This window comes from Phyllostomus hastatus, unplaced genomic scaffold (genome assembly GCF_019186645.2).
Source record: "Phyllostomus hastatus isolate PE091 unplaced genomic scaffold, TTU_PhHast_1.1 phas_contig_196, whole genome shotgun sequence".
Taxonomy (NCBI): domain Eukaryota; kingdom Metazoa; phylum Chordata; class Mammalia; order Chiroptera; family Phyllostomidae; genus Phyllostomus; species Phyllostomus hastatus.
The window spans coordinates 40,284,033-40,356,121 of NW_025333709.1; the positions used below are offsets into that span (position 1 = coordinate 40,284,033).

The following is a 72,089-nucleotide window of genomic DNA, read 5'->3' on the forward strand; positions in this document are numbered from 1 at the left end:
AGGAAAAAAGAAGCATAAATAATTCTATTGCAATTCAAACTGTAATTTCACATATAGTCATGTGACTTAAAGAGAGGTACGTGTTCTGAGAAAAGTATCATTAAGTAATTTCCTAGTTTTGTAAACATCATACAGTGTGCTTACACAAACCTACGCGGCATAACCTACTACAAATAAGCTAAATGATATAGTCTATTGTTCCTAGGCTACGAGTACCAGTAAGGCTAAAACAAAACAATGTGTGATTAAATTAAGCACAGGAGAAAATACTGCAATGAAGAGACTTAGTAAAACAGGAGATGTATGAGACTCTTGCTGGTATAACCCAACATACTGTTTTATAGCAATATTATTTAATAAATAGGGAAAATACATCCTAAAATAATGATAACAAATATAGTCTATTAAATATAAAAGCTAATATAGCTGATTGTCATCATTATCAAGTCTTACACACTTTATATAATTGTATGTGCTATACACTATTGGACTGGCAGTGCAGTAGGTTTGTTTATAACAGCATGACCACAACACTTAAGGGATGCCTTATGTGATGCTTTGATCATGGCTATGATATCAATAGGTAAGATTATTTCAGCTTCATTATAATCTTATGGGACCACTGTCATGCATGGGGTTTTACTGACCACAACATTATCATGCAGCTCATAGGAAAGGAACAATGACTTCTTGATATCAAACTGGTTGAGACTGGTATTGAAATTGACAGGACAAAAAGCCTTTGGTTTGTTTTTCATCTTATTGATGTATGTACCACTCAGCTATGATGACCAACAATTATCATATTGCCAATGATCTTCAGAAAGATTCCTCCTATCTAAGCAATAAATTAATTTTAAATCATATTACAAAAATTCTGGAACATGTAAGTTATGTAATGTTAGAAGAGAATAGCTAAGATTTAGAATATAGCTTAGTTGAAGGAGACTCATGATTATTCATGTTTATTTGAAGTCCTTTTCATTTTCCTTGAAAATTAATCTCATTTTTATGAATTCCAGTAGCTGGTGAGTATAACATTTTAATATTGCAACTACAGTGTTCCAGAATCAAAAGTAATGCACAAAATGATTTTAATCTACTCAAAATGATATTCCTCTTTAAATATTTTAGTTTGTTTACTTAATATGTATTTTTAAATATATATTTTCCTAACATATTCTTGCAAAATTGTTGAAGCATTATAGGATTATGAAGCTTAGTGTGTTATATACAATTAACTGGCCATACTTAGTGAACTATTAAGTAATGGAATACTTTTTTTTAAAGTATGCAATCACTACTAAATACTAGCCATTCTTGAAGCAATAGCATAATCATTGCTATTTTTTATGTTCTTAACTTTAAATTTTAATACAGAGTAGGAAAACTTGTTAACTTACACTTGGACAAATTTTGTTGTGGCATTTATTTTTCTTACTAAATTATATACATAAAAATGCCTCCTGATATTTTCTTTTGTTTGGTAGATGAAATTCATTATCTTACTGAGCTTCCAAATAAAATTAGTCTCTTCTGAAATTTGCAATTATTTGTCAAATTTAAATCAACAATTTTCATAATTGAATAATGCCTGGGAAGCAACACAAACATATTAGAAAATCTAAATATAAAAATAAGAAAAATAATATTATAACAAAACAGCCACTTACAGATGTTAAAACTATATGTGTGTGTATAAAATAAAACTATATATATACAATTATTTGTGGAGTGTGGACCTGTCTGTGCCCTTTCTCTAAGTGTTTCAAAATGCTAGAGTAAATCCTCATTTCTATTATGGAGAAAAGTAGTGAGATATCAAGAAAATGCATTTATGGTAAAGGTAAAGTTTCCCACAAAACAAACGTGTTTTCCACGTTGCTAGGATCAGGCAGGAACTGCAGTACTAATAATTTTTGTGAGATTGCTCATGAAACACTTCCATGGGTTACAAATAGACCGGAAAGTACTTTGCTAAGAAGGGAGGGGTCAATAAAAAAATATATATATATATGATTATCGTTACTTTTGTTTGAAAGAATGGACAAAAAAGACAGTCTTAATAACCACAGGCCATTTCAGAGAGCTGTAATTAAAAACTGTCAAAAGCTTATCTGCAGCCATTGCCTTTTAGAGGAGGCCTGCTTTTTTATCCTATTCAGTCTGTAATTTGGTGAGGATTTCGTCTGTGGGTCTGTCCATTGTAATACTAAATTGACCCCATCAGTGTTAACATAACCCTAAGTGGTCCTGGAAGTTGCAAAATTCATACTATAAAGATCAGGAGGACATTTTTTTTTTTCTAGGAAGGAGAGTAGAAACAGAGAAAAGTTGGCAGGAAGATACCAAGGGGAAGAATGCAGACAATGTTTCCAAAGTTGCTTTCTAGTCATGAATAGATCCTCCCCGACACCCCAATCATAGTACTCTTCTATCACTTTGACTGCAGTCAGTTGGGAGAACTAGCTTTTCTGCTCATGTTCTAGGGGTTATCATCACACAAGCTCTCTCACCCCGTGACTACACCAAGAACAACCTCTTGAACAATGCTTCATTCATTATCTTTGGCATTTTCTCTTTGTCATCTTAACTGCTTTGGTTTTTGACTCCAAATTTAACATGTGAAAAAAATAGATCTGATAACATTTTAATTAATTGACTTAAAGACAATTGTTTAAAATGTTAGAATAAGTCTTTTCTCCACCATAATTTAACATGAAAATATGCCAGCTGGAAGCTACTAGGTAAATCTCAATCAGGAAATCTTTCATGAGTCAAACCAATATCAAGAGTAGAAGAAGTAAAATATAGAGAATGATTTCCTTGAACCACACTGGTTACAGGAAAATTTCTCAAACAGATAAAGTTTTCTCTTAGAATGACTACACAATGACATGAGATGGAACCTGTAAATTTGTGTAGTATATATATATATATATATATATATATATTTGAGCTATATTTTCAAAATATGCTAGGTTATGTTACGTAAAGATTTATTCTCCAACCCCAGTGATACCTCTCTTCTATGCAGTGATGGGAGAATCCAGGCTGACTCTACCTCCTTTGGGACCTCCCCCTATTTTCCCTGGCCTCTTTTTACTGGCTTGTAATTCTCAACTTGAAGTGTCACAGGTTATTTCTATTTACATTTAATTGGCTAGAACTGGTAACATGGTTCATCTGGATTTGCAAATGCTGAGAAGTCTGCACTTCCTATAAGGATAAGGGTAAATGGTGTTAGTTTATGCAAGAGTAATTAATTAATGGTTTATTGATTTAATTATTCTTGAAGAGGAGAAAATAATTCCAAAGTGAAAGCCAATACAGCTCTCTTATTCTGACACAGGACCCTTCTGCAGTTGAGGTCAAGGTGGAAATTTTGCAAGTTTATTGTGAATACATAAAAAAGGAAAAATTTGTTAGAATAGAAAAAATAAATATGCTTTTTTCAGCTTTAATGTATATAAAACTATATTTCACATCAATGAGAAAACAGCCTATTATCTTCTGAAATGCTTTTAGTATTATAGAAGTATATGAATCATATATGAATTATATAACTTTGTATTTACAAAAATAACAATGCATTTAAATATAATTAACATGTGGACTTATTAATCACTTATGTGAATTTATCACTAGAAAAATTTAACATTTAAAGCAATGCCTCTGTTTCTCACATTTTTCTTCACTCTGGTATTGATAAGAGTTAATTTATGAAGGTAGGACATATTTTGAAGTACTAATAATTGTATACTTCCATGGAAAATATTGTTTTAATATCTAGGTATATTTAGTATTATATATAATCTATAATTGGGCTAATGATTTTCTGGAGACAGTTGGGCCACTAGAATTACTATGTTTCTTTTAAAGAATATATAAAATGGATTACAAAGAGAGTATGTGTATATGTATGAAAACAAATATGCATTAGTGTATGCACATACACAAAGACAAACATAAATACTTTAATAATCCAGACTCTGCAGCACTTTTCTTTACTGACAATGTGGTTATATTGTCTCTAGATCTAATACATCTATATAGTTGGCCTTCTGTATCTGTGGACTCCACATTCATGGATTCAACCAACCAAGGATTGAAAATATTTGGAACAAAAATGTTACATGTTGCTGATGTGTGCTATGAAGTCATGCCCATGATGATTGCACCTAACCTGAACATGTACGGACTACTTTCTTGTCCTTATTCACTAAACAATTCAGGATAACAACAACTTACATAATATTTAAATTGTATTAAATATCATAAGCAATCTATAGATAGTTTAAAATATACTGAAAAACATGTATAGGTTATATGCAACTACCCCATTTTATATGAGATTTGAGCATCTGCAAATTTGATATTTGCAAGGTGTACTCGAGCCGATCCTACCACAGATACCAAGGGATGACTATATGTCCACACACATACATATGCATATGGAGTTTGATATATTATTTTTATATTCCATATATGTTAATATTGACTTTAGAAAAATCTTGGAATTTGTGGTCTTTAACCATTCATTGGGTAGTGGAAGATCATGAAATTGAGTAAGTTTAATTGCTTTTCCATTACCAAAAAATATAATATTGAAACTTGTTCAAATAAGTTAAAATAGTGATAAAAAAGGGGAACAAGATTCCCTGGCTGGTGTAGCTCAGTGGATTAAGCATGGGCCTGTGAACCAAAGGGTCAAGGTTCGGATTCCCAATCTAGTAGGGATCGCATGAGATGAAACCACTCATTGAAGCTTCTTTCCCTTTCTTTCAACCTCCCTTTCCAATTCTCTAAAAATAAATAAATAAAATCTTTAAAAAAATTTTTTAAAAAGGGAGCAAGATTGGAAAAAGTAGATACACAAAAACAGATTGTAGAAAATGAAGGCTAGTATACGTATTTTTAAGGAACATGATGATGTGATATTTATATTTATGAAAAATGAATTAGATTCTATCTTAGTTTCCATTACATCTTAATAATTTATGTTCATTAACTTTTGTGTACATAAAAATAGCTTTTTGCTAGATATAACAAATAGGTGGACTGACTGCAGAATGTCTCATCAAATAATTTTAGAAACTGATTTTTGAAAGATGACTACTAAGAATTTTCAATATGTCCATATATAAATAACCTCTTGCACAAAAGTTGGAGCTCATTACAGATCATGCAACACGAGGTTTAATACTAAGTCAAAATATATTTAAAAGTGTAAGGGTTATAGGAAAGAAATACTGAAATTATGGAAATAAAGAAAGACCTTCTTAAAACACTTAAACCAGTAAGTGGTATTGGAAGAATACATAAACAAATACTAGCCACAAACTTCCAGGAATTGGAATAATTAAAATAAATGGATATTAATAATGTAATTTAATATTTTAAATAAACTTATTTACAGAAAAAAATAGCATAATGCTATGACATAGTTCTGATTACATACAATATAAATATCAAACTAAAATAATTTAAAATTAAATCTGGTCTCTAGGGACCAGAGCTAAGTATAGGAGCATTGTGATATGCTCCTATACTTAGTGTTGAATAATTAAAAATAATTTTGTATATACATAATTTACCCACTGGTAAATTATATTCTGGCATTTTACTTAAATCACTGTTATAAAGTGTACTCATGATGCAGTATAATAATATGGGAGATGAAGAAAACTACATAAATTAGCATTATTGTTTTGTCTTTATTCATCACCAGTTGAGTCTTTTAAAAGCTGAAGAAAAACAGGGAAAACAAGGAGAAAGCTCTTAAACCCTCCAGGATTAATTGCACTGCCAGTGTTGTTAATCTCCCCCTATTCAAAAGAGTACAGAAAGAAAGCCCTGCAACAAAATTAGATGAAAATATAGTCAAGACTCCAAAAAGTACAGATCTAGTTATTGATAAAGCCCTAACATCCACTCTTCAGTGACAATTTATAAACAGTTAAACCTCAGAATACCCAGAGAGGATGCATTTTTGGAAGCAAGCTGTGGACACCTGGAGTCAGTGTTTTGAATTAACAGTGTTGGGTGAAGTGTGGGTGGATGTCAGCATCTCTTTTCTTTAGAAACGTTTCAGACCACTAATGCACAATACCCAGCAGAACAAGCGGATTCCTGTAATTATGCCACACAACCCCTCCCATTGTAGGCGACATAGATTTTACACACAGAGCAAGTGAAAGGTGGTATTTTCAGGGACCATTTCTTTGGTGAGTAACAAGAGTGGTAAAATAATAGGCTCTTTTATTTATAGAGCTCCTTAGTTCAAAGAACTAAAAGGAAGCAGTAGTCATGATCTCATTAACGAGCAAAGCAACTCTGTGAGAAAACACTGAAGCAATAAAAATATTCTGAATATAGGGAAATTTGAGCTCAGAGAGTTGTGTGCGAGAACAAATTATCTTTATGTCTGTATGTGATGGGAAGAGTGATGGGAATACAACACTTTTTCCCTGAACAAAGCAACGCTAAACACCTCCCAAGCAGCCTGCAGGTGGTTGTAATCTGCCTTAGATTTTGATTGGGTCAACAAATGGTAGTAGTATTTTGCTATGGTTATAAGAAATCTCAAGTCAGGATAAAGTCAATTATAGTATGTGTTTTATTGAGAAAGTATAGGTTTATTCAATTTCTGTGTATTTTGGCAAAATAATTTTGAAGCTCCAAATTATTGGTATCCATGAAGTCCTAAAGATAAAGACAGAAGATGAAGACCTTGATAGGCAATTATACTCTACTTCTCTTGGAGAATTATTGAAAAGAGGGTAGATTAACCTTTGCTAAAATTTTATATTTTTTCACACACATTCTCCTGAAATGACTGAGGACTATTCTTTCAATATCCATCGATGTCTTTCCTGGAGAGTAGTGAAATATGTAATTATTTAAGCATTTCAAATGGCTAATTCTTATACCTAATAGATACATGTAATAACAATTATTTTTCATCATTTAACAAATTGAGAATAATTCTCATATCCATGGTTCAATAGTCAGTATTGATTAAAAAATGTTTTGCTAAAGTAATAGCATATGTACTTATAGTAAATACATGACATCAACCAAGACATTTAAATGCTATAGTTGAGATTGAACACTAATTTTAGAGTTCTTTTTCCCTTGAAAAGTTCACAATATTCTCCCATTTTTCTTAAGTTATAAATGGATATATTTAATAATATTGCTTGATCAATAAGACAAATGATTTAAGTGTGGTTATAAAATACTGACATTTTTATGCTTCAGTAATTTTTAATTTTCATGCAGAAAGCCAAGTAATGATTGGGTGACATAAAAAATGAGAAAAAATGTTTAAGTAATTTTCCTAGTGATATGAATAAAATTGGGTTCATCAGTTAAATGACATTCATCTGAAAATAGCCTAGGAGATGAACTTGGCCTTTTTCCTTCTACTTGAAAGCCATTGACCAGACACCAGAGCACAGAGGTTAAATGATTCATTTATATCAGATGAGGAATCTGATTCCATCCTCTGTAAAATACATCCAGAAGTCTATAGTTAACATGTCACTTACAGGTTTGGAAAATTATTTAAATTTTATTGCAAATAGAACCTCAGACATTACTGTATGGAATCACTTTCTTCCCTTCATGAGGTATCAGAATTGTTCTTTCCTTTGTTTTTCACAAAGACAAGTGAAAATATTTTAAGTTCTTTATTTTCATTATGCAATTTGTCTACCCATTACTGTCCATAGTTACTTTTTTATATATATGAAAATCTTATTGAAATTCATATTGAAAAACTTTTTGTATTGAGAAGCTCTATCAAAGTCATCCCATTAATGTATTGCCTCCTTGAGTTTCCTCTTATCCTATTAAGCCAAACCATTCAGTATAGGATTAAAAAATGGGTAAAACAGCCTTCACCAGTATGGCTTGGTTGGTTGGAGCATCATTCTTTATACCAAATGGTTGCAGATTTGATTCCTAGCCAGAATACACACATAGGTTGCAGGTTAGGTCCCTGGTCTGAGGGCAGCCTGGGTGCACACAGGCAACCAATCGATGTTTCTCTTTCACATTGATGTCTCTCTCTCTTACTCTCTTCCTTCCTCTCTTTCTAAAAGCAATGAAAAAATGTCCTCAGTAAGAAGTTAAAAAAACTGAGTAAAACAATGTATTCTTTACATTCAAACTTACTTTGAATAAGGATGTTCAAAGTAAGTTTGAATGTACTTACTTACTTTTTCTTAAAGGGAGCTGTTAATATTAAATAAAATGATCTATGTAAATTGTCTAACAAAGCAGCAGATGCCAATAAATTTAAATTTCCTTCTTTCTTTTATTATTTGTAAGAAAAACTGGCACTGTAAATATTAATCTAAGTAGGTTCATCTTGGATATGCAAGCAAATAGACTATTGTTGTGTATTTAATGTGAAAATCCCCATAAAATAGCAAGTGTGGATATTAATTTATTTTATACATAACTTTTACATATCCAAGTTAATTATCCATGTTTAAAACATAAGGATAAAAGTACAATTTATGATTTCATCTAAAATAAAAACTGATATTTATACCATATTATTTCAAGTGAAATGTATTTAAAAGCTGTGCTACCCAAAATGATTATATTTTGGACAAAATATTATGTATATATTTAGTATGTAAATTTTATATTTGTTTGAATAAATCTTATATTGGTTATCTGTGGCTGTGTAACAAATTAATCACTTAAAGCAACATAACTAATTATCTAATATTTTCTTCCTGTTGGTGAGAAATCCAAACAGTGCTTAGCTCAGTCCTTTCTTTACAATCACTTACAGGTGGTAATAAAGGTGTGGGCCAAGGATGGGTACATTCATCTGACACATTAGGGGGAGGAGAAGGTACTTCCAAACTCACTCAGTAGTTGTTTTCAGCACTCAGTTCCTCAGATCTTTGCAGCATGGACATCCCCAAAGTGGCAGTCTAAAAGCAAGTAAGAAGGAATCTTCCAGCAAAAATAGAAATCATAACGTTTTGTAACCTAATCACAGAAGAGGCATTCAACTATCTCTACTGTATTTCATTGGTTACATGTCATGAGGTTTAGCCCACACACAAAAGGAGAAATATCACAAGGGAATACTTCTTAAAAGTGATACTTTAAACATTTTCTTGGTATCGAAAATGTTAAGTGAAAACTTAGGATTTGTGTTACATCTAAGAACTGATATCCAAAACTGAGGCATAACCTAGAAAAAAAAATATGTCAGTGAGACTAATGAATGGCCAAGACAATGACTTAATTCAGGCTCATATGAGGTAAAAATCATCTAAATCTAGTAGACAGTACAAGATTTAATTGAAATGCCAGGTGATCAGTTGAAGTTTGCACATTAAGAATATTTTTAGCAGGGTGTATACATGTTTTTAAATTAATTTTTGGTTTTATTTTTTCTGACTGCTATAAATAAATCCTTTAATTTATCCATATCTTATGTTCATGCTCTGATACCTTCTTCATTTTATGTTTTGGTTCCCTTGTTCACTAGTTATATGCCTTACAGAAGACATTTCCATTTCTTTCCCCTTTTCTCATTATTAAATTATAAGAATACTTAAAACTCAGTTATTACACAATATACAGTAAATGATAACTATTACAATATACCTTTTTCCCTATACCTCAGATATCCTCATAGATGCTGAACTGTTTCATTTTTGTATTCATCCAGTTGACAGCAAAGATGTATTAAATGTTAATACAGTGCATGAGTTGATTATACGCTGTTTTGTACTGTGGGAATAGAAGATGACATAACATTAGCATTTTTTACATTATGGTGGTTTCCATTCTAAAGGCAGAAACAGGATACTATGGCAGCACAGAAAAAGGTGGCTAACTCAGTCTTAGGGACTTAGCAAATGTATGCAAAATTCCTGAACATATCTAAAATGATAAGGAATCCAGTGAATGAGGGGGAAATGGTATTCCTGTTAGGTAAAATGGCAAATGAAAAAGTATCAATGTGCCATGGCTGGTGTGACTCAGTAGATTGAGCTCCAGACTGCAAACCAAAGGGTCACTGGTTGTATTCTCAGTCAAGGCACATGCTTGGGCTGCAGTAGAGGGTGCTCGAGAGGCAACCACACATTGATGTTTCTCTTCCTCTCTTTCTCCCTACCTTTCCCTATACAATGCTTCTTATCAAAGAATTGTATATTTTATCAAAAAAGATTAAGGTAGGAAAAATATGTTTTCTAGTAGAAGCAAGGAAAGCCATTACTATGTTTAATTCTAAGTAATACCTGAACTAGTGTAGATTGTGCTTCAGAGGATTTTTCCAATGCTAAAAAAATATTAAAACTACTTTGAATTGGTCTTAGTTCTAGGTAACATAACATCAGTATATGAACAGTCGAAGTTTTAACTAACATAAGAGGTCAGTTTATAGGATTGGAAATAGGAAATAATCATATAGGATATTTTCAAGCTTAATACAATTTTTGAATACATGTTCAGCTAATCTCCAATCTATGGCAAGTAAAGAGTAATAAACTTAAAGAAGAGAAATTCCATATTTTAAAATGATTTTAATTATTTAGATTTATTAACAAGTAAGTGAATGAAAGAAATGATAAACTCTAGATTTAGCAATGAATAATAAACTATTTAAATTGGAAGAGAAAGAATTCTAGTTTATAGTTAAGAAATAAGTAAATACATAAAAAATATCAGTTTTACAATTAAAGTTGAGGCCAAAGCTTTATAATAAGTAAAATTATAATATATAGTAAGTATAATAAGTATATATATTATAAAGTATACTTATTTATAATAAGAGATTATATATAAGTATAATCTTATATATAAGAAGAGATTATAATAACGATAATCTCTATGTGAAACTGGGAGAGTGTTCAGCAGTATGTGTGAGTGCAGACAATCAAGTGTTCAAATCAGTAAATGTTGTGGTGTGTTTGTAGTAGGCAGTTAGATAGGCATGTTGAGCCAAGTAAGAGTACTGTACCAGGTATGGAACATCTCCAGGGAAGAAAGCCCCAGGTACTTAGCAATAGGAAAAACAGGGAAAATGAAGAAATTTCCCCCAGAGTGACCTCTTTTCCCCTAGCACACCTCTAGTCATGTGGTTTACAAACCTTGATATAGCTGGGCATGTGGTTCAGACCCTCCCTTGACCTTTCCTCCACTAGTATGTCCTAGTTATGTGGTTTAAGACCCTACGGAGGAGGAAAAGGGACCAGAGAATAGCTTCATATGAACCCCATATGAGCCTTTGCACAACCACCTGCTTAAGTCTTGAGCCCTCAGAACAATGAAGTTTTGACCAACATCAAATAATGTGAAGAATAAAGTCTCAGGTCTGTTGACCACAGAGATTGAGTTTTGGTCAAATTAGAAATTGTATCTAAGCCTCAGTTGTGCTTCAGCTCCAGGCCCAGAAAGGCAAGTTCAGGTGGATGACACCGTGGCTAACATCTGGACCAGAGACAATGACTAACAATTTCCTGCCCTAGCACTGACCAATCCATAGTGTCCATAGTGAAGTAAGTTGAAGGTAACTGAAGGAAGCAGAAGTTGAACTGCTGAGATGATTTCAAAAATTTTATTAAAGAAGAAAAGTACCTTAAAAGGTACCTTAAAAGACACAACTGGAAAAGCTGATGAATATTCTATTGAGATCCTCCTCTGGGATCTCCTTTAAGATTTCTGCCTTTAGAGAGAACTTCAGGACAGGGGACCCGGCATGGTTTCCCTATGGAGCAGACTTGTGCCTTCCCCCTACCCTTCTTCCCCTTGGTGAATTTTCCTAGTCTCTCTCTTTCTCCTTAGCTCCAAGGGCCCATCTGTTGCCTCTATAACTTGTTTCCTGAGCCCCTTTCTTCTACAGCTCACTTTTTCTATTTCTATAACTTATAATAAACTTTCTCTTACAAGTCAGTCTTGGCTATGAATTCTTTCTTAGACAGAGCTCAAGTACAGAGGTTGCTGGACCAAGGCTCAATTGCTGGTAACATTCTGGTGTGGTTTCACTACCAACATGTTTATTATACCCCAATATATATGTTAAAAGTAAATAAGACACACTAGTCTTCTCTCAACTCCCTGAAAGAGAGGGCAGATCATTTTATCAGGAAGGTATAAACTTGAAAAAAAAAGATAGAAGTTTTTCCTCTTAACCGATCTCTATGAAATTATGAGATATCTGAACCTTAGAAAAACTTGGAAAGAGATAGAGGGAGATAAAGAGAGATAAATAGATAAAAATTAAAGACTCATTTACTTTTTTCTGACATCAATTTTAGTTCAGAAATATATACATCCTTTCTCTGAACTACACATTTTCCCTGCTTTTTGTCTACATTCTTCTGGTGTACTGCACTTCAATTCTCTCTCTCTCTTTCTAGCATAGGAGCTAAAGCTCTTCTACTATAATAACACTTAAAACATACTGTTTTAAGAAATTTTTCTTTAATAGAGAGTATATGTATGTAAGGCATGATATATAACTGAATGCCTAGAAAATATGAGATTGTCGAAAATCATTTAAGTTAAATTCAGGATGAAATTGCTTTCTATTATGCCATAGACACCTCATCAGAAAAAATAAATTCAGTACTACAGCAATAAAGTTATATATAAGTTTGAAACACTCCTCCATCTAGAATTAATGTCTTAAAAAACAAACTAAACAGAGATGGCTGAGGAAATAATCTGACATTTTGAATTAGGATAAATTCATGTTTACACAAAGATAAATCAAACTAAAATGATTAGATTTTATTCTAAAAACTATTTGATGATAAAATTTAAAAAAAAATGTAAATAAGGCAAATGTCCTATTAAGAATCCATTGTCAATCCATGGTCAAAATATCCAATACTTTAAAACTATTATTTAAAAAAATTAGTGATGCATCATGTCCATAGAGGTCTCTAGATACTTGATACATGCAATACTGAACTAATTAGTAACTAGCTATGGATAGTAAAGCTTAGTCAATTTATGAAATAGGTTTCTTGTCTTCATAAAATCTACAACTGCTGAAGTAAGTTGAAGGTAACTGAAGGAAGCTGAAGTTGAACTGCTGAGATGATTTCAAAAATTTTATTAAAGAAGAAAAAAGTTAAAATTTAAATGTGAGCAGCTAAAGTCAATCCCAATGTTCCCTGAGTTGGATAGTTGCATAAAAGATGAGGAAACAGATACAGAAGGAAGACTCTAGTTTGCACTCCATACATCTGCTCCTTAGATATTTCATAATGTTCTATATGAGTATTACAAACCACAAGCTTCTATGCAACTTCAGTTCCTCAACTGAAAATCTGGATAATGTTTCTACTACACAATCTTGGCAGACTAATAGGAGAAATGCAGAATAAAAGTTATTGTATTGCAAATGCAATCATTCATGTTAAATAGTAACCTAAATATTGGTATATGTCATAGAACAATCCACTCTAAAGGACAATTTAACTTACCTTCAACTTCCCTGAAGCTATAATGAGCTTCAGATTCAATGTTAAGGTCTAATTTCTTTAAATAGAGAAAGTTCTACATAAAATCAATGTGAACTTTACAACAGAATGCTTTTATTATATAGTCTTAGGTCAACCAGGAGACAGGGACTAATTTCCTGGTGTATTTTACTGAATGCACTAAGAATAATAAATGGCCACCATGAGATTTAAAAATCCACTTAGAGCCTCTGCATCAAAGGGCAGAGGAGCAGAAATCAAGTTTTTCTGGACATAACCTCCTAAATAAACTTTGCAGTAATTAGGAGCCCATGATGATAACGTTGCATTGGGGAATAGCAAGGGCATAGGCAGGAAATGCTTATAAACTTGTCCTGAATTTTAACCAATATATGGGCAAAATGAATTTAATGCTCATCAAACTGTAATTCCCATTTATGTTAAATCTTTCAAGTCACATATTTAGAATGTGACACATAATGCATTTATACTGCTAACAAAAATAATTTAATATATTTTATGAATATGGTCAGTAAAAGATTGGTGATAAATAAATAAATTTGACAAATAGAAATGCAGTGTTATATGACTACTAGTAATTTTACCAAAAGGAAAACAACTGCTTTTTAAAATTTCGAAAGCCTTTTTTTTATTTTTGTATACTCTTAGCATCTCTCCAAACTTATACTCTATTGACATTAATGATAATATGTCCTTTGCCTTAATTCAAGTTATGTTTTAAAGAAAGCAATTTTTTTCAAAATTGACTTAGAAAGCATTGTGAATATTTATGTGGCAGAGAGTTATGTTAGACTCTAAATGAGCCCTTCTAAAAAGCACTCTGCACTCAGATGCAGGAGAGCAGTTGCTGACAAACCCCAATGATCTGCTAGGGGTCTGCCTCAGCTTCCCAGTCGATGCCCTCCTCTTCTATGGAGCCACCAGCCAATGCCTCGTGCCTTAGCCAAACATGATGTTCCTCTAATGAGCAATATCTACTTCAGAGTTCTCCTTTAGAATGGCATGTCTACATTAATTCCCCAGATAGATTTTTTTTTAATTGAGGGAAATCAACAAGCAAATAAAATGGCACATGACAGTCAGAGAGTCTCTTTAGTAACTTATGAGAAACCTATTTTATGCAGTGTAAGAAGAAAATGCTGTACATCAACTCAGGAGTTTAATAATCACAGTGTACTTAAAAGATGGTTAAATCCTTAGCCCAATCAAGTTTAAGCCAAGATAAGATTTCCAACTCAGAAAACCTAAACTGCTGACAAATAGCACAAGCATAACTTCATGATGGACCTTTCTCTGTGTGGAAAGTTAATAAAGAAGTCTTTCCCCAGTAAGGTGATAAGTGTTCTTTTCATGAACCACCCCCACCTCATTTTTGGACTTATATGCAGAGTTAATTCACATTCCAAAGAAAACTGGGTCACCTAGATGTCACATGAAACAACCCATTAGTCCTCTAAGTCTGTGGCATCATGCTGATTGCACAAAAAGAGCGAGATGTGACTACAATACTGGAAGACTTGTGAGACTTGTGTGATTCAAAGGGTGGAATTAAACTTTATTACAGAAATGCTTCCCCTCAGCACACACCTAAACCATGGTTTAATAGGTGATTCCAGATGGTCAGATACGTAAGAGAAAACCAGAGCTTGGTTTATGGTTTGGTTTCTCAGTAAGTGGATATAAACTGAAAATGGAGAATGACTACATTATATTATTGCATATAAATGGACTTGAAAGACAAGAGTAAATTAAATGTTTTTGCAGTAGGTAGAGCTTTGAAACGTGCATCTGATCATCCCCATTGTGCAGTAGGTGAAGCAGCCAAAGAAAAAAAAATGTATGGTAAATGGGCAGTAATGAGTATACTGGCCTTATGAAGGGCTGGAAGGGTCCATGTTAAAATAACAGGGGAAAGAAGGCTCATATTAGAAACATGTGATAAATATGTAAAAGTGGACACATAGCATGGAGAATTTTAAATTGCATATTAACACCACCAGAGCACCTACCATGCACAAGCAGACAAAATGCCTTAGCCAGCTGATATTAACCAACATGTTTCAATGATCACTCTAGTGCTGAAACAATGAACACACAAACAAAGGGGCCACAGTGACAATGACAAGAGGATGCATATTGGTCCTCTAGCATGGATTCCAAATTAGCAAGGCCAATTTAGCAACTGTTGCCTTTAATTATCCTGCAACAGGTTACTGATTGCTCAGTATGACAGTATTCCTTGTGAAGACTAACTAGCCACTTGGTGGCAAGAGAACTTCATTAGGATTCTTCCATTATGAATAGAATTCCACTGAATTGTTCTCAAAGATATGAATGCATATTCTTCAAATGTATAGGTTTGACTTTACTGCCTTCAATAACTCAGCCAATATTGCTTTCTTGGGATGTTCAGGATTCCTGATCCACATAAATGGAATCTCATGCAACATAGCATTTGATGAGAAAAAACAAAATTACAGAGGTGTAGATCCATTAGTGTGGATCATTTGTTTTTTATTACATACCACACCACCTAGTAGCTATTAGCCTGCTTGAGCACTGGGATAACCCACTGAAGGTACAGCTGAAGTTTTGAGGCAATATACTTACAAGATAAGATGCTATCTTCTAGGACATATACATATATTAAATCATAGACTTTTATATAGTGTTATGCCCAAAAGAAGAGGATTTTATATAGTGTTATGTCCCAAAGAATATTCATTAATACATGAGTCCAGGAACCAAGAGGTAGAGCAGTCACAAGCATTTGTACCATGTCTCCTAATAATTCACCCTGGGATGCTATGCCTCCCTTCTCTGCAACTCTGAGCTTTGAGTGGTTAGATCTCATGTTCCTTAAAGAATGCACATTGTCATGGAAACTGCTGAACTACCAGCAACACTGTCATCAGGTCATTTTGAGTTCCCTGTGTTCCATCAACAGTAGACAAGAGGAGTCACTGTCTTGAGAGAAGTGATTGATCATAATTCAAAGGAGGAAGTTGAGCTGCTTTTCCACAGTGGGAGTTTGGAGGATTATAATTCAGTGATACACTTTGGCTCTTTATGGTGCTTCCTTGCCAAATGTGAGTGGACAAGGGAAGAAACTCCATCTGAAAAGTTGGTGAATAATAGGAACTCAAACCTCTCAGAAATGAAGGTTTATTAACACAACCAAACAAACCAGCAGAAATGACAGCTGAAGCTGAGCAAAATTTGGAATGAATAAGTAGAACAGGTAGATGATGACTACCATTTATGACAGTAAGACCAACCCCAGTGAAGAATGCTAAAGTTTACTCTATAACATCCACTTCATAAATCTTACTTCATGAAGAATAAGTTACTCTGGAGAGGCTGCTTTTTTTAATGTGCATATGAACATTGATCTGTGTTGTATTATTAAGGTCTTACTGCTGAGCTCCCAAGACTATGTTTAGCTGACAAACTCTAATTCTTAGTTTCATCAGGATGCACTTCAATACTAATTCTGAGGCCACGATCTGCCAGGAGCAACCTCTGGCTCAATGACTGATAGAGTCAGTGGCAGCCAAATCAGTCTCTTCTTAGAGTGGCACCCAAGCAATGCCTGAGCAAGGAGGTGGTACAGTGGTGTGGGCATTTCACCCAACACAGAAGTCCTCCAACAGCCTCTCTGTTTTTATAACTCACAGTAGGGATGGTAGAGAACCTTATAGGCCTATAACTTGGCATGAAAGTCCTTCTATTTGCTGTTGCTGCCTTCCCTTTCTCATTTCACAAGATACTCCTTAAGAAACTTTTTGCCATACTAATTTTGCCTCAATATTAGCTTCTTTTTAAACTTTTTAATTATTTTATTGTTGTTCAAATACAATTGTCTCCATTTTCCCCCCACTACTCCCCCCAACCCCAGTTATCCCCACTTCCCTTGATACTACTACCCCACTTTGGTTTTGTCCATGTGTGCTTTATAGTTGTTCTTGAAAACCCTTTTCCATTCCCCCCACCCCCATTATCCCCTCCTACCTCCCCTCTAGTTACTGTCAGTTTGTTCTTAATTTCCATGCCTCTGGTTATATTTTGCTTGCTTGTTTGTTTTATTGATTAGATTCCACTTATAGGTGAGATCATATGGTCTTTCACTGCCTGGCTTATTTTACTTAGCATAATGCTCTCCAGTTCCATCCATGCTGTCACAAAGGATAGCTTCCTTAAAGCCATAACATCAATGGCCTACTACAATTAACTGAGATCACCTTTCACTATTTCCTGCAGAAAACTTTTTTTAAAGATTTTTATTTATTTATTTATTTTTAGAGAGGGAAAGGAGGGAGAAAGAGAGAGAGAGAGAAACAACAATGTGCGGTTGCTGGGGGTCATGGCCTGCAACCGAGGCATGTACCCTGACTGTGAATCAAACCTGCGACACTTTGGTTTGCAGCCTGCACTCAATCCACTGAGCTATGCCAGCCAGGGCTGCAGAGAACTTTTGGTAGCATTTATTCATTCATTTTTTCTACAACTTTTTAGGTATTTTTTCACAATCGAAAGCATGAAGCTGGATTCTGTCTATGGAAGTATGTTGGACACATTGGTTATTCTCATAAGAATATTGACCTTAAGAAATTGAAATTAACAGAATGGCATAAGTAATAAGACAGATTCATAAATAAATGGTTATCACCAATAAACAATTAAGAAAAAATTACTGTGAGCATTCTGATAAGCAAGTCATTGTTTTCTGTTGAGGAGTAAGAACAGGTGTTATAAAGAATGTAGCATCTGATCTGAGCCAGAAAGAAGGAATAAGACATGTTCTGCACACAGGTATGGCAGGAACAAAGTAAGGAAAATACACAAGTGTGGCTTTTATCTCTTCACTTATCTAGTTTAGTTGTTTCCAACCTTTTTCATCTCATGGCTCAACTGATTACTAAAATTCTGCAGCACACCACAAATATATATTTTTTGTTGATCTGATAAAAGTCACTTATAATTTAGATTCACTCCCACTGGACAGTTATTGTTGTGCTGGCTGCAATCATTTTTTTATTTGGAAACCTAAAAGAAAAGAGGTCTGTGCCCCTGACTAAACAGTCAGGTAGTGCATGTTTTAATTTTTTGTGTGTGTCATACTGGTTAAAAATCACAGATCAAGACACATAAAGTTAAATATAATTGGTGTGTGATTTTATTGATTTGAAAATAAAACAGAAATTATGCTTTTTAGTATGTGCAGAGTGATAATTTATTGTTTGAAATAAAAATAAAAATTGAACATGCAGAGAAGAGAGTGAAAACTATGTAAATCCAACACAGTTGGATTTAACATGACATCACCACTTACATTGCCCACTATCCTCCTACCTGGTCTCCTTCACTGTGGTCTGCTTCCTCTAATTCTGTTACAGGGCTGCCAAAATACCCTTTATATCTTGAACATTCTATGGTGTCAAAGAAGGCCCACTCTGCCACCATGTTGCAAGCATTCACCATTCTTAACATAATTATATTGTAATTATTAAATTATACCAATGTCTAACTTTTTACCAACCACTCCTCTTATAGTGTTAATTTTTCAAGCACTAGACTGGTGTTGGAAAAACTAGTGCCTATATTACCTTCTTTACTTGGCTAACTTATCTTAGCCTTCTAGATTCACTTTAGTATGAACTTTCTTGATGAGCTGTCCTTTCTCTGAGGATGGGCTACAAGTCCCTTCTCTGTATTATCATAGTCCTTGTTGAACGCATACCAGTTAACATTAATTCTTTTGATAATTGTATTCTTGTTGGTGTTGTTGTTTTTGGCCTTCCTGGCATTCTAAATGTCAGAGACAACTTTTTTTTCCTATTTCTACATGCATTTATTTAAAAGCTTGTAAATTGACATCTTGTATGTATTCAGCAGAAGCTGTTGGAATAAGTGTTGTTGAGTTTTGGGGGTGTCCACATTCTAAGTCACAAATGTGCATGAGAATACAAGATAAAGAAGGAAAAGAGATACAACCCCAAATTGATTTCCTGAAAAACAATACTATTTAAATAGTAACTAAAGGAGAGAAGGCTTCTGAATATTTCTCAGCTGTGGGCTCTGGAGCATATGAAACATTTCTTATCACTGGAAAATTTTTCAACATATGAACCATGCAAGAAGGCAATCTCCACATCTCATTAGAATTTAGAAAGGCCAGATGCAGACTTTTTTCAAACTTCATCAAAGCAAGGCAAAAGTTATAAAACCTAGATTCAACTGGTCAGATTTCACCCCATCCCACTTGCAAACTTTAATCAGGAGCTAGTTCAAAGGAAAAGGGACAATATAGAAAGCATCCTGGGGGTCACAGCAGCAAGTGGGGGCATCAATACTCTAGATTTAGAAGCACAAGAAGCATTCCTCCTCGGGAAGCAGCAGCTAGAGTAGTACAATCAGATGGGTCCTCATGGGCCTAGTTCTGGATTCTGATTTCTGTTGGTCTAGCAGCTGCCTTGAATCTCTCGTTTTTGATCATTGCCAAGGTTGGTATTTCACCTTTGCGGTGACATTGTTACCCACCAAATAAATACTCATTCAATATATTTGTATTCTATGTAAATGGCAAAGAATTAGTTTTTGCTACTTGCATCAAAGAACACTGACTGATCTGGAGAGATGATGCATGAGCAGAAGAAGATGAATGAGGAAAAATAGAGTGGGTGGCTTTAGAAAAGTCAGAAACTTAGATGGAACTCCACATTCCTCTCTTAGCTTCACCCTCCACATCTAAACTGCTAGCTAGTCCTAATTCTTTATTCTTTAAAAAGAATCCTCCAAATATATTTTATTTTCCATCTCTATTACAATGACCTTGGTCCAAGCCATGTCTCTCTCTTATTTTAACCAAATGTTTGTGTACATGTCCTCTCTAGATCCCAAGTTAATTAAGAGCTTTTCATAAGCTAGTGGCTAAAAGGTTTGGAAATCCAAGAGAGATATTAATTAGAAAGTTTTGTCAAAAACTTAATTTTCTACTTAAGATGGCAGGAACTATTTAAGCAGATGTTAATTGCAATGAATTTTCAGTCCTCTTTTTTCAGGCCTTGAAGTTGTAGGTGAATTTCTAAAGCCTTTCCATCCCCCACTCTCATCTATGGAAAGCAGATTACAAATAAGTTCACCTGTTGTCAAATTCTCTGAAAAGAAGTAGGTTACCATTTTTTCTTTCTTTGAATTGAGTGATTCACAAAGATATCTTATTAAAATGTTTCTTTATTATTTAGAACATGTAAGGACTGGATTCCTATATTTCTTGGGAGAAGAGATTGCAATGTAGCAAGCCCGGAAAATTCTCATAACACAGACGAATATATAAAAACTACAGAACACTTCCGCTCCTGGTTATTACTTATGTAGCTGGTTTACAAGCACATAAAGTAAGCAACTTAAAGTCCTCTATTGCTATGAGAAAACTTGGACAGTTCACTGGTTTGGAAGAAGCTATAATTGAATCCATCTGAGCCTGTGAATTTCAATTTCTTATTTTCTTTATTTTTTATTACTTTTTGTGGAACTTTTTATAGCAGATTTGATTCCTTTAATAGGTATCCGATTTTTCTAATTTTCCATTTCTTCTTCTGTCATCTTTACTAAGTTGTATTTATCTACAAATTTGTCTTTTTTACTCACATTGTCAAATTTTAGCCATACAATTATTCCTAATGTACTTTCCTGATATCTTTTTGATGTCTGAGATCTGTAATGATGTTATAGTAATATTACCCTTGATATTAAGTCATTTATCTTTTATTCTCTTATTGTATCAATCTTGGTAGATATTTATCAATTTTAATATTGTAAGTTCAAACAATCAAAATTCGGCCTCTTTCATTTGATTTAGGTCTATTTTTATTTTCTTAATTTCTACATCTATATTTATTTCTTTACATTTTACACTTTTATAAAAACCAAAGAAAAACAAAGCTAATATACAAGCATTAATTTTGAATTCAAGTGCACAAAACAATAGAAGAAGCAGATTAGTATTTATCTTCTCATTAAAGAGACTTTTCTGAATTATCACATGAAGTTCTGTGTATATCTCAGGGGCCAGATATTAATTAAATGACCTTTCCTATGAAAGACAAGTTATGAAATGCAATCTTTGTTCTTTCGGCAATTGGTCCAACTAAAGAACATGAGCTGGTTTAAGCAGCAAGTAATCTCTGCCAGACATCAAAGGACATAAGGAGAAATAGTTAAAAAAGATTACCTCTGGGTTAGAGAGTATATGGGTTGGAGATAGCAGAACTCATTTACTTTTAATGAAAACTTAGAGAAAATACTACATGAAAACATTCAATAGCTATTATGTACAATAAGGATAAATAATAATACACTGATAATACATAGATAGATTAGTACAATAAAAGCTATTCAGAACATTCAGCATAATACTATTCATTTTAAAACTTATAAACATGTTGTACATGTATATACATTAATATAAATAAGCATACATATAAAACTTTTAGAATAAAATATATCAGATGTTTCCTTTGTTTTGCTTTTTCCTCACTTGTTCTAAAATATTGCTTGTTTTATATATCAATTAAAAAGTGTGTGTTTGTATTCTATAATCTAAGCTTATGTATCTTAAGTTATATAACCTAATATTAATTCTACTTTATGTAGGAAGCTTATATAACCTAAGTCAATTATTTGAAAACCAAATGTTCATTGGCAATTTGAATTCAGATGAAAGGATTCTAAGCTTCCATCATTGCGGAATCTTCCACTCATCTGCACGGTATAGGTACATTACACACATGATATACAGTTAGAGCAACAATAATAGTGAGTGGTTAAATGTACTGTTCAAAATTCTTACAAGTAAAAAGAATTTTAGTCTTTTTTTTGTTATTTTTACATCATTAATGCTACCATATCCAAATGGTAATACTTCAAATGTAAGAGAATGATTAATTACCTGCATTAGCTCTATATGAAATAGTGATTGACTAGAGAACCTAGTGAGGAATAAACAATGGCCTGGTGAGAAGCCATCTGTATTTCTGTCCAACTCTTTAAAAGCATTTCTCTTGCTGTCATTATCACAGTGTTTAATAACGCTGTAACTGAAGCTTTATCATCAGGATGGCATGGTGTATTTAGGCCCTCTTTACATGCTTCCATTGCCTTTTAAAACATTTCAGAGCTAACCATCTTCATTAGGCATATTTCCATATCTACCTGCAATACAAAACATGGATGTTTACAAATCTCTTAAAAGACTTCAATATGTCAGTCTAAAACCAAGTTGTACATGCTAAAAAGCAATTCATGGAAAAAAACTGAAATCAATGTTGTTTTCAATATCAAATCAACATTTCATTTGTTTGTATTTATATTAATTTATTACTTCACTATTAGATGTTTTATGTATTATTATTTAATTATTTTTGCTTGTAAGGTCAATCTATTTCAAAAGATTATTTAAATAGTAAAGGCTTAATATAATAAACTTGGCCAATTTTCTATCCTTAATCCAATTAATTATAGGGTTTGAATTATTATATTATCATTTTTTTGATGCTATTCATTGATAGAAAATGTGTGTTAAAATATTCCATGCAACTGTAGAGATTTATTTCTGCCAGTTTTACCTGTAGGTATTGTGGTCTATTTATGAACAGCAAAAAGTTTAGAATTGCTTGATCTCCTTAGTGAGTTTTTCTTCTGTTATTGTGTAAAAATAATTTAAACAAATCACAAATAATGCAAATATATTCTGGGTGTATAGTCATAAAGATAGATTATGGTATCAATATTGTTATTAAATCAGAAATTTAACATTCTTCTTGTAGACCTGTTATTTTACTGGAATGGCTTTTTTCATCCTTTTTTCCTTTTATTTTTTTCCTAAAAATATGGAAAGTTTCACAAATTTGCAGGTCATCCTTGCACAGGGGCCATGCTTATCTTCTCTGTATCGCTCAAACTCCATTGTATGTGCTGCCAAATTAAGCATGATTTTTTTCATCTTTTAAAGTTTCTGAGAACTTATATTTTACTTGAGTCATTTTAAACAGTTTATACTGATTATTTCTAATTTTTCTCAAATGTAAATTTATTTCTCTAAATAAGTTAAATTAGTTCACATTGTTATTATGATTGCCAGTGTATTAAAATATACTTTAACGCATTTTGTACTTTCCCTTTATTTAATTTAATCTGTTTTTCAATTTTATTTTATTTTCTCTTTCCTAGTTTTTCTGAGGTGGGGCAGAAGTAAAAAAAACAATTTTTATTCTTACCTATATACTAGTTTGGTATGTATATATTATACATATATATATGAAATATATATATTTAATTTTTCAAGATAAAGCCAATATAGCCAAATACTTTATTAGATGAAATTAAATAAATGAAACCACGGATGTGGGATAGAATCAGCTTATGAGTGCTCAGGTTAAAATGTTGCTTAATAGGAGAAGATGGGCAAAATTCTTGCATTCTCTTCAATCTGTGTAATATTGTAAATGTTTTGTCTTTTATCTCTTTGGTTTTCATTGCCTCATGAAAATGGAAGAACAAAAATAAAACTTATACTACCTTTATTAGTAAGCATCCCTTTTAATTGACCTACAATATTTGAGAAAAAAAAAGATTTTTTTCAAAACCTAGTTAGATCTCTTGTGTGGTAAGAATAGGTGGTTATGTTTAAAAGTAAGAGAAGACCCCAGCTGGTGTAGCTCAGTGGATTGAGTGTGGGCCTGCAACCAGGAAGTCACTGGTTTGATTCCCAGTCTGGGCACATGCCTGGGTTGCCAGCCAGGTCCCAGGTGGGTTGCACCGGAGATCCAACCACACATTGATTTTTCTCTCTCTCTCTGTTTCTCTCTCCCTTCTCCTCTATTTAAAAATGGATAATTAAAATCTTTAAAAATAAATAAAAGTAAGAGAAGAGGACTTCACATAACCCTAACTTAAGACTCAGTTTCAAATTTTAGACCATAATATGAAGCTATTTTAAGTATACATGTGTAGGTCCTAGGGCTCTTTACCTATTTGTAATTTGTTTTCCTCTATTATATCTGGAATATATTGTAAAACTTAAAAGGAAGACATATATTCTTTATAAATCAATTCCTTTAAGAATGGGGTGATTTTGAATTAAATTACAAAGAGCTGACCACTTACATGGTCTTGTATGTGGTCATTGCTACAGCTGGATTTCAGAAGGTGCAAGAGCAAAGTGCTCTATGGTTTTCTCGGATAACCACACAAGTGACTCAACTTTATAAGCATTGAGGAACTCATTTCTGGTATGTAGCAAACTGAAGGAGTGTGACATTCATAATGTAACAAGTTTTTCTGATTAGCCGAAGGATGACCTTATTATATCATTATATATTTCAGTTAAGAACAATACAGCAGATTAACTTTAATTTAAAGTTTTGACACAAAAATAGTTTATGACTACTTCTGTGGGGCAAAAACGATGCATCAGGAAGGCAAACAAGTACCTAAAAATTGAAATTCTTTACAATAAGACATGTAGGAGAAAATAATATTTATAACTTCCATTTTTTAATTATTTAATGTGTGCCCAGTACTGTGCCAAACACTTTACATTCAGAACTCACAGCTACTATAAATAGGGGAAGGAAGAAATTGGATTCTAAACTAAATTACTCTTAATGCCAAAGGTAATGCATGCAACAATATGAGAAGAGTAGTATAGGCAAGCTTAAATCATATTTCCTCCTACCTAAATACTATTCTTTGAATATTTGTAAGTTCACCTTATTGTTTTTATTTGCCTTTCTATTTTTTTGTCATTGATTACCCAGTCCTATTTCTTAGACAGACTTTCATATCTATATGCATCCATACCAACTTGACTAACTTCTACACTGTTATTCTTAAACCCATCCTGGTCAGGTTCTTATTTTATGCTACCTTTACTTCCCCTTGGCTACTTTGAGTAAAACTTTAAATTCATTTCTTATTGTTGTTCAAGTACAATTGTCTCCATTTTCCTCTTACCAGTCTCCCCCATCCTACCCAACCCCACCTCCCTCCCTCATTCTTACTCCTCTTTGGCTTTGTCCATGGGTCCTTTACACATGTTCCCTGACAACCCTTCTTCTTCTTTCCTGCATTATTGTCCTCCCTCCTCCCCTCTGGTTACTGTCAGTTTGTTCTTTATTTCAATGTTTCTGGTTATATTTTTGCTTACTTGTTTGTTTTATTGATTAGGTTCCACTTACAGGTAAGATGATATGATATTTGTCTTTCACCACTTTCCTTATTTCACTTAGCATAATTCTCTCCACTTCCATCCATGCTGTTGTGAAGGGTAGGAGCTCCTTCATTTGATACACATGTTGTTCAGTCCTATGCCCCACAATTAAAATTTCTGGCTATTGTTCGAAATCATTACCATTTGGAGACTGTTTTTTTTTTCTTTTTTCTGACTACATTCAAGGTCCACTTGCACTTACATTTAAGGCCTTATGTAAATTGTTCTTGATTTATATTTCCATATTAATCATCTACTTTCCCTATGACCACTTTGATCCGTGGTAAATACAACATCCAGGTCTTTGCTCCATTTTTTGCTTAAGCCTTTTTATTTTATTAAGCTGGAATTATAGGATTCATACTGAGGTGTGGTTATGACATTTTAAAGGATTTAGAATTTTGTTATAAGCAAGGATAGAAATTCAAGTAGAAGACAGTTTATCCTTAAGGCAATTGAACTACACCTGGGACTTTTTAACTAAAGAAAATAATTAAAAAATCATTTTGTAAAAATTATTCTGAAAAATTATATTCACAATGAGTTTATTAAAAAGAAAGAGCAGGAAGAGGAATGAAATTGGGATCACTTCAATCAACTGAATGTGTAAAGTGGCAGAGTCCTGCACTAAATCTGTGTCATTAAGAATTAAGAGGCAAAAGTAATTGTGATAAAAAAGAATCCTCTGCTTCATGATATCTTATTTGCTATGGGAGATACAGAAGAGGTCATGATTAAGGACTATTTAGTTTTCTTGTCTGAATGGCTGACTAAAATGTGTTCTATTTCAAATAGCAGAAAGATAGGTATGAATTGGGGAGTGGATGATGAGTTTCATTTTAGGTGTACTGTATTGTACTTCAAGGTACTAGAAAAAGGTTGCTATGAAAATCTCTTGTAGCCAGTTGAAAATGAAGTGAGAGTTTAGGTTAGAAGCCTACTTTAAATATGTGAGTTTTAAAACTCATCTACATAGATGTCCAGAGAGCAGGAGACAAGAAAGTGCAGAGTGAAGGTGATGCCCACCACAAAGCACTATTCTTGGATGCCTTTTCCTTTCATGCAGAGACTTTAAGCACATTAGCTAGGATTAGTTAGTATATGTGGACATGGATGGCATATTGTCCTAGGCATTTAAGACACTAGTTGAAAGAAAATGAAGGTACTTAAGAGAGTTAGAAATAGAAACAAGACAATATGAATCAGGGAAAGACAATTTCCATGAGTGGAAGCCTACATTGCATATTCTGGTGGGAGGATGGTATGAAAATCAAAAGAGAAAATACTTACTATGGCAATGAGTATCACATTAGTGACCTTTTGAGACCAGAGTGTAAATGTACAGGGTTGGACAAAAGTAAGTTTACACTTGTGAGTATGGGAAACAGAGTTTAGTTTTGGGGGGATGGGAAAGCAGGCTATGTTTATTTAAAAACTATAAAAGGTCACATTATAAATTAAACAAAATTAGTTTTGAAAAGCTAAATGAGTCAATACTGTCAATGATAAAAATAAATAAAAATAAAACTTAAAAAATAAAGTAATTTAAGTGAGTCATAGTTATTCAAATTCTGACCAAATCAAGACAAGTCAATGTAAGAAAGGTTAGTATATAGCCCAAAAAGCAAAAGACAATAAAGATGAATGTTTTGTTAATATAGACACTAAATGAATATACAAATCTACAGTTTTCACATAATGCAAACGGATCCGAAGTACATGTGTTAGCTATCATTTTTCAACATTAAAGTGATAAATGTTTTATGCTTGGTAAAAGCACACATAGTGTACAACCTCAGTATAGGTCTAACGTGTGAGCCAAATAGAACACAAAGTTTTCTCATGTGAAGATGGTCCTTTCAGAAAGAACCCAACTAAAGTAAATCCATTATCACATGCATTGCAAAGATCATCCATAAAAATTCTTATCTTTTGCAACTATATACAGAGAACAAACTATCCAAAAATTAATATCAGAATTTTACTGTGAAGAGTATTATAGAGGGCCTGACTGAAAGTACAAATTACTTATTTGAAGGCTTAAATAGCAGAGGTCAATATGAATTAAATAACATATGAGCTAAAAATATATACAGTTTATAGCTGCTAGAGATCCAAAAATTGAATACTGGGGGAAATGTTCATTAGTTTGTACAAGTTGGTTTTGATAAAATATTGACTACTTGTTACAATAAATTACCAATATTCTCATTGCAGCAATATTTCCCCCACACATTAAAGCCTTGAGTTTATTCTTTTTTAATTGATTTGAGAGAGAGAGAGAGAGAAAGAGAGAGAGGAAGAAATAAAGAGAGAGAGGATCGTTGATTTGTTGTTCCACTTACATAGGTACTCATTGATTGTTTTTAGTATGTTTCCTCACCAGGATTGAACCCACAACCTTGGCATATCAGGAAGACACTAATAACTGAGCTACTTGGCCAGGGCCTGTATTTTGTTTTTGTATTATAATCTATTAACTATGATATTGTTTTTATATAAACATCTTTAAGCCTACTTTTGCCCCACCCTTTATTTATGCAGTATAAACATTAAAAGCACCAAAATACTAAAACAGCATTTCTAGAATTTACATCTAAAGCTCTAGTTTATTTCCCTATGTTACATTTAATATTTTGATATGACATATGTCATTTGAGTAATAAACTAAGGAAGAGAATCAGGAGACATGTTTTACAAATGTTGGGTTAAAAGCCAGCATTTTAAATTTGGCACACTGTTCCTTGGATATCAAGGAACATTCTTTACAGCCTTCATAGTAAGCACATTTTCTTTATGATGCATGTATGATGATGCTCATGCACGTAGTTAAGAGGTATATAAACAACAATCAGTTCAAATTAAATCATTCCAGTTTTAAATGCAAGATCTACCAAGACATCTCATATCCAATAATTGTATAATTCACTTTAATGACATAAATTTATATGGTGCTAAAAATTGATAAGCTAACTTAAAGGCAAAGTGACTTAAACCCATCTTATTTTAAAATACAATGATCACATTACTAATAACAAGATTACTGCTAAATTTTGAAACTGTGTTCCCTGGGAAACTTATGAGTTTTCCCTTGAATAACTTTAACAACATTCAGAGGAAATCCCAAGAGAAAATACATTAATAAAATGTTTCTCTACTCATCACATATATTTTGCATTCTCCAAATAAAATTTCTTTATTTCCAGCATGTTGCAATTATAAATATATTTGGTCATAAATAACAACAATCTCATTTATAATTAGCCTCATCTTTAGTAATTTATACTGTAACAAAATAAGCCAGATTCCAGAACTTTGATCACTTCTTAGGGAGTGAAATCTGGCATTCTGAAGGCTTGAGACTAAATGAAAAAGGACTAAAATCCTGCTATCCTGACACAGTGTATATTCCAGCTAGTAGAGGGGACTTTCTAATTGAGTTATAATCCTAACACTACAAGGCATAACTGTGATAACATTTGCTGGTCTACAAAATATTCAAGGTAGGTTTTGATTTAAAAAGAGTTTGAAACTATTGCTTTTCAATACTGAACATCAGGGATTTATCCAAAGGAAAACTGCCCAAAAGACACATGCCTGGAAACAAGGCCGCAGCTTCTTTAAGAAAGTAGGAGTTGTGCCAGGCAGGCTTGCTCACAGAGGAATGTGTGCGTGGGGTTAAGACAGAGTGCTGTCCTCAACTCTTTGGGGAGCGGTGTGCCAACTGGGAGTGCAGCAAGCAGAAAAGCATGATTACCATTTTTAAAAAATTGAGAAGTTTTCCACAGTTTTAACTGCTACTTTTTTTCAAGAGATATTATGCTTTTGTCAGAGGAAATAAAAATATATTTTATTTTAAGATTACTTTTAAATACAAACTAAAAATATAATTACCTTACTTGATTTGATTTTTTATAGTATTCCTCAAAACCTTAATCATATCTGGACTCACTGTGTTTTTATCACCAATAAATGTACCAGTCACTTGCAAAAATTGTCATTTCCTTCGAATTATCTGAGTTCAGTCTATTTCTCCAAGTCTTACTTCTGGTATTTTTTTCTACTTACATTGCAGAAAATTTCACATGAACACAAAATTGATATACAAGTATGATTAATCCTGTTGGATCTCTTTTATTTTCATGTAGTTAATATCAAACTTCCCTTTATCTCTAAGATCCTCAGAATTTTCTCTAGGTAAATTTCAGATAGTATTTTATTTCTTCTATTTAAAAATATAACAACTTGTTAATAACAATATTATTAATTAATAAAATACCCAATTAGTTTTTATTTATCTTGACTATTTGTTTATACAATTCAGGAAAACATTAAGGTTCATTCATTACAATCTATTCATTTTCAAAAAATATTTAATTTCTGCAGTTTTTATTTCCACCACTTCTCATCACTTCCCCTACCCCATCTGAAATTATTTTCCTCTAACTAGCTATTCAGCTGAATGTCTCAGAGATTCTCTCAAACCTAGATTTGCTGATTTCATCCCTTTGACTCCATTATTTGACATTTTCTTTGGTCTTCTGTTTTCTACAAATTGGTAGTTAGATCAAGAAACTGAATCAGATACAAGCCCAATTTTGTGTAAAGTTTAGTTTATGAGTTTTTGTGTATTTCCATCAGTATGTGCATTAGGTGTAAATTTACTTTGAGTATGCATTCCTCTAATTAGTTTTCAGATAAAGCTTGACATCCATCAACTAAAATCTTTTTTACCATATAGTTAAAATATTAACTGTTAGCTCTTTTTGTTAGGAAATTTTTCCATTTTTTTTTTGCTACCAATGCCCAAATGAGGGAACTGATTTCTAATATATGATAAAAATTAATTTCATCCAGGTTTCCATCTAGAAACTACTTTTATCATTCTTTATTTCTCCTTTTCTACTCCTGCAGTATTTTCTTAAAACTAGCAAATAAAAAAAATCTAACAGGTTTGGAAGCAAAGCAAACTGAGTTGAAGCGTCAGGAGGCAGAGGCAACCCTAGTTTTACTCACCACAGCGCGGTATTGTGGAAGGGAGAAGAGGTTGGGTGAAGGTGGCAGAGTGTATAGGGGGGTATAAATGGCAATGGAATGAATACAATAAAAATAATGTAAATATTTTTGAAAGTATATCTAAATAAACTAAGTTAATGAAGTAGTTATAAATCATAATGTATAATCTATACATAACATATTTCAATAAAATTTTTTTATTTGCACTGGCCTGTGTGGTTCAGTTGGTTCTGGTGACCAAAAGGTTGATGGTTTGATTCCTGGTCAGGGCATATACCTAGGGTGCAGGTTCCATCCCCAGTCTGGGCCCATATGGGAGGCACCCAATCGATGTTTCTCTCTCACATCAAGGTTTCTTTGTCTTTTCTTCTCTCCCTTCCCCTTTCCAAAATCAATAAAGAAAAATGTCCTCAGGTGAGGATAAAAAATTAATAATTTTGTTTTTGTTCACCATATTTACACAATTTCAAGAATCAAACACCCATAAAAAGTGTTATTTTTTATAAAAATTCATGGGAATGTGAGGAATATGGTTTTATAACATTTAGTTGGATTGAAAATTTTAGTGAATTCTATGACAAAAAATATTTCTGTATATTTGATACTGCCTATGTATTTAATGATTGATATATATGTTGATCAATATACCTATATTTATACCTATACCTATATCTATATCTACAACTGTATCTACATTGCCCACAATATGATTAATTCATTGATTAAGATACAGCTCTCAATGAATTGTTAAATAGCTCTCATTGGCTTACCAGCATGTTTGGAATTACATTTAGAAAAATTTATGACACTGTTGACACTCCTTTTAATAGCTCAATAACTACACATTCCTCAACAGTATTCTGTTTCATTGCAATTATTGACCAAAATATACTTTTGGAAGTTGATGTTCTCTTTCATAAGTGCATATTCCTACTCACAAATCTTGCCTTAGTCATTCATAATTGTAAGGTGTTAATAATTCTTAAATATTTGTTAGTGTGCAGTAACAACCAATCTGCAATGGGAAATCTTGGTGCTTTACAAAATAAGAGAAAATTCAATATACCCTCAGGTGTGCTTCTTAAACTGCGGAATGCAATAACTTGTCAGGGAATGTCCCATAGGAAAGGATAAAGTTGATGCATGTGCTTTCACATGACTCAAGTGATTGAAAATTCATGTGTGTGTGTGTCACTGTTGTTATTTGAAAATTTAAAATCTGGTAATCTTGGTGAAAAGGAATAAATTGGAAAATTATAAGGAAAAGTTATTCTGTTCCCACCAGTGTCCTTAGCTGTTCATTCTTTGTCAATATAATCATGACATCAAACTGTCCACTCTAATATGTCAAATACCAGGTTTAAACAACTGCGTATGGAAACTGTGTTGGATGAGAATACACAGCCAAGATCACTTGGGAGCAAAAGCAGGCTTACGATTGTTTTTATGGAAAATGATACAACAAATAATAAATAATAATACAAGAATAAACTGTGTTTTGTGTACTCATTATTGTAAATCTACTTGTGCCCCACCCTGGTTTTTGAATAATAATATCTGTGAAGACACGTACATAGCACAATATTTAATATTAAACTAACTGATAAGAATACTTTCAACCAGGTATTATAGTTTTGTTTTTTCAAAAGCAAGTTTTTTTTTTTTCTGGGTAATATGTCTCTATAACCAGATTATAAAAGTGGAAGAAAGATTTATTTTCTTTGAAATAGAAAATGATAAAATCTGTAGTTAAATTTATTCCATTAACAGTTAACTTCCATTTTGGGCAAAATCATTTAAGGACTTATTTCCACGTAAGACAATGTAAACAAGAGTCCCTTTGACCTCATAACAGGAAAACATAGTTTTTGAGATTTCCATCCAGAATAAAATAAAAATGTGCTCTGTACTAACTCTTCAGCATCTTTCCATGTTTCTCTTCTTTAAAAGTCCTCCTGATATAGATAAAAAAAGTAGTGAGAAAATATTTGTCATTTAAATCCACTTACTTGGAAAGTCTGTAATATTTCTATGGCATGATACCAACATTATAAAATTTCTAAATTGTTGAACCTGTCAGAGTATAATTTTTTTTTCAATTTAACCAAATTTCTAATGTTTGTAAACATGATACAATAGCATTTATTCTAAACATTAAAAAAAGGAAATTATCTGGAATACATATTGTTAGGTTATACTATAATTTTATTATATATTATATTATTACATTATATTACTATATTAGATTATACTATTATATGTTCTATTTTTTTATTTTTGTACAGTTACAAATGCTATTTGTATCCATTTTATTTTATTTTACAAATTATTTTAATAAAATTTTAATATCCTTTTTTAATTTTTATTTTTCTAATTAATTGTTGTTCCGTTACAATTGTCCTCATTTCCCCCCCATGACTCTCCCTTGCCCTACCCTCCACCATCTTCCACATTTAATCCACCCCACTGGTTGTCTTTATCCATGTGTCCTTAATATATGTTGCCGTGGACTCTTTCCCTTCTTTCCCCAATTGTCCTCCTCCCCCTTCCTCTGGTCACTGTCAGTTTGTTCTTAATTTCCATGTCTCTGGTTATATTTTGCTTGCTTGTTTGTTTGTTGATTAGATTCTACTTACAGGTGAGATAATATGGTATTTGTCTTTCACAACCTGACTTATTTCACTTAACATAATATTCTCCAGAAGTCAAAGGCATTCTTGTACACCAATAATGAAATATCAGAAACAAAAAATAGGGGGAAAAATCCCATTTTCTATAGTAACAAGAAAAATAAAATACCTAGTAATAAACCTAACCAAGGAGGTAAAAGACCTGTACTCAGAAAACTACACAATACTGAAGAAAGAAATTAAGGAAGACATAAATAAATGGAAGCATATTCCTTGCTCATGGATTGGAAGACTTAACATCATCAAAATTTCCATTCTACCCAAAATAATTTATAGCTTTAATGCAATTCCTATTAAAATGCCAATGTTATGTTTCACAGATATAAAGCAAACATGTCAAAAATTTGTATGGAACTATAAATGACCCCAAAAAGCCTCAGCAATTTTAAGAAGAACAAAGTAAGAGGGATCACAGTTCTTGATATCAAACTATATTACAAGGCTACAGTAATCAAAACAGTCTAGTACTAGCATAAGAACAGACACGTAGATCAATAGAACAAAATAGAGAGCCCAGAAATAAACCCTTGTCTCTATGGTCAATTAATATTCAACAAAGGGGGCAGGAACATTAGATGGAATAAAAATAGCTTCTTCAACAAATGGTGTTGGGAGAAGACGTGGACAGTTACATGCAAAAATATGAAACTCGACCACCAACTTACACCATACACAAAAATAAACTTAAGATGGTTAAAAGACTTAAATATAAGTCACAAATATGTAGGGCTTTTATGCCCTAGAGGAGAACATAGGCAGAAAAATTTTCGGATATCCCACACAGCAATATATTTATGTTGTTATGTTATGTTTGTTATGTTATGTTATAGTATTTATATTATAGTATTTATATTACATTATTAATTTGAAGAGTTAATAAAACGAACATTTTGCATTATTTTTAAGAGACAAAGAAAAAGGCCTTTTGGCCTATTTCTTCAGCATCCTGAAGGACGTAGCTCCATCTGATCTACCTCTAGTGTTATGTGAAACCATCTGCACCATGGTGGATATTTTTATCTAGGAAGGAAGTTTTCCTCTGGTAGAAACACAGTTCTCTGACACTACATAATACCTCTAAGATGATTAATTTCATGTGTCAACTTCACTGGGCTAAGGGACTCCTAGATAGTACGTAAGACATAATTCATTGGTGTACTGGTGTGTGTTTCTGAAAGACATTAGCATATGTATTGATGAAGTAAGTAAAGAGATTCACCCTCACCATTGTGAACTGGCATCATTCAATTCATAAAGAGTACAAATAAAACAAAAAGATGAAGGAAAGGTGAATTAGCTTTCTCTCTTCCTGAGCTGTAATGTTCATCTTTTCATGTCTTCAGACATCAGAGCTCCTGGTTCTCAGGCCTTCGGGCTTGGACTGAATTGCACCACTGGTTTCCTGGTTCTCTAGCTTTCATGAGCCAATTCCTATTATATGTTTTTGTTTAGGTTATGTTTCTCTAGAAAACCCTGATTAATACACAGCTTTTTTCCCAAAATTTTCATCAGCAATTAGGCTGTTAGGGGTCCATCTGGAAAGTGGAGTAGCAGGTAAATAAGAATGATATATAATTCTAGAGATTATGCACTATTATTTTAGTAATTAAGTCAGAAATATTATAGAAAATATTCATATTTTGTCTAAGAATTATTTTTTCTTAAAAAATTAAATTATCTCTATAACCACTTACATTATTTAATATTAACTGCTAAATGTGTATTAGTAACAACTGTTAGTCTGGAAACCTTTAAAGGAATGTCTGCAATTATAGGTAAATGCCGAGACATTAGTAGAATTGATAGTATATGAGCTAAGTATAGGGTGTAAAAATACAACTAAGGGTTAGCATTTATGCCACCAGTGATCAGAATCACAAAAATTACCAAGTGTCACCAAAGTGTCATCTTGATACTGATAGTCTGCCCAGACTACTGGGTGTGGGCTGAGGGTGGGGAACAGGAGGAACTGCAGGGAGATCTCCAGCCACCCAGGGCCATGGGAGACGGGCCAGGTCCTGTGGTCAGTGCCATGTTGCCCTGGTAACTGAGCACATGCTCCCCCACCCCAGGTAAGATGGAGGCAGGAGGAAATTGTTATACTGAATGTGTGCAAGGCTAGCAAGATAATTGGATAAGAAGGGAAAATCCCTCCACTATCTCCCAGTACCTGACTAGGTTTGGAACTAAAGAAAGGCAGGCATATTACTACTAAAAAAATTGAAACTTCGTATTTCTTCTCTTAAATATTACTCTGTGAACAAATTGAAAACTTTGTTTAAAAAATTGGCTTGTTTTACTAGTTAAAAATTTATTTTCTAGAATAATAATGCAAAAAGAAATAAAGCCTTTAATGATACATTTTTAAAAGTTTATAATCAGAAAATAGCGGCATAATTCTTTAACATTGAAAGACACTTAGCTAAACAAATATTGAAGTTAAACTTTAAAATATGAATACAAAAAAACTACAGACATATAAGGATATTATATTTTGGATATTATTATATCTAATGTTGGGAAAAATATAACTGAACCTTGGACAGAGGAATAGGCAAAGAAAGAGTTGTAAGAACAATCAAAGGAAATTAGTTCACCTTCCAAATGTAGCTACTAGCCAAGAAATACGGATAGTTTCTGTCATTTTGTATGGTGCCAAGAGGCTGCAAAAATGTCCCTTTCTTAGGTATAGGCCTCAGACAAGTACATTTCACTGGAAACTGCATTTATATAAATGGGTTTCCCATTGTTCTTCTGAAATGTGGAAGATCACAAAATAATGGTCACTTTTGGGAAAAAAAAGTACTTTTATTTTGCTTTATAGGCTTTTCTTGGTGGTTTTTGTTTAAAATTAACTGAGCTCTGCACATGGGAAGATTTATAGAGTCTAAAGATAGTGGGTATAATGTCAAATTAATCTGTGTGATTTATTACAAAACTGAGAATGACCCCTTATCACGCAGGGTCTGAGAGCACGGCCTTAATGGTTTATGTGCCACTACTTGACTCCTTGAACTTTCACCCTTGAGGTTTTAAAATCATTTTCTGGAACTCTTAAGGACACCATTAACTCCAACAGCACTGCATTCCCTGCCTTTGGCTTTTATCTTTAGCTGCCTTTTTTCAAAATGTCCACAGGACTCATAATGTCTAATGAAGACCCCTGATGAATAAAAAGGTTATCTGGGGTTGAGTGAAATGAAATATTTTATACAGAAAATGTTAGATTTTAATTGCTGTTCCTTGGGTATAAAGTTACAATTATAAGGGGTAAGTTCCAGAGATTTGCTGTACAAAATAGTGCTTATAGTTAACAACAGGTATTTTGTATTTAAAATTGGTTAAGAAAGCAGATCTTGTGTGGTCTTCTTACCACCACCCCTCCACAAAAAAGCAAAAACAAACAAACAGAAAAAAACATAAGGAAACTTTTGAAGGTGATAAATTTATTATCTGAATTGTGGTCAGATGTCTATGGGTATATCCATATATCTGTCTCACCAAATTGTATAAATTAATCATATGCAGTACCTAATATACCAATTATATCTCAATAAAGCTGGGGAGAAAAAGAAATAACACTTATAGGTAAAATGCAACCTTTATTGTTTTTTTTCAGAAAAAAAAGTAAGAGCAAAAAGATACAGAAGAGGAAGAAAAAGAAAGGAAGAAAAAGGAAGAGGAGAAAATATTTATAATTTTGGGTCATTATAGACAAAAAAACAGAATATTCATGAAAGCATATTACTGTTAGTCAAAGCCCAAAGAGCTGAAACTATCAAACTAGTTATCATCATATTCATAAAAGAAATGTATGTGATTGAATTTTTACATATGTCAGTGGCAACAGACCACCAAGAACACCCCTATACATGAACAAGTAGGCCTGACCATTACTGGTTGCAAGGAGACATGGCACCCCACGGGCAATCATGGGACATCTCAATAGGAGGTCATCCGAAAGAACTTATGATAGAATATGTGCTTGTGTCACCAAGATTTTGGGGAAGATTGAAGGGAGCAAGGCTTGCTTTATATTGCATGTTGCCAAGAAGTGGAGGAAATTCTGTAGTTGGGTATCTAAATAAATCATATTTAGGAGGAGGGAAAACTAAGCCTAAGCTAAAATATTTGAGGATTCAATGAGATAATGATGCAACATGATTAATTCTTGCATAATTTAATTTGTGTATGATAATTATCACTAGAATCATTTACTTTATCATTCTTATAATGTTGAAAAGTTTTTTGATTATTAGTATGTCTCTACACCTGAATTTTTAATGTTTTTATAACTGGTCAGTAAATTAATACAATTTATTAATCTTTGTTAATAAAGATTAACAAAAAACTTTCCTTCAAGTTTTTAAAGGAAAGGCACTATATGAACTGATTAAAATTATTTAAATTGTCACTGTATTCTTTCCATAAGATATTTTATATGGCATGCAATGTACAAAAAACAAATATGTCAATCTAGAGGTGAAATATAAATTTAGACCCTGAAGCATATCTCAGGGTGAGTTTGTCTACAATGCACATATTATTCTTTGATGGTGCAAAATTTACTTTTAGTTTAACCAGTCATGAAATTTTAGCTTACCCATTTGCTAAGTTTGAGATCTAAAAGGAATTATTTCATTCACTAAGCTTCATTTCCTGACCTATAAAATGGCATTTGTAATACTTATCTTAGTGATATTTTCTAAGCATGTATCAGGCATTTTCATGATAGCTGTTATTTTATTAATAATGTATTTAACACCAACTATTTCCTAAAGTTAAGATGCTTTAGGAGAAAAATGGAGATAACGTTGTGATTTTCTGTTTCTTTGTGCAGAGAAAATACCCCATCTTGATTAAAAGTAGGAATACATTCTAAGCATTTGACTCAAAGTCACACAAAATAAATGGTGTCTCAGCATTTTAGATTTAAGTTGTTTCACATTTCAATAAAACTAGAAATTGAATCATAGAAACAGTAACTTGATATCTCATAGTGACTTGTAAGCTAAGCAAATTATACACATACAACAATAGCCTTGGAGAAATAATTCAGTAATACAGCTTTAAGTGTAATATTAATAATAAGTTTTCTACTTTAATAGGAAACTGGGGAAGAACAAATAACAGATAAATTCATAAAGTTATTTATTTTTTGGCTTTAGATTAAAATCTGGGATTAAAAGCTATAAATACTTATGAACAAAACAGTTCTTCCTCTATACTTTTAATATCTATTCATTTATTTATGTACATCAAAAATATATTTGAATACCTATTATGTGAAAAGAACTAATGTGGAAACTCCCACTTAAGCAAAACAGATGAAACTCTCAAGGAGGACTCATATAGGAGTCCTCTCTCAAGGCCTCAAACTTTATTTGGTGACATCGAAAACTTTCTATGTTACGGTGGCTGACCTACTCACAAAGAAAATATATATTTATAACAAATTTGCATATATTTGTAACATATGTATTTATAACAAGCATAGTTTTAAAACAAAAAAACTATATATATCAAAAATATATATACACCAAATATGTGTGTGTGTATATATAATATATACACCAAAAAGTTGTAGAGTTTCCATTTTATTATGCCTGTTTTTTTTTTTTTACTTAAAGTATTTTTAAAACAATGTATGCTTGTTTAAAATGACCAGACTAATCTCTTTGGGGGTTCTCAATCTTTATGTCATTGGCATACATTGTGCAGAATTCTGCACAATGAGAGAGAGACCAGCCATATCAGTTGCACCTATTTAAACTATCAGAAGTTAACATCAAAAATTAACACTATTTTATATATTTACTTACAAGGAGTGCACATATTTGAAAATTCCTTAAGAGAATACCATTTCTGAGACCACTGTTTTAAATAAGGCCTTCATCTATTATTCTTATCTGTGTTACTACAACAATCTACTAATTGTTCTCCCTGACACTTACTGGGTTTATCTTCTTCCAATCAAATTTTAGTGAAAGAAATCCAGTATCAGAGAGGACAGCATGATCATGTCAACTCTTGCATAAAATTGTACATGAGCTTCCTTAAATCTTCTAAATAACTCAGTCTCACCCTTTAGTTATGCCTTGTCATTTTTGCTTCCTCACACTTTTAAGTTCTAATCAGACAGAACTACTTCAGAGATCAAGTTGTGCTGGATTATCCTTATCTAATCCTCCATATCCACTGTTTGGTCTGAGTAAATCCAGTTAGTGCATGTGGCTCATCTACTTTTCAGCTCTCCTACTTGCAAGGTTGCATGGGGCCTTTGCATCATCCATCCTGTCTCACAGGCTTGGTTCAGGGCTTCCTAACACTTTCATGGTTTCTTTCCATTACTTGTCATAGATAAATGCACTTCTGTTCACGTATACAAGGGGAGATCCCCAGAAAACCAGAATTCTCTTCTGGAGGGTAGGTCCTTGTAGTACGGGCTTCCCCTGCTAGGTGAGTGATCTAGGAGCACATTGGTATCAGTGTACCAGCTGGCATTGTTGTGACAGCCTGTGTTCAGCTTCAGGGAATTTTTTTGAAGACTCTTTCAATGCATTTTCCCATTTCATGATGGGTGATTTTGGAGCACAACTGCCCTCACCAAAAACAGTGTGACCCTTGTGCCTCACCCTCCCTATTCACCAGATCTCACTACAAGCCACTTTTTTGTTTGTTTTTTTCCCCAGATGAAAAAGTATTCAAAGGGAAATGTTTTGCCAATGTGGAAGAGGTGAAACAAAAAGTGTTTCAAAAAGGCATCAAAATCCACCAGTTCAAAAACTGGTTTGAGCAGTGGAAAAAACATTTCAATAGGCATGTTGCATCAAATGGAGAGTATTTTGAAGGTGACTGAAGTTTAAGCATGTAAGAATAAATAACATAATTTTTATAAATAAATGTTGTTTTCAGAGGTCTCCCCTCACATTTTCCATTAGCCTGTAAGCTACTTGAAGGCTATCTACTGTTCTGGTGCCTAGACCAGTCCTTAGAATGCAGGTTATATAAAATAAATATTTGTCGAATAAGTGAAGAAATGAAACAACAAAAATGAATACCATTGTACAATGCTGCTAACACCGTTCAGCTCTACCATCCTTTATTTGAAACCCATAGAACCAGAAGTGTTTCAGAAGTCGGATCTGTTTAGGCAGGCAATATGTTCTGAAAGGTAATGTGGTACAGATACTATGGATTATGAGACAACCCAGTGGATAATGGGACAGCAATAAATAATAAAATAGGTTAATATTTTTGTAGCAAAACTTGAATATTTCTACTAAGTGGGGATAAATGAATACCAGTAAATAACCTTATGCCAAATTGGGATAAATAGACACCAATAAATAGTCACATTCAGTTGAAATCAGATTTTACTGCCAAAATATTTTAGGAAGCAAACAATGTACTATACAGGTGAAATTTTATACAGTTGTATACCTGAAACTTATAGAATATTACTCCAATAAACCTAATATAAGAAAACAAATGTCCATCCCTAAAGAGTTCAGATTAGATCAATTTGGCTGCCAAATGAACCACCAAATTTAAAAATATAAATAAATGAGAAGAAAGAGAGAGAGAGAGGGAGAGAGAGGAAGGAAGGAAGGAAGGAAGGAAGGAAGGAAGGAAGGAAGGAAGGAAGGAAGGAAGGAAGGAAGGAAGTGAGTGAAAGGAAGATAAGAACCAAAAAGAAAAGAAAAGAGAAGAAAGGAAAGGTAATAAAAGAAATCTTTGGTTACTAAGACTTTCTGGATTTTAGAAATGCAAGTTAGGAATTATAGCTCTTTGTGAATATATGAGTTTTAGTAACACCAGGTTTTCTATTTCTACATATGTTCATTTTCTAGGTATAAAAATGTATCTCAAAGTTTTAGATTTTATATAGATTGCTCACTAAGAGACACATTTTCCTTATGAATTACAGGCCTACTTGAACTTATTATTTTCATAGTTATCCAATAGTAAATTTATATATTTCTTCAAAATTAACTGTTTTCTGTATATGGTAGAAGTATTAACCACTTTGCCTACTAGACAAAAATAGTTTATGATATTTTCTTCTCTCATTTATTGTTATTTTGTATGTATACATTTCATACTTATCTCAAAAATGTCATTCTTTTAAAGTTATGTTTCTGTGAGACATAAATAAATAAGTTATTTTCCTTTTTTTCTTAATGGCAATATTTCAAAACCCAACTCTGAATTTCTTTTGAAATAAATCCCAAATTTGTCCAAGACATGTAGCTCTTCTTTTCTTCCTTTTATTCATTTGCTCACTCATTGTATAAAATAAAAATTAATTTCTCAGACACACCAATGCCTCTGACATACATCACTCACTTGGAGTAATTTGTCTTATGTGGTGTGTTCACAGTTCAGCTGTTAACTCCCATCTCCATACTTATTAAAGTTGAATTTAGTTGCTAGAGCCATAACTTTCAGAAAGGACAAATTTTGTGTGTCTACAATTTTTGTAAGTTACTTCTTCACTGCTTTGTGACATGGTCTTTAACACTTTTTACTATAGTTAAAGATATAAAATAGATTGCAGTCCATGTTAAACCCTTTCAACCAGAGACTGAAGGAAAGGACTTATATAAGCTGCTTCTGCTCTCCTCCAATATGGGATTTCAGACTACCAGTTTAATAGCTCAGCTTTGTACATGTTGCAGTTTGATATAGTAGTTGAAAAGCAGCCAGCTAACAGAGAAATGCAGTAATCAAGTTGTTGCGGAAAGAATCAATGTACTGAACAGACTTTCAATCTTATTATAAGACCAACTCAAGTAAAGACAGGCAAAGGTCCTCCCATGCCAGCAGCAATGTGGACAGGGAGAACAGGAAAATGACATCATAGTCATATATATATAAATTCAAAAGGCCACTAAGCATCTAAATAAGTCTTAAAACAGTGAAATTGAAATTTGATCAAAAGCCATTTATGCCAAATGTAAAATAAAATGACTTAATTGTGAAGTCACTTTAAATGAGCTGATAGAATTGTGTTATTTGAGCTGAATTATAAGAAATTCAATTAGAACAGGTATTACAAAATTATACAAAACTCAGGGAGTATAGCATAGTGTTTCACTGCGTGAACATAGATAAATGCTAGTGAGTTACAGTACATGGCTGAGTCACATAAACCTTTTCAAATATAAGTATCTGGAGTAGTTTGGATATTGCAAATTAAAATAAACCAGATTTGGATTTTTTCTTTCATTCCCTGGCACACTTTGTTTCTAGGACAAACACGGGGCGAGGGAGAATTTAGGTGGAGGAAGATCAGAAGGCAGAGAAGAAGAAGGGAGAGAAGGTAAGAAGAATTATTCACAAAATGGTGTTGATTACTCTCTTGGGGACAGCAGCAAAGGCCTGAATCAATCTCAGGCTGCTCTTGAAACACAAGCATACGTTTTCAAGCATTATATTAAAATTTCATGATCAATAATGCTGAAAGCTGCAGAACATACAAGCAAAATAAGTGCTGACAATTCACTAGCCCCTGAATTTAATAAAATGTCACTCTCCAGCGTCAGCAACAGTGGCAGGAGGAGATAGCAATGTTGATTAGAATCTGTCAGAGAATTTCCATTTGTCTTCTAATAAAACCGGGAGAGTACCTTTTGCTCCATGTTGTATTTACTTACTCCAAAACACAGCAGCCAATTCACAGTCTAATATAATTCTACTGTTTTCAACCCTGAGTCACCAAATCAGAGGTCTTTCTTTTTACCATGGAAAAAAAATCCAATATTACTACTTTGATATTATATGTAGATAACAACTAGATTGGAGGATTAGTCCTTTCTCAGTCAAGCGGGTTTGGTTTCCAGGGTTCTGCACGTGTGTTCACACACTACTCACCTAGTTGGTAATGTAGTTTTATCATTTGGAGTCTTATTTGTTATTTGCTAAGGGCATGGAAAATGTGTCTTCTGTATTTATTAGAAAAGTCAATACCATTTTAATTAAGATATTCTGCATGCATTCAGGCACTTAGAGGTACTTACCTATTTAGACAAATCATCAGCTTTCCTTAAAGGAAACTCCTGTCCATCTGATGCATGATCCACAATGCCAGGTTACAGCTGAGAAAACCATGGTGATCCATGATGTACCACACCTGAGTAACTGGCCACAAATACGATTTCTACTGTCTTTTTTGCTATTAAATAAATGACTTGAGAAAGATTGCAAAATGGGTCTTTCAAAAATATTTCCTTTACAGAAATGGTATATTGTTATATTTTTAATCTATTGTTAAATATTGCTATAATCTTAACTTTACTATTAACACAGCACATTGGAATAGTCCTCAGAGGTACTCTCAAGTACTGAGAATCTCCCTTATGTTGTTGCATCTACAAACTCACCATCCTATCCTAATTATCTTCCCATTAAAACTATTTATTCAGGGATTTATTTATTTATTTATTTATTTAATCAACACCATTGGCACCTCTTTATTAGAGTCTATGCTCAGCACTGCTGAGCGTTTCCTGACACTCACTCTTATATTTGACCTGTATCCTAGACTCTTTCATTCCTGTCTTATCCACTGTGGCTAGAGCACTATGTACGAGATAAATTTCTAAATTTGAAAGGGTATAAAACTGAGATTATCTGGAACAAATTCAACAGGTAGTTGAAGATTACAGAGAAAGCTTTCAACTCTGAAATTTGTGATTTTATGAAATAAGGTTTTAAGTAATAATGTGGTGTGTATTATTTTTTCTTGATTAACATTTGGAATTAACTTAGTGTGATTTATTATCAGCCAATAGTAGACATGTTTTACCTGTTTGAATCCAACTCCAGGATGAAAAAATATGTTATAATTTCTCAAAAACAGTAATAAACATGTGACACTTGAATGAGTTGTGGCCAAGTTATGTCATTGCTGGTAGTGTTGCTGTGAGTATCATTGCTGAAAGCATGTTCACTGCAAGCATTTTTGCTGTGGCTAAGGCGTTTACAATGAAACTACCCAGAATCCTATACTGGAACCTGCGAATATGTCACCTTGCATGGCAAAAAGTTCTTAGCAGATGTAATTGAACTAAAGGCTTTGAGATGGGAAGATTATCCTGGATTTTCAGGATGGGCTCAATAATCAGTGTCTACAAAAGTAAAGAGGGAAGCAGAAGAGAAGGTGTGGATGAGGCAATGTAAGAATGACTGGAGCCACCCCTGCGGTATTAAAAGGTAGAGGGAGGTGAACACAAGCCAAAGAGTGGTAACATCCTTCAGAGGCTGCAAAAAGCAAGAGCATATATTCTTCCCTGGAGCTTCTAAAAGGGAACACAGCCCTGTGGACTCTTTGATTTTAGCCCATTGAGAACTTGTTAGACTCTAATTTACAGAGCTTTAAGATAATAAACTTATGCTGTGTGTGATAATTTATATCAGCCATAGGATTACATATACATGTGGCTCTCTCTCTCTCTGTATATATATATATATATATATATAATATATATTAGCCTATATATATATATATATATATATGGACTAATGTCAATCACTTTCATTTTCTGTAGCTGCAGATGGTGGAAATAATGGTCACTTATACTTTATGTCATTTTTGCTGACAGTCTAACAAAGAAATAAATCACAGCTGAATCTGATTAATTCATCTGAATGTCTTTTCATGTATTAATAGTATATAGATAATTCAAAAATATGTATATGAGGGAACATATTTAGAATTGCTGCTGGGCCTAGCAAGAGAGACCATCATCTTAAGTTGAGAGGAAAACATACACAAATTCATAAATATTTAAATGATGAATATAGCTAGATAAATGGAATTAAGAATGTCACTCACTTGAAAATCATCAAAAGACTTTTAATGATTAAATGTCCCTGAGGGAACTATATTTTACCTAATAATATAATTTTCCAAATAGGTATATAGTATCTTTTAAAAACTATAGATATTTCAATTCCTTTGAAAAAACTGTGGCACAGTTAACTTCATGGGGCACTCCTTCTCCTCCCACCCTCATTGGGTGTCTCCCCTCCCTCCAGTGCTCACTGCAGCCCCAGAGGGAGGAGAGGCCTCCACTGTGACAGCCTGTCTAGTCAGCGTGCTAATCTGGACTTCCCTATCTCCCCACTAGGAAAACTGCTTTGATCTCTTTCTTTAGAAAATTGTCCTTTACCAAGCCATCAAATAGTAAAGTATTAATGAATTCTTTGCCAAAAAGTAGTTTAAAATGTTTGAAAATATTCTACCAATTCAAGATGGCAACTTGTGAAGAGGATTCTGAACTCACCCCGTTCCGTGGACACAATGAGTCCACAGCTCATATGCAATAATTTCTTCTTCAAAAGCCTACAGGACAGCTAAGTGACAGCCATATGTTAGGAACACAGGAAGAAAACCACATAGAGCTGAAGTTGGTAGGAGAGGCTGGGACACAGTCTCACTGTAAAATGACCTCTAGTGTGGGTCCGCAATGAGAGGGAACTCAAAACCCAGAGCATCAACCTGATAAGTGAAGAGTTTTAACCCAACATCAGGCATCCTAACTCCTAAGACAGAGCTGAGAGATGTATCCCCAACACCTTACTTTGAAAACTGAGGGGGCTCATGTCCTGAGGCCCACAGGCTGTAGCTGTACAAAAAACAACTCTTAAAGGGCGCACATGCTCATAACCACTCACCCAGAGTGAAGCTCAGAGGCAGTCTATGACACACAGACTTAAAGTGAAGGAGGACACCTGCTTATAGGAAAGTGTTGGCCTTGAGGGCAGACATCTAAGTTAACACAGACACGGAGGAGACTGCTGGAACACTCTCCTGGGACCTAGACTAGTGGGTACCAGCTTCTTGCTCTCCCTTTGCCATGCTGAGAGCACCAGTATCTCTAAGAAGGGAGGTTTTACACACATCAAAAACTAAAAGTTTCAGTAACGTACACTTTTACAATACTATAAAAATGTTTTCTGTAATGACAAAAATGTAGAAAGATTCTCCTTCCTCTCCGGGTTTATATTGTTTTAAAATCACACCATGGGATCAATTATTGTTTCTTAATCCAGGCACACAGATGGATTTGTATTTAGCTAAATACCTACATCTGTTACAATAATAAGTTATAGGTTTTAGTTTTATGCTAAGTAATACTGAAGAAAAAGAATTAAAATTTCAAAGGCTAGCAAGAAAGCAGCACCCTGTTTTACCTTATTAGCAAAACTCTGCTATTGCAATATGCTTAGTCCTAAGGGATACATCTTAGTGGAAGTCAAATAGAAAAACCCTGTTCCAATTTCCTTAGCTTCAATTGTGGCTGAGTAAGGTTGGACACATGATGCATGTCAGGCTAGTGTGACTAAACAGAAGCCCACTCTGGGGAACTTAGGGAAACTGAGAAACATCATGCTTCTGGAAAAACATTTACTTTCAGAAAGAGAGAGAGAGAATTGAAAGGAGAGAAAACAGAAGTGACTTGCCAGCTACAATTTGTGTTCTTTAGCAGCCACACACATCTTTATTGAATTTTAAATAATTACTTATTTCATGTCAATTTGTGCCAAATACTATAATATATCAGGCATAAAAGATGGAAAAGACATTAGACCATACCTTCAGGAAGTATATGTGGGAAAAGAGGAGCTTATTCAGTGCAGAGGGGACACTGAAAACAAAAGAGAAAAAGATTATAAAACATCATGAACTATCCCTGGCTGGTATGACTCAGCTGGTTGGAGCATCGTCTGATAACCAAAAGGTCATGGGTTTGATTCCCAGTTAGGGTACATTCCTAGGTTCAGGTTCCCATCCTTGTCCCAGCACATAACCCACCTCCATACAGGCACATATGGGAGACAAATAAATAGATGTTTGTCTCTCATGTTGATGTTTCTATCTCTCCCTTCCACTTTTTCTAGAAGTACTATGATTGTGTGTTTTTAGTGGGTGGTGTGTGAAGTAAAAAAAGAAAGGAAGAAGGAGAAAAGAAAGGGAGAGAGAGAAGGAAAGAAAGAAGGAAGGAAGGAAGGAAGTTCATCACTCTGGAGAGCTATGAAGAGGCCAGATCTTTGGGAATTTAGTGTGATATGTTTCCAAAATTCTACCTTTTATATACTTCATTATGCTAGCTCAAACATTTACCATAGTCAATTATGGAAATACTGCAAGTTTTATCATTCTTTTGGAAACTAACAATGTAAACTAGCAAATTAAAAATTCTAAATTTTACCCATTGGATTTGTTTAATCAATATTGTTTACATTTATGAATCATTAATGCTTTATTTTATAACAACATGTATTTGTGTGGAACACTAGATTTTCAAAGATAGTTGTATTTATAAAATGCATTTTTATATCAGTTTGAAGGAAGAAGTAAAGAAAAGAATGAGAACAAATATTTTGTTGATGAATGATGCTCTAATTAAACTGATGTGTGATGAAATCATCAATTAGACCAATGTTTGAAAAGACTACCAATTGGGGGTATATTTTAGTGCTTCATAATACAAACCTTTCATACATTCTTTTTACTCCTTCTAAGAAAATGTTAACATTAGTGAATAGAGCAACTATATTCAGACCTTTATTTCCTCTCCATCTTCTAAAGCCAAATTAAGTTAAGATGGAAACTAATTTTAAAAGACAGAAATATGCATACAAGGCAGAATATATTAAAATATTGAAATAGAAAACATGGTTTTTATTTTTTGCTTTGCCTGTTTTATTTCAGATTATGTTGACATAGACTGGTTTTCAAGTAAGAAAAAGTAATTCAATATATTTGTGAACACAAAAGAGACTTATTTGGAACAACTACTTAAGACTTAAAGAAATACAACAAATGTTATAGATCAATCTTGTTTTATAAAAAAAGGTCAACTATACCAAAATTGAGTGCCAGAAAATAAACATCTTGTTCATAATTAAGTGATTAAAATAAGACATTAATGCTTATTTAGAAAGATAAATGAGAAATAACACCCCAAGATAACTCTTTGTGGTGTCTGGAGAGGAAGAGGGAGAGATATCTGAGAAGAGAGAGGAAATGCAGAATCCAGAGACTGGGTGGCATTATCTAGATATCTTCCTTGAGGATTTTTCTGAAAGTTATATTAAAGCAAGGTAGACATGCACATTGTAGTTATAAGTGAATAGTTATCACTACTTGGCTACTCAATGGAACAGAAGAGAAATTGTTAACACAAAAGACAGAAATGAGCTACATCTATGTAACATTTAATATATTAATATGGTTCAACTTTGATTTAATTAAAATCTAAAAGATGATGTATCTTGATAATTTCTTTATATCAGACAAGAGGGATGATTAATTATTTACTTAGTTCCTAATAACTTACTAGAAACATTTTATAAAATGATTGAAGGAAAATATTATAGAAATGAGACTTTTAAAGTTTATTTGAGGATAATATGAACATATCAAATACTACTAAAGGTAAATAAATATCAATAGTGTATGAATTAAGTGGAGATAAATTGATTTTTTTCAGAGCAATAACTTAACATATATCTGACTGAAGAAAATAAATCTTGTAACTATGTCATTATGGTCTACTACAAAATATTCAAAACCACTCTTAATGTGGTTATAATAACACTATAGTTAGCAGATTGCAATGAGTTCTAAGATAGTCCTTTACTTTCAAGCTCTCTAACATATTACAAAGGTGGCCAGAGGGGCGGGGGTACTGGGGCTGGGTGGGTGGGCAGAGGAGAGGGAAATGGCATCTTCTGTAAGTGTTAACAATAAAAGTAAAGTTGAAAAATAAAATAAAACCATTGCAAAAGGTTGACTACAGAATGAATTAGTGAGGCCTCCCTTGTCTTCTGGCTAATGAGAGTATTTCCCTGGAACTCTTGATAAGCTCAGTATCCAGTCTCCTCAATAAGTACCCAAGCCAAGCCTACTTTTGTCTTCCCAGTAGCTGTAGTAGTACTCAGTACTGCAACACTTTCACAGCTTTTGCTTTCATAATTAGGAGCTCAGAAGGTCAAAGAATGCCATAGCCTTTGGTAGGCACAGGAATGGTGCTTCTTCTCACTACAGTGACGGTGGCTAGATTAAAGGAACAATGGTAGCTCAAGAACAACCACTCCCCATTCATTATAATTTATAAAGGCTTTTGTTGTTAATTTAAATTAACAACAAAAATTTGTTGTTATTTTAGTTTTAGTGATACAATTTTAAAAGCTAAATCATAGAAGCCTCACCTTACCATGTCTCTACAATTTTACATAGTTATTATTATTATTAAATACCTCTTGAGTCTTCATTTGGTTCCTGACCATATGCAATATAACTTACTTGAAAAACTTATTTAAATCCTCCAATAACTCTTTGAAGTAAACAATATTTTTATTACCATTTGGAATTACCAGCTATTATTATCAAAAGGAAAAACAGGCCAAGAGTTTTGGGGTTTTATTGTGTGTTTTTTTTTAATTATTTTTTGTTTTATTGTTCAGTTACAGTTACCTTGCCTTTTTCCCCATTGCTCACCCCTACCTCATCCTCCAGTCCCACAGTCAATCCCCCACATTGAATCCTTTACCTGTGTCCTTTTGCTTGCCCCTTCCTCTTCTTTCCTCCATTATCCCTCTCCATCCTCCTTTCTGGTCACTGTCAGTTTGTTTTTTATTTCAATGTCTCTGGTTATATTTTGCTTGCTTGTTTGTTTTGTTGATTTGGTTCCACTTATAGATGAGATCATATGGTATTTTTCTTTCACCATCTGGTTTATTTCACTTAACATAATGCTCTCCACTTCCATCCATGCTGTTGCAAAGGGTAGGAGTTCCTTCTTTCTTTCTGCTGTGTAGTATTCCATTATGTAAATGTACCACAGTTTTTTATCCCACTTCTTTACTCATGAGCACTGAGGGTGTTTCTAGCACTTGGTTATTGTAAATAATGCTGCCATTAATATTGAGGTGCATAGGTTATTTTGAATTGGTGTTTCAGTATTCTTAGGGTATAGTCCTGGCAGTGAGAAGTCAAGAGTTTCTAATATGCTGTGTCAAAAACAGTGATAGAGCAAGAAATGAATCTAAGTCTGACTGATACATCAAAATAAAACAAAAATAACCTATACTACTAAGAAGAGGGAAGGAACAGAAATATGATTTAAAAATCAAGACCAAGACTGTTTTTACGTTGATTCGTGAAAAAATAGCCTAGATGATTTTTAAAACAAATATGTTAGAACTCTTTTGGCTTCCATTACTTGTACTTGATTTTGAGCAGAAATTTTGAGATAAAAGAATAATATTCTTAAATTGAATTAATCATCTATATTAAACATCTATAATCTCCATACATTTTCTAGCAAAACCTTTGTGCAGTGAAATGAAGTGGTTTAATATTTTAATTTTGACCCTTTATAATTTTGAATGAACCTGGGGAAAAACCTACAATATTTTCAAAGCTTATTTAGAAGTTTATTAATAGAAAAATATGGACAATATGTAAACTGGATTCTGGAGTGAGATTAACTGGGCTGTAATCACATTTCTGTCACTTCTAGTTGTGTGATCATAGGCAAGGTATTTAACCTCTCTAAAGCCAGTGTCCTCATTTGTAATATAGGTAAAATATTAGAAAGTCACTGACAGTTTTACATGATTGAACACTTATAATGCACATGGAACACTGCATATAGTAAGCCCTCAAATGCGCTTTAACTATTAACATTATCACATATGCCACTGAGAATAAGACATGTTCTAGAGACTTTTAACTATAAATATACTCAAATAATATATCTAATGCACAAGTTGACACTTTATACTTGACTGCAATATAAACAATTAATGAAGGAGAAATATTTTACAAAAGTGATACATGAAGTGTCAAAAGTCATTTTGAAACCTATAGGCAACGCTTAGTAGTTGTATGTATAATATAAAGGTACTTATTTCATTTAAAACTTGTATATCTTATACACATAAACACACATATACATGCACATATATTACAGGAATAATACAAAATCTCAAGAAGCATTTGTCCATCCCTTCTTATCTGAATGGAAGGAGCACTGAAAGAATCTATTGGCCCTTTCAGAAATACATCTACATCCACTATCACTAAACAGGTACCTATAGGTACTTAACTCTAATTTACTTACTTTCTATGAATGGTTCATGAAAAAAAGTCTTTTACAATATGCCATTCCCTCTACAACTGACTGTTTGATAAATGAAGATTGAATGCTAATGATAAATTATTAACTTCTAGGTGATTAAGTATCTCAGATGCTGTTGAATACTTACAAGCAATGCTGTGGCCTATGTGATTGCTCAATCAGATCTCAGGGGATAATTGAGAATACCAAGAAAATTAAAATTAACTGTGTGTTGTATCTTGAAATATGGAGTAGTTTATTCTTAGTGTACCCATATCAAGCACAGGTGATTTGTGACCATTAGTTAGTAATTGAATATAAACCAGGCCTTATTCCTCCAAAGGGAAAGGCTTATCTTCTAGATATGCAAGGTCTGATAGCCACTTATTGTATCCATGGTTTGAGTTGAATCAGCTATGTTTTTCTGCGGTGAGACAACCATTCAAGTAGGAGAAAGAAATCAACAAATCATTGTCCTTCACAAAATCAAAAAACCTTGAAGACTGAAGAGGTAAATAAAATAAAATTCTTAAGCAGTCAAGATTTATAAATCCTCAATTCTCTATGAATCTCACACATACATCCTTAATCTGTGTCATGAAAGCAGGTGTTCAGGTCCTTGGGGGCTGTTCCACTAACAACATCTTTCAGGCACTCAATTTTCCAGACATTTAAGCATCTTCGGCATAGGTTTTCAATGTCAGCCTGTCCTTATCTACATAGTTAAGCCTAAATTTCAACCTTTAGTTTCTAGATGGAGGGAGAGGAAAGAGGAAGACTGAGAGAACAAGGGAGATTTTCATGGTCCACCTTGAACGCAGCACTCACCCTTTCTTCTCAAATGCGTTATCCTGAATTCAATCACGAGACCACATCTGCAGTGGCACCTGGAAAATGTATGATGGCTGTGTAACCTGAAAGTAAAAGACACGGATTTTGATGAAGCACTAGAAAGATTGCTGGTGAATGTATGTATCAGAAAATGCCAATTAAAGAGGGACTTAAGTAACATATTGACAAAAAGGATAAACTAAATTCAAGTGAAAGGTGAACAAAGCATAATTAGAGGAAGATGTACATACTGTCATCACCTGGATGCACTTCCCCCTGGCAGGGTTTGTAAGTGTTTTCATATGTCTAACCTCTACTGCTTTTCTTCTATCACCAAGCTTCATCCAAGTGTGAGAAGTCATAAAGGGAGACTAGGTATTAAACTTTTTATAGGTACAACCACCTTCACTTTGAAATTTGCCAGGCATGAATTCAGATTAGAACCTTGCCTTTAATTCTCTGGTCAGTATTCCCTAGATTAGAACATAAGAAATACTTAATAAACACACCATGATTACCACTAAATAACATACATTTTATGGAAATGTACTGACTTTGAACTCTCACGTAAAGATAAATCCAGACCATCATCTATGGAAAGAGTCAAGAGACTCCTGATGAGAAAATAAGTTTAACCATTACTTATCTTGAGAGGGCTTTGAGTCCCATTATGTAGGTGTGTATATGTGTATGTTTGTATGTTTAAGATTAAGCAAGTGCTTTATGTTATAGACAAAGCTCCTTATATTTCAAGTGGCTTCAAACACTTCATTTATCATTTCTGTGTAGAACAATTCTTTTTCATAAACTATATTGCAATCAAGTATAAAATGTCAATTTGTTTGTTGGATAAATTTTTTGAGTATATTTATATATAAAAATCTCCAGACTTTGATAAAAGATGAGGGAATAAGAATTTGGATGTTTCCCTTAGACAAATGTGAGATTAATAACTGACATTTAGGAGAGTGAGGTTCAATTCCTTGGAGTCAGTAACAGGAGTGAGCAGGAAAAAAAGTTTAAAAATACACTAAATGAGCTTGTAAAATAAAACTCTACTACATGTTAAAAAAACAATAAAATCAATAAGCATTCTTAGACAAAATGAAAATCTGAATATGAGTGAATATCAAGAATTAATTTCCAATTAGTTTCTAGTTACCTTATTATTATCCCTATATCGTATAATGATAGTTTTGTGGACTAGATGAATTTTGAAAACTTTTGGGGGGATTGGTATATGTTCATGTGGAGACATTATTTGTTTTGTCACATTGAGTATTTCTTCATTATACTGTGGAACAATCTTTTTTTCTTCACTCAAAACTGGTAACTTTTCTTGACATTAACTGAAGAGTTCAGTATTATATGCAATGCCAGGAAACTTATTACTGAATATACAATTCATTTTGTTTGGATAGATTACGATAGATGCTACTGAACTTACTCAAGGAAAATTACTTTTTAATGACATTAAGTGAAACTCGCAATCAGGAACAAACATGCTGAATACCAATTGCAGCTCATCTTCACAGTGCTGATCTGTATGTTACTTAAATAATGAAAAGGATAATAAATAGTGGAAAATACTTGCATTTGAACATTTAATAAACATGATGTCAAATCAGTGCTTTAGGTAATCATGTGACTTTTAAAAAATTGTTAAATTTTCTCGAATGTCACTTGAAAAAGAATGTATCTTACACGCTTTTTACATTGCCTGCTATTCCCTGGCTGCTTGTTAAATAGTAGTATTGATTGTGGTTTCTTATTATCTTTGTGGTCATTATATTATCCTACCACCTCTTGAAATACGCATAAAATTTTATCTTTGGTTTTGTTTTTAATATTAAATTATAAATATATTTAAATATGTATTTAGTAATCTGTATTCCTCTGAGTACTTACATAATTTTGAGAGTTTATGCTAGGTAAAGAGGTTGATTGACTACCTTCCTATGGCCTGCACTGTTATTTGAAGAAATGCATGTGCGTGTGTTGATTTTTATATATACTATCAGTCACTGGCCTCAAAATTCAGGTCTAACAGTGCTTTTCCCACATGGTCATTTCATATATGCTAGATTTCTTAGTACTGAACTAGTTTGATATAATGCATATGCTTTATATCTATGTAACACATGGGTCTATATCCCATATGTTATATATGGGTATATATGAGTATGTGGATCCATATGACATCTAATATTGGTTTATTATTACTACTTTTTTTAATTTAAAGAAACATAAAATTTTCAAACACTACTAAAAATTGGTTACTTATGTTGAAATTTACTTACCTATTGGTATAGTCACATTACTCCAGAAATCTCTGCCCCAGTTTAATCAAATTTAGGGAAAGTTATTATTCAAAAGCATTATCAGGGCATATTCTGTGTATTGAACACTTTACTTGGTAGCAAAATATAGCAGTGATGGTAGAGTTATAGTTCGTGTCCTCATGGTGCTTACAGTCCAGTAAAAGGACGTGTGAATATAAGGATAACATATTTCAAAGAGAAGTTTAGTGTAATACAGAACTACAGAAGATGAATCTAAATCATATTCTGCAACTTTTGTTTCAAAAAGGTACTGTTATTTTCATATTGCATTAATCTTCTGTTATATTTCACTGCAATACATATTTTAAGTATTTTATTATTATTAAAACATTTCTATATTACAATAGTGAATGGAAAGAACGTTATTGCCCTAGACATTAACACCAATGAAAATTACTGAATATGTTTAGGATATATCAATGGACAATACATCATTAAGTTTGTACAATTTGTTTATACCCCTTACAGTTTTAGGTTGACACAATGGAGCCATTAGGTATGTCTCTGACCAAAATCTGTATATAGTAATTCTACAAATTTATAGCTTGCGTGGAAATGATGTCTCAACTATTATAGCTTCCCTTAAGTTTTTGATGATGAGTCGTGGCATTGTTATCCATGTTAGAAAACTGAACAACACATATTTAATTGTCCAAAATTATCAACTTAAAAAAGAAGACTAGAGGATTCCGTGTGTTTGAAGCTAGATCATTTGGGCCATCCTGAAATTCCAAGAGGCTTTTCTAGAATGGTAAGGAGTTATGGAAATCTAGTACAGTTATATAATATTTCTAGAGGATGAAAATACTTCAGAGAATTTTGAAAAGAAAGGCCCATTCTAGAACTGCTCTTGAAACACAGATTTGCAAGCAAATCAAGCCAAAGCTCAGAGTAATTACTAAAGAGTACCCAAAATTCTTTCCGTTAGTGCTCAGCTGGGCACCTTTTACATGGTTTAGTCATTACAATGCAAATTTTTCTATTTATTTCTGTCTATTAAAAAACAAGATAAACTATTTGTTTTGTAGCTTTTGTCTTTGTTATTTTAACTGTGCCTCTTATAATCTGCTGAAAACTAGCACTGAAAAGAGCATTTTTGGTTTGTATGCAAAATTGATTGTTTAAAATTACAGTTAACTTGAATTGGGGAGTTTAAAAAATTGGAGATTAGAAGTGTGAGTCAAATATTAATGTGCCCACATTTATTTTGATTTCAAATATTATTCTTTCAATTTTTTGTACAGAAGCCATCAATAACAAAAAACTTAAACAAATATAAAAGAAATAATTTATTTATGGTTGACGCTTAGCAGTAACACTTTCTAAAATAATATAGCATAGAAAATTGCCCAACATTCTTTAATGTTTACCTTTGTCCCTTACCTATTTTTTATGTGATAAATGAAATTAAATACATATTAAATGACAAGATTTTTCCAATTTCTGAGTTTTAAATGTGAAAAATGAATATGAAAATATATTTTAATATGAACAAAATAAAGTCCATTTTGTCTCTTGGCAAACAAAATAAAACAACAACAAAAAAAACCCCTTTCCTACCACCTGGGTAGATTTCTGAAAGTGTATTTCTGTTCTTAACATGCTCCACTCCTATCACAGTAAATCTATTCTTGAGGTTAACTCTTCATTCATTTAGCAATTAACACAATTTATCAGGTAATGAATGTGCAACAAATAATACTTGACAGATTTTGCCTTCATTCTGGTTATGAAAGCAGGCTTCATTTTTCCATATGGCATTCTAACTGCTGGCAAAATTGTTTTATTTCACTTAGCATTACCTGGCCTATGACTGTCTTCCATTGCCTTTTCTCATCAGTGTGTGTCCAAATTAACCATTTCTGCCACTTAAAGCAGAAATATTCAATTATTACATTTTTTGAATTATAGGAGCTTTAAAGCAATTGGGTAAGTTTTAAGTGAAGAACTGAAATTACATGTAGATGCCATTGCATGAAAATTCAATTACATTAAACTGCTATGAAAGCATCATTCTACATTTAATACCTAAGTAAAAGCCTTTTCTACTGCTACAGTCTCCATTTGCATTATTAACCTAAAAAGTAATGTTGAAAATAAAGAACAAGAAAACTGCAAAAGGAGGTGTAAACGTACCCTTAGTACTTTTAAAAGTGTGCTCTCTAAACAGTAATAAGTCACATAGCCCTGTGTTTCAGTTTATTTAATCTAAGAGAAATGTGTGATGTTGCAGGAGACCGTTCTACATTGCATGGGCCCAGCTTCCACTCAGAGATGCACAGGATCCACACCCATGGATAGGTTCTCCCATGGGGAATCAAGCCTGCAATGTGCCTAGGCTGCTTTGAGTCTTTCTCTTGCTAAAAAACTCCCTCACCCTGAACTGAGGACATTTACTGCAAAGGAACTTCCTAAAATTCATGCTAAACCTTCCAACGATGAGTATAACCAGTTCAGCCACTTTTGCCTTTTCATTTGCAAATATTCCTCTTTTGTGATATGATTAGCAGCATTGGCTCCTTTGTTTTCTGTAAAAGGTAACCACCTAAAGCGAATCTGTGTATAGTAAATGTGGACCATCATGTAATGTGCCAAGAAACCCAATAAAGGGCAGCCATGGCAAGGGCCAAGGCTTTTGCTCCCCTTGAGAGAAAAGCCGTGCTGTCCCTTTTCCTCCACTGGACTCGGTAGTCTGTGTAAATGTCTCATTTCATCCATAATGACGTGGACACTGCGGACAGTGTCTGCATCATGACGTCTGCTCTTTGTGTACTTACAGCAGTGGAATGAGGAGATCCTGTGAGAACCACCACTCGAAATGTTTCTGACTTCTTGCACACTTGGAACAGCAAAATCCAGGGATGCTGTAATTATTAGTTTAGTATGTTTTGATAATAACATAACTTCACAGTGCTGCTTCTTTTTGTTTAGTTTATAACTGAAATTTAAAAATTAGTACAACTTTAGAAAAACTATACCTGAGTACAATTTTAACCTATTCAAAAACTCCACTGTTCCAATTCTCTGAGTGTTTTTTTTAAAGATTTTATTTATTTATTTTTAGAGAGAGGGGAATGGAAGCAGAAAGAGAGGGAGAAAAACATTGGTGTGCTTGCCTCTCATGCTCCCCCTACTGGGGACCTGGCCTACAACCCAGGCATGTGCCCTGATTGGGAATCAAATCAGCCACCCTTTGATTTGCAGGCCGGCGGTGTTCAATCCACTGAGCCACAACAGCCAGGGCATCTTTGCGTGTTATAAAGTCAATGACTTTTTAAGGATTGTTTGCTATCCTGAGGTGTATGACTTTTTGAAATATTATTTTATCAAGTTTTTAATATCATTTAATAGTCTTGGCAACAAATTGCAAAATAATATGCCATGGAAAGTATTTGAAAAAGTTAAATAAAAAAACTAATGGTTGTCTAAAATTTGCATATGCATAACACAAATATGTCATGAATAAGACATAAATATGACACACATATATAAAAACAAATATATTTAAGAGATAATATTATGAAAGAAAACAGTATAATCTTAAAATTGGAACATCCCTAGTAAGAATCACTATCTTTTGTACTATCACCTTTAAATGACTGTTAAAGTTACTCACTTTGTGCCTGAAAAGCTTGGTATACAGAGGCACACTCTGTACACTGGGCCCTGTAGCCAGTGAAGATGTAGGAGTATTACACAAGAAGCTGCACCCATCTGCAACAGAACTTAACTAATGCTAAATCTTATAATAAACTGCCCCTAAAAGTCACTGTCCCTGCTGCAGCCTTGAATTCCACATTTACTTGGTATCTGATTTCCTAGCTGTTAAATATCCACGCTATTTGTCACATCCATGTTATTTATCATGGCAAAGCATGGAAGAGTAAATAGTTGGTGCCTGATGGTTCCATCGGACAGGTAGTCTTCCTAAGTGCTTTCAAATGCCACATTTTGTTTATGCTTATTGTGGGTATTTATTTTGTTCTTGATGCCACACCACTGTGTCCCCTTCTGAGTAAATATTTACTTTGAAGGGGAGAAAGTCAGAAAGGTTTATACTTTCTTGAAAACTTTACCTCTTTCAGAAAATGTGGCCATCATGAATGTTCCCTCTGGCCTTTTTCATAGTCCCCTCCCCTGCCTCGACAGAAAACACAGGGAAGTGGTTAAGAATATGACAGATCCACAGTGAGTACATATTCTCTTGTTGCGCCCACTGATGGTCTCTCGTTTCCCAGACTAATCTGGAAGAAGCATATCGACACCTAATTTAAATGTTTCCTTCATATTTTCAAACTTAAAATTTCCATTAATTGATTTCTAAATTTTGCTATTTCTTACCATCACTTAGATTGCCAATCATAATAGAAAAAAAAACTAAAAAAAAAAAAAAACAAGGGAAGAATAAGAGAAATAAATTAATCAGTTAATGATTTAATGGTAAGATGTATCACTTGAGTAAATTCGCAGGATTTTCATTTTCTAAGGTCAAAGGTAGAATTTGATGGACTCTCCTTATTTAAGAACTAGATTTAAATTTTTTAATTATTTTATTTTTATTGAATTTATGGGATTACATGGGCTAATAAATGTCACAGGTTTCAAGTACAATTCTATAATACATCATCTGTATAGTGTGTGTCCACCACTAAAGCCTAGTCTCTTTCCATCACCATATATTTATTGTTTTAAAGCAACCTATTTTTTTAGGATTTAACTATCAAATATCCAAAAGAAATTTAGTTTTACAAAGCAAATGAACCATGTGATGATTTAATAAATATAAGCACACAACCTCTGTATCTGACTGTGCAGATACAGTCAGAGAAATGCACTGGACATCGAGCCACATGTCTACTTGAAGACTGTGAGAAGGAGGTCTCCTGAGGCATGTATCTGGCAGAGGTAAGGTGAGAGGCAATTGGAGCAAACTCCAAGCACATCCATGCTTCATCTTAACTCACAAATCTAATTTGAAATTTCAATATAGTTCCAATAAAGAGAGAAAAGACCCCATTATCCCATGAAAACACAGATTACGTTACAACACGTTTCCTACCAAAGGAGAAATTTTTTTCATTACTTAATACTAAAGTGCTGAAACCATTAGCATACCCTTTTAGACTTAAAATAAACATGTGTATTATGTGCCTGTGTCTCCCAGTGGAGATCACAAATGGTGTCACATTGCACTGTGGATCCATTAGTAACATAATGGCATCCAACCACAGGTCTAATGGTTTAAATTGGAAAGCAGTGTTTTTTTTAATTCAAAAAATGAAGAAAAAAGAGAGAAAGGGAAAGGGAAGGAAGATGGGAAGGGAGATAGAAAGGGAAGGAAAGAGAGGGAGGGAGGGAGGAATACAGAGAAGGAAAAATGTGGAAAGGAAGGGAAGAAAAATTTCTCTCTCTTGCTCTTTTTAAGTATATGGGCAGCTTAAAACTGTGTTTCTGTTAAGTGATTCAGCATGTGACACTTCAAAAAGATTAGTCATTCAGATGATCCAGTACTTTAAAAAAAGCTGTTTAGAATATGCAATTATTAATAAAGGGTGTAGCCCATGTAAATTCATTCAATAAGATGTTTTCCTTCCCAGAAAAAGGAGAACTATAACATTTTAAAATGGGGCCATGTGACTTAATTTGGGGTAGATATCTAAGGACACGCCAAAGCTTGTTTGCATAAATCATGTATACAAATAAGCTAATTGGCTCCTCAGTGTCACAGTGGCATCCTTATAGCAGTATTGTCTTAATTACTAGAAAACAAGAGGAGTAGAAAATTTGCAGTCATGAAAGTTTATAACAACTTTATTACTAGAAAAAAAATTAAAATAATATGATAAAGTTTCAAGTATTAAAATAACATATTATGAAATCTCTCTCTTTTTTCCTATGTGTTGGGAGGATATGAAAAATCAGAGACAAGACACTTGATTAGCATGCATAGCTCTGTAACTGAAGCAGAGCTCTCCCTGCCTGCTAATATGGCAGATGGGATACTTAGAAGGGAATTTGTTGGGGAGATATCTGCCTCACAGACTCACAGATATTGTTTATTATTGTAGAAGCCAGAGTTTTTCCAATAAATCTAGCTGTATTTTGTGTCCTGAATAGTGTCTTAAGGCCACTAAGCTTTATTAACCGCCCCCTCTCTCTTTCTGATTCTCTCTCTCTCTCCCCACTCCCCAAGAGCCCTGCGTATAGCAAGCATGGTCATTTTTTTTCCTAAGGAAAATATAAGCATATGTTCACTCATGCTGACATGTTGCACTTAAGTGATTAAAAATTCATGTTCCAAGTAAAAAGCTGTTAAGTAGCTAATTATTTATTCTGTTTACAAGATATGACCCAACTGGTTAGGGAAAATGCATTCTGGGGCTGAAAAAAGCATTACATTCATTTAGGGTGAGAAGGCCAACCTTCCTCCTGGTGGGTATATTACCAAGTGGTACAAATTAAAAGAGTACCTGAAGAAAACAAACCAATTGCTAAATAAGTGGACTATTTACCTTAAAAAGATGTGGGATATCATTTAATAATATCACATATAAAACCTATTTGAAATTCATGATCAGAGAACTCAGTTCATTATGTATCCTAAACTAGCTTGCTGATTACATATCAGAGAAATGAGTTTTTCGAAAGATAAGAATCAGAAGTAAGTAGATAAGGGAATGAAATAAATATTTTTTAAAAATTCTATACTGAAATATGTACACTGAACTGTTAAAGAATATATTTAGAATGAAATTGAAGTGATTACTAAAACCACTAATAAAAGACATTTTTAAAGCCCTCAAAATTTATAAGATGGCTGTAACTGGGATACTTAATATAAGCAACATGGAGAAAAAAGTTTATATTCTGTAAAATTAATTCAGTAACACTGTCAATTGTCATAATATCCTTCTGATTTACATAGAGAATATACAAGCTTTCAAGACTTCTATTCTGTTGCAAAAAGTACCTGAATGGAAATAAGAGCTGAAAGGTGATGACCGACAGAATCTGCAAAGACCTAAATTACCATTTTACGGGCTTTTAACTTTTCTTGAAACTTCTTTTAGAATGTTGAATGTCACTGAACTAAGATTTCTGCACCATCAGTGTAGAGCTAATATATGATTAAATGTTGACTGAGAATATTTAGGAAACAGGTCATTCTCATTAATCACATAAACCAAATTAATAAACATCACTTGATTAATGATCTTATAGACTTTTGTACACTTACAGAAACTATTTTAATAAAACCAAATCTTCATTATAATTTTGATAATTCAAGACATTGTTTCAGGTCAAAATGATGAGAATTAAGTAACATTAAAATGACATTATCTTTTCCAGGCAATGGAGTAATACAAAAATATGATCGATTACATCAGGTTTCTTTTGGGTTCTACAATTTAAAGCTGCCAACTTTCGTCATTTCTGGTGATATAACAAATGTCTGTCCAGAAGGTATCCAGCCATGCCGTATGAAGAACAGACATTTACTGAAGAAGATAAAGATAGGAGAAACACTATGTATAGGATAATGATGCCTCAGTCCCCTTCAAAGTAGGCACATCGGGACCTCACACTGTTCTCCCAATTGCCATCAACTGCCTGGTCATATTTTCCTGAAACTCACTGATGGTCTGAAATCTCTTCCCTTTCAAAGGTGATTTTAGTTTTGGGAAAAGCCAGAAGTTGCAGGGCACCAAATCTGGGCTGTAGGGAGGCTGAGTCATCAGGTTGATTTGATGTTTTGCCAAAAAACTCTGCACAAGATGTGATGCATGAGTGGGTGCATTATTATGATGAAGCTGCCAATCACCAGTTGCGCATAGCTGTGGACTTCTAAATCATCTGAATAGTTTCTGCAGAGGAATGTTCCAGCTTCATGAAAAATGTGATGCAGATTCATTGCTCTACTCACTCAGTCATTTAGAATGCCATGGCCACACAGTATACATGCTCACTCAACAGCATCTACCACCCCCACTGACTAGTACAGCAGAGGTGTCATTATTCACACATGTGCATTCCAGTCCATTCTCCTTAGCTGTCAGGTCCCATCGATGTTGTGCAGACCATTCTATTCACATTAATGATGGCTAGACTATTTTCAGATAGGCTTCATCATATATACTTTGTCCTTATATGAGTATGGTTCCAAGCATTTGGAACTGAGTAGTGGAGGGTATATAGAGTTGGAATCTTATAGAGACTAAAGCTAGTCCATGGGAACTTCTCCAATATTGAGATATTCAAAGTTATAAGTGAAGAATTTGGGTCTCATAATAGCCTCGCAAAATGAAAGCCCTTCCCTGTTGGAAATAACTTGATAATGCAGCATAGATAATTATAAATGCTTGATACACTATTTTATCAATAGTGAATAGACCTAGAAAAAAGATTCACTTTTCCTTTCTCTTTTCCAAAAATTTTAATCTAGCATATAAACTGTACATTGTATAAGTACTATGTCAGTTTTCTGGCTTTTGAGCCATTGACTGCATTGTCAGATATTTGGAAGAAGAAGAAGCCACCTCTGTGAGGCTGGCAGAATAGAGAAATACCTGCATGGTGAGAATAGCATTACTAAAATTGAGCAATCATGTATTCATTCATTTGGGCAAATCCTTCTCATGTGTTTTTTTCATAGCAAATGTCCCAGGAATAAATGATAATTTATCATCCATGTCTTGGTTTGAATTCTTTTATCAGATCATTTATTTTATTCATTCATGTAGATTTGTTTCTTATGTCAGAAGAAGGAATAGGGCACTGTTAGAACAGTAAGGAAGAAAGGAATTGTTAAGAAATAGTGAAGAAAGAACAGGTGGAGTGGAAGTGTCAACAAAAATAAATTTTGCTTGCATAATTATGCCTAAATTCATTCTTCAGCTTTAGAGTGCTGAAACATCTTGACAATACTTGAAATAGCAATGTTTTGAAAGGAAAAAAATATTTACCTATTCTATACAAGATAAAATGTCTTGTATATTCCTATAGTCATTTCTAATAAAGCCAAACAGATTAGCATCAGTGAAAATCCTATTATTTCAATCAGTTCTCAGTTTTACAAATGAAAATTTTGAAGTAAATTAAGTATTTTACTCAGGTTCTTCCAGCAAGCTGGGAAATAGCAAGGGTAAGAACTGAAATCGTTCAGTTCTGATGCTTGAGCTGCAACACTTGGGTTTGGGGCAGGGGCCACCACTATTACATTTCCCTGAGGCTTAACCTCAGTGCATATGTGTAATCATCCTTTCTCACTGTTCCTCCATTTACTAAACTGGCACAACTATTTCTCTAAACATTTCTTACACCAATGATTCCTTACATAACAAAAATACAAAAAAATCTTATTTTCTTTAGACTTATTTTTAACTTTAGAAATGTAGAATCAGCAGTGTAGACAAAAAGTTGATGAGGGTTATTGCTGTGGACATATACTTTCAATGGTAAAAACTGCCGGGTATATAAGCTCTCTGGAGACCTAATAAAAACAGACTAAATTACCCTCCAAGTCTCCTCTGGAGAACACTTTTTTCCTTTAAAAACTTGTATTTTCACTTCAATAATTAAAGAAGAAATTTCACTTATTATATGAAATCAGAACATAGAAAATATTAAAATGAAACCTGTAATGTTGGTTGAAGAATAATTGCACACACACGCATCCATGTGTTTCTCTACAGCACAGGTGGCAAACACAAGGCCCGCGGGCCAAATCTGGCCCTCCACCTTGTTTTATCCAGCACGGCACCTTGTGTCTGCCTGGCGGCAACGCCAAGCTCTGGCTTAACTGTTAAGGAGTAGTTACATTTATACAGTCCTAAAATTACATCCGGCCCTTTGAAGGCAACTGCAAGGCTGATGCAGCCCCCTATGAAAATGAGTTTGACACCCCTGCTCTACAGTGTAACTGTATAAAGATGTCAAACACATCAATGTATTATTAAAACAGGATACTAATCAAGTTATTTTAAGAAGTTGAATTGGGGCCCTGGCTGGTGTGGCTCAGTGGACTGAGTGCCAGTCTGCGAACCAAAGGGTCACTGGTTCAATTCCAAGTCAGAGTACATGCCTGAGTTGCAGTCCAGGTCTCTACTAGGGGTGAATCATAGGCAACCACACATTGACATTTCTCTCCCTCTCTTTATCCCTTCCTTCTCCTCGCTCTACAAATAAATAAATGAAATGTAAAAAAAAAAGTTGAATTGGGGAATGATGTGGAGAAAAGTAACACATAAAAATAATTATTTGCCATGCATTCCATAGTAAAACTATATAAAATGTTCTTAGTTTTTTAAGTATTTTTGTTTGGGAGTCTATATCCTTATCCAAAATAATCTTGCTCCACTCAAAAGTGTTCATTGAGTTCCTACAATACTATGAAAAATGAAAAATGTTTTTACTGTTCCTACAGTAAATGTTTTCATTGTTCCTACAATGAAAAATGTTTTTCATTTAAAAAATCTATTATTTTCACCATCCTTAGTGTGATGAATACTCTACATTCATTAATAGTAAGTTTTAGAAGGCATTAAAAGTTATTTAGAGCCAAGCCCAATGAATGTTATCAGGTCTGTAAGATTGAAAAGTTGCTACATTGAAGTAAACATTTTACTTCATTTTAACAACAGTTTAACTGAGAAGCAGAACAAATGAAAATTGTTTCCATTAGAGACAGATTTATTTAATAATGTCTGCAACCCCATCACGGGTCTCGTTGTGCCGGTATATGTTGTTCATCCTCTTCACACTATGTGCATTGTGTTCATACTCTATTTCCAACTGAAAACAGAAACATTTACTTTTCATTATAATATTTATCCCCCACACCTTTGTAATATACCTACCAAATCTTTGGTGTCTCCATAAAGAAAAAATTCTAAACGACATACAAAAAAGAAATTAATCAAAAATACCACAAACACTGCTTATTAAATAGCCTTTTGTTTATTTAATACTAACCAGCCAAAAAATTAAATCACACATAACTATATGTATAAAAATGTTGTACGTGTGGGTAAAAATCGTACATATAAACTTTAGTAAATTCCTTTAATGAGAGAAATTCATTGAAAGACTATTAATTTCAGAGGTATACACCAAGAATTTGGGCTATTTTCATCTGATGGATCAAATGCTTTACTATGGTCTTTTCTCTTATTTCATTACACCTTAATATATTTGCAGAACTATTTGAGGGTCTGCAATGACTTGCTATAGGTATCTCCTATTCCTGATATATTTTCATTTCCCTCCAACTGGAAGATTCTGTTTATTGCAATGATTAGATAAAAGTTTTAAGCAAAGAGAAATAATCCCCATATTAAAGAGATATACTTAAAAGAAGTATATAAAAGAAGCAATTATAGCAAGTTACACATACTTCAATCAACGATGAGAAGTCTAAGAAACTAGTAATTGGCCTAATATTGCTCACTTTCTATCCTCTAGGAAGACTCTGGCACCTTGAGTTGAGATTCCGTGTGCGTGCATGCATTTGTTTTTGTATAATGTGTGCATGTGCATTTTTGTTTCTCTTAAAATAGGCATTACTTAAGCACTAGTTTGTTTGTCCTTGACACCCAGGCTACAAAAATGTCATTGCAAATGAGAGGTGCATGACTTTAATATTTCAGTTAAATCTTCTCATGGGTCATGATATAGCCAAGAAGTCTGGCTGTTAAAAGTAGATACTCCCCTAGTTTGAATGTAGAAAGGAAATACGTGTTTTATTGCAAATGGAAGATTGGGAGGTGGAGTAATAAATCCCTTTCAGAAAGATGCCATTTAAGTATCTTTCTTGCAGTTTAGAACATTATTTCATGTACTAGACACATAATAATGATTATTCAATATGACTAGATTTAAACATACAAAGCCTGTTCAGATCTCCCATAATTCTCTATAAGCCACATGAGTAAAGCATTAAAAAGTGAGAAAAAATAACTCAATCTTGTGGGTTTCACTACAGAATGGATAATATAAGTTTCCAGAGAGACTTTCTTAGGTTGGTAATACATACTGGTTTAATTAATTTATCATTAGACTTATCCTAGCCACCCATACCTTAAAAAGGATTATAATGGTTGATACTGAATGCATACAATGGAATAGTCAGGAAGAAGGAGTGCCAAGTACATGTGATTTTTCACTTTGTTTTTTAATGAAGCCTACACTTTCAGGATTCCAACTACAAGCTGAGATATGTTACAGTTCCGCTGTTCCTGAGAAATACCACCTTAGTAAACAACCCAACTGCATTTTCTTAGCATTTTTCCTATTTGTTTCTTTCTTTGTTTGTTTTAAGTTGTTGCTTTAAATGTTGTTTTGTGTTTGTGTGTATATGAGAAAGAGAGAAAGAAAGAGAATGTTGTTATTTACCCTTTTTATCTTAATTAAGCATCCATCTTAATGATGTGACTTCAGGATGATCTATAACATTTTCTTTCTAGCAAGTTACTTACTTCTAGTCTTCCATCATTTTCTTGAGGCCCTCACCACCCTCACAGGCAAACCAGTAGGGAGATACCAACTGAGGATGAGACCTTATTTTTAAAGTTTAATGACAGATTAAACTCTTTAAGACAGTTTGATTGCCAATAGGGTTAAATTGCACGTTAGAATAGATAGAATAGACAATAGACAGAATAGGAAGAAGGCGGGAGAACAAAAAAACTTTAAAGCAAAATTACAGTCTCAAATTCTTATTAAGAAAATAATATCTCACATGTTTCATTTGAGAATTAGAATTCAAGTGTATAGAATTAAGCATTTTTACTACTCTGCTATTTAGTGTAATTTGGCAAAAATATTCTGTTTCAGATAATGTATTGCAGGACTTTCCTGAGCAAAATGCTGCCATTATTGCGAAGGTATTACATGAATAAAAATAGTTCCATATGTAATTTCTACTTTCAGGGGTTTTACAAATCAACTAAGAAATATGGCCAACCAAAAAGTGGTTGAAGAAGAAAATTGATAAATACTTTATAACATGCGGCAAAACAAGATGATCACAGAGGACATGCAACTCACTGAACAATGATTAATATTAATGAGACTACCTACCAACTATGTCTATCTTATCCTCTATGGTATTATCTCAATGCCTTCCACATTATAGATGATAAATAAGTATTAAAATTGATTTAATATCAACATAAATTTGATGATCAGAAGCTAAACTGTGTAATTATTTAAATGATTACAGAATTAAATTGGACTCATTTTCCATTACAACAGAAGCCTGGAGATCATCAACATCAAATCACAAAATGAGTTATGAACAGATCATTTTGGAAGATTTGAAAAGTAGTATTTACCCCAAAACTGTATATACAACTCATAAAATCTGTCACCCAAGTTGACTTTATAAAAGATTAGCAATGGTTTATTTCATGTGTTCATTTGACTGAACCAATCAATGAATGCCCAGATAACTGGTTAAATATTATTTTGGAGTGTGTCTGTGAGGGTGTTTCAGGAAGAGATCAGCATTTAAATTGGTGGGCTTGAACAAAGCAGATGATGACCCCCCCCCTCCCAATGTGGGTACTCATCATCCTATTTATTTAGGGCCTGGATGGAACAGAGGCCAAGAAAAATGGCTTCACTCTCTGCCTGACTATTCAGCTGAAACATGGATCTACTCCTGCCCTCACTGATCCTGGTCCTCAGGCCTTGAGATCCAAACTGATTTCTATACCACCATGTCTCCGGCTCTCAGGCTTTGGAACTGTACCACTAACTTTCCTGGGTCCCAAGTTGCAGATGGCAAGTGGTGGAACTTCTCAGTCTCCATAATTGGATGAGTTGGATTTGTTAAAAGTTATAAATAACTTTTAACAAATTTCTTTATATATATAATTGGTTATATTTCTCTGGAGAATACCAACACAAGACTTAAAAGAAAAAAGGTGAAGGGGAATTTATGTTCATATTTTATCCTGTTTTGTTTTGAATAAGATGCTGTTTTATGACCTGTTCAGGGTATCTTCTGTTGATGAACCCAGTGGAGGATGGAAGTATATTCATCTCCCTATCATCTCAACTCTGAACAGTGAAGCTGAAAATGTGAGTAATTGTAGAACTTATTAGAGTTCTTTGCAGTTAGAGGGGCATGGGATCTGAAATTTAATGAACTTGTGTCTGCAAAACCTACTCAGTGAAAGAGCAATGGCTCATTGGATTACAGGAATTCCTCAAGTTTATTAGGCTGAAGTTTTCTCTAAGATTCAAACATGAAGTGTGGGGCTTAGAGGAGCAATGACATTGCAAGAAAGAGTCTGTCCAAATACTATCTGACAAATTCATGTCTCTAAATATCTCATCTGTTTTTTTTAATGTTTTACCAAAACCAAGTTACTGACGAAGGTTAAAGACTGACTCTGAGATGCAGTTTTTTCCCAGTCAAAATAAAAACAAATACAAGAAAATATAATTTTTACTAAATTGTTACAAAGAACACAATTTCTTTTAGAAAAATAATGGAATTTTCAGCAAGCAATCTAATATTCAGCTTTATAAATGAGGAAATTAATGAAGAATATTTTATTATTTTCTCTTAAATTATTCTAAAAATGGCTAGTGTTTCTATTCAGGTGAACAAGAATATTGGTGGTTGCTTGTATTATTTGATTTAAAAAATATTTTAACTACATTTATATATTTTTCTAAACATCTATTTAATAGAACAAAAGTTATGATAGAATAATGTTTCATTTTAGTGCATATCACTTAAATAAAAATTAAACATGTTTCCAGTTTACCATGACAGTAAATAAAATTTTTCTAATATTTTCTAGTAAATAAATTTTAAAAAGTCTCTTTGAGGACAATTGATAGCAATAAAATCAGTTTTATTATTCTTCTACAATTATCTGTTTCTTTAGTGACTTCCCAGGTGGCAACATATTATAAATTTTAATTGTTAGGCTAGGAAGGATCACAAACTTCATTCGAACTCCAAAATTCTGTTCTTCCAGTTGAGAGAAGCACGTAAAATTCCTCCATGGTGCCATCAATCACTGTTTTACTTTTTGATGACTTCCATGCTGACCATGATTGACACATATCCACATGCATCTAACACCCGATAATGTATCTTTAACTTCTGCACACTTTGGAAACAGAGACACTTATCATTGCATAGACTAATTATTTTTTCTAAAAAAAAAAAAAAGGAATCTGTGCCCTAGAAACTTCCTGATTAGCATGAAGGCATTGTGATAAATGACAACCACTTTATTAAACCATTCAAACCATCTGTTCCTTTCTCTTCAGGAAAACAAGGTTTCCAATAGCACAAAATTATAATGCACTAGTTATGAAACAAATTTCACATATATACCAATTAATTCACTGTTATTTTTAAATATTTCTAGGAAAGTAATGATAATATACTTTTGGCTTATACCATGGCCAGGTTCCCACAAACATTCAATTGTATCTTTCTAATTATCAACTCATATTTAAAGTTTTCTACATGGTCAATGAGAGAGAGAGAGACTGAGAATTAAATACATAATTGTCTAATAAGTTTTTTCTATTCCAGATTTTTCAATAAAGCCTGGGGTCACAGGGTTCAGGTGTAAATCTACCTCCCTCCTGTGTGACTTGGTGTTTAACCAACTTCTGCCCAGCAGCATACAGAAAGGAGTAAAAATGTGGAATTCCTGGACCTCTAGAAATAATTGACATCAATAATCTAAGAATTTTTGGAGGAAAATGAGAAGAAAACCAGAGAAATTAGGTGACTTTGGGGTTTTGCCCCTTATGAGATGGTGATATGTGCCTTAATATCTCTGTACTAATTGACATCTGACACTGAAATAGAGAACAGGCTGCCAGTGACCAGAGGGGAGAGGGGAGGGAATTTCAGGGGAATTTCAGGGGAAAAGGAGAAGGGTTTACAGGAACAAATATAAGGGACACATGGACAAAAACTAGGGGAGGGTGGAAATGGGAGGGAGCCAGGGAAGGATGTGTGGGTGGGCTGGGATGGGAGTAAAGAACAGAAAAATGTACTTGAACAACAATTAAAATCAAATTTTTAAAAAATGTAAAAACAAGTAAATAAACAAAAACCACGAGACACAGTTATGTAAATAAAAAAATCTGAGAGTTTAAGAAAACAGATTAGTATGTTGGTGAAAAGGAGAAGAAACACATCATTTTTCCTGCAATAGTCAAATGGCAAATAATTTATGACTCATCTATAATACTAACTTAATGCCATTTGACTCTGAACAATAGTGCTTTTTATAATTTCATGGTGACGATTAACCTGAGAACACTTTGTGGCACTAATCTGCTATTCTCAGAGGAATGAATAACCTGTATAATAATTCCTTCTTTTTGTCAATAGTCTTTGAAGAAAGTATACTTTATCTAGTAATGTTGCTCCTTCTTGCCTATAATGGTGGTAAATCATCAGGATTCATGTAAAATCCTCATATGTTGTTATAACGCTCTTTAGTGATTAAACACACACACGAGCATGCACGGATGAACATTACAATGTGTTTGTTTTTTTCTCACCAAAAAAATAATCAGGTCTTTCTCAACTCTTTTTCATAACATGAAAATTGCATTGTATTAGATACTATTTCTGAATAGAGAATTAATTTTTATTTTAATTATGCAGACAGTTATAAAATAAAAAATGTAAAATGTCTAGCCAAAAACCATGCTTGGGCTACAAGAAACTTTGTGAATCTCCAAACTGTTTAACTACTAAAAAATCTCATATCTTTCACATTACCTATTGACACCGAGATGTTTACCCAGAGCATTTTCCACATTAGCCAAACAAACTACAAAAGCAAAATGGAAGCTCATGTTAATGTATGAAAATAGAACATGGGTTAATAATGTAATTTGTAGCATGTCCATAAATAAAATCACAGAGTCATTTAAAATATGTGCAAAACATTACTAATATTTGAAATGTTTACATTCTCATGTTAAGTGAAAGTCAGAATATCAAATTATATAAGTAAATACTCTCAGTCATGTAAAAAACAGTACAAAGAAAGAGGGAAATTTGTCAAGTCAGTTAACTATAGTCACTTAGTTTATTTCTTTGGATGGATTTAATTTCTTTAATACACTTTCTTATATTTTATTATGTGTACATTTTACTCGTATGATCAACTTTTTCAAAACTGGTATTGTAAGTATGTTTTTAAAAGCAAACTAACTATAAGATTTTCATAAAAACTACAAGATAAATACTTAAATACTTATAATTTAAATAGATTATATTGTGTAACAATATGATAATTTTATCAAATTAAACT

General features: G+C 33.2%; 1 non-coding gene across 1 annotated transcript; it reads right to left on the reverse strand.

The window, feature by feature from the left end:
* Positions 1-23,377: 23,377 nt before the first annotated feature.
* Positions 23,378-23,484, reverse strand: LOC123815987. Its single transcript, XR_006785202.1, has one exon. It is a non-coding gene; the product is annotated as a U6 spliceosomal RNA (small nuclear RNA).
* Between the last annotated feature and the right edge of the window lie 48,605 nt (positions 23,485-72,089).